At 35.6% G+C, this 72,089-nt stretch overlaps 5 protein-coding genes across 7 annotated transcripts; 3 read left to right on the top strand and 2 right to left on the bottom strand.

Moving 5' to 3' along the window:
• Positions 1-2,747: 2,747 nt before the first annotated feature.
• Positions 2,748-8,464, bottom strand: LOC141397763 (uncharacterized). Its single transcript, XM_073974459.1, has 2 exons — positions 7,921-8,464; positions 2,748-7,861 (listed from the first exon to the last, which is right to left on the bottom strand). The coding sequence occupies exons 1-2, from the start codon at positions 7,930-7,932 to the stop codon at positions 2,864-2,866; spliced, it is 5,010 nt and encodes a 1,669-aa protein (XP_073830560.1). The 5' UTR covers positions 7,933-8,464; the 3' UTR covers positions 2,748-2,863.
• Positions 8,465-31,009: 22,545 nt separating this feature from the next.
• Flad1 (Flavin adenine dinucleotide synthetase 1) lies at positions 31,010-34,353 on the top strand. Of its 3 annotated transcripts, XM_073971960.1 has the most exons (5): positions 31,094-31,141; positions 31,276-31,437; positions 32,956-33,206; positions 33,278-33,628; positions 33,798-34,353. In XM_073971960.1, exons 3-5 carry the CDS (start codon positions 33,090-33,092, stop codon positions 34,104-34,106), a joined length of 777 nt encoding a protein of 258 aa, XP_073828061.1. In that variant the 5' UTR covers positions 31,094-31,141; positions 31,276-31,437; positions 32,956-33,089; the 3' UTR covers positions 34,107-34,353. The 3 variants fall into 3 exon arrangements, with proteins under 3 accessions (XP_073828060.1, XP_073828061.1, XP_073828062.1); XM_073971959.1 differs by lacking the exon at positions 31,276-31,437 and having other exon boundaries at positions 31,010-31,141; XM_073971961.1 differs by lacking the exons at positions 31,094-31,141; positions 31,276-31,437 and adding an exon at positions 31,789-32,213.
• Positions 34,354-42,097: 7,744 nt separating this feature from the next.
• Positions 42,098-48,545, top strand: Coq8 (ubiquinone biosynthesis protein COQ8, mitochondrial). Its single transcript, XM_073971957.1, has 5 exons — positions 42,098-42,333; positions 42,403-43,868; positions 47,682-47,874; positions 47,939-48,109; positions 48,184-48,545. The coding sequence occupies exons 1-5, from the start codon at positions 42,268-42,270 to the stop codon at positions 48,370-48,372; spliced, it is 2,085 nt and encodes a 694-aa protein (XP_073828058.1). The 5' UTR covers positions 42,098-42,267; the 3' UTR covers positions 48,373-48,545.
• A 2,198-nt stretch (positions 48,546-50,743) lies between these two features.
• Positions 50,744-63,328, top strand: LOC141397601 (uncharacterized). The gene is made up of 6 exons (XM_073974110.1): positions 50,744-50,968; positions 51,025-51,060; positions 51,584-51,645; positions 51,702-51,737; positions 60,480-62,071; positions 62,357-63,328. Exons 5-6 carry the CDS (start codon positions 60,613-60,615, stop codon positions 63,106-63,108), a joined length of 2,211 nt encoding a protein of 736 aa, XP_073830211.1. The 5' UTR covers positions 50,744-50,968; positions 51,025-51,060; positions 51,584-51,645; positions 51,702-51,737; positions 60,480-60,612; the 3' UTR covers positions 63,109-63,328.
• LOC141396976 (uncharacterized) lies at positions 59,092-63,726 on the bottom strand. Its single transcript, XM_073972725.1, has 2 exons — positions 63,652-63,726; positions 59,092-60,350 (listed from the first exon to the last, which is right to left on the bottom strand). Exon 2 carries the CDS (start codon positions 60,346-60,348, stop codon positions 59,092-59,094), a length of 1,257 nt encoding a protein of 418 aa, XP_073828826.1. The 5' UTR covers positions 60,349-60,350; positions 63,652-63,726.
• Between the last annotated feature and the right edge of the window lie 8,363 nt (positions 63,727-72,089).

Below are 72,089 nucleotides of genomic sequence, written 5' to 3'. Positions count from 1 at the left end.
TATTGGTCCATTCTTACAGTGTTTTTACGGTGTCTAACTTGACCCCCTTTTCAAATCTGGTAACTGATTTTTAGCACGGTTGCAGTTGACCAATCGAACTAACACTTTGCACATTTTTCAGATTTAGATGACAATACATGAATATGAAATCGAAACCGATATTGGTCCATTTTTACACTGTTTCACAGTGTTTTATCTAATTTGCTTTTCAAATCTGGTAACTAATTTTTCACACAGTTGCAGTTGACCAATCGAACTTAAAATTTGCACACATTTCAGATTTGGATGACAATACATGAATATGAAATCGAACCTAATATTGGTCCATTCTAACAGTGTTTTTACGGTGTCTAACTTGACCCCCTTTTCAAATCTGGTAACTCATTTTTAACACGGTTGCAGTTGACCAATCGAACTAAAACTTTGCACACTTCTCAGATTTGGATGACAATACATGAAATCAAAACCAATATTGGTCCATTTTTACACTGTTTCATCTAATTTGCTTTTCAAATCTGGTAAGTCATTTGTCACATAGTTGCAGTTGACCAATCGAACTAAAACTTTGCACACTTTTCAGATTTAGATGACAATACATGAATATGAAACCAAAACCAATATGGGTCCATTTTTTTCCTATAGCCTCCATATAACGGTACCACCCGACTTCTGGTATTTTGAGGATTTTGCCTTCATTTTTAGCCCGAAATTGCTGTAACTTGGCATTTGGAGTTCTCAATAGTCCAGGAACTTCCCCACTAAAAATTGTGGACGTAGATCAAGGTTTAATATAGCATCCATATATGTAACTGTACCACCCAATTTCAAGCATTTTAATCTACATTTTCTGCTCAAATGGACTGTAATTCGGCATCTGGGGATCTCAGTGATTAAAAAATGTATTTACTAAAAAGTTAAAAATAAAAAATAATTTAAAAAAATTAAGTTTCAGTGTTTTATTTAGAAATGCACTTAAAACTTAAAAATAATTTGTCGCTTAGCCTCAATATATATATTCTGTCTCATGATAGAATCTCTCAAATAAAACGCTTGCCGTTTAATTTTGCCACCATTCATAATTTAAATGCAAGCGTTTTATTTGAGAGATTCTATCATGAGACAGAATATATATATTGAGGCTAAGCGACAAATTATTTTTAAGTTTTAAGTGCATTTCTAAATAAAACACTGAAACTGAATTTTTTTAAATTATTTTTTTTTTTATAAAAAAAGTTAGCTGAATTGAATTTTTCTATAGAAAAAGTTGGCTGAATTGATGACTTTTTCCATAAAAAAGTTGAATCAATGGACGTTTTGCATAGAAAAATTTGCTGAATTGACTTTTTTTAGAACAAGTTTGCTGAATTGGCTTTTTCTGTTGTATTGACTTTTTCTGTAAAAAAAACTTGCCTGATAGTGATTTTTCTATAAAAAAAATGCTGAAAAACTTTGCTGAATTCAGTTTAACTATGGAAAAACTTTGCTGAATTCTTTTTTTATAGAAACCCTTTGTTCAAAAGAATTTTCCAACAGAAAAACGTTCGCTGAATTGAGATGTTTTATAGAAAAACTTGGCTGAATTGACTTTTTCTATAGAAAAGTTTGTTGAATTCCCTCGTCTGCAGAAAAATTCTGGTGCATTGGCTCTTCCTATAGAAGTATTTCGTTACATTTGCTATAGAAAATTTGCTGAATTAACTTTTTCTATAGAAGAAGTTTGCTGAATAGACATTTTTCATAGAAAAAGTTTGCTGAATTGATTTTTGTATAGAAAAAAGTTTACTGAATTGATTTTCCTATAGTAAACATTTGCTGAATTTAATTTTGTTGTATAGAAAATGTTTGCTTAATTGACTTTCTCTATAGAAATTGTTGTTTAATTGACTATTTCTTTAGAAAAACTTTGCTGAATTGACTTTTTCTGCAGAAAAACTTTGCCGAATGGACTTTTTTTAGAATTCAGTATTTTTATAGAAAAACTTAGCTGAAAAGATTTAACCTGGGTACTTGCGCAAGCACACATGGCAGTGCTTGGTGTGTTTAAGAGAAAAATTCTTCAAAAGATCTACGGACCAATCTGCGTTGACGGTGAATATCGACGTCGCATGAACCACGAGCTGTATCTGCTATACAACGACATCTATATAGTTAAACGTATCGAGTTGAACGATTGCGTTAGCTAGGCAATATCATAAGAATGAGCGATGATGAACCGCTAAAACGGCGTATATTGGCGTATTGGCAGGCACAGGAATAGATGGCGCAAACAAGTGGACGAAGAGTTGAAAAGGCGCGGTATTCCAGAAAGCGAAGCAATGGAGATATTTTCTTAGCTCGGCCTATGGAACAAATGTTCTGTAATGGGCCAGCTGAGTAAGAAAGTAAGTACAGAAAAAGGTTGGCTGAATTGAAGTGTTTTAAAGAAGAACTTGACTGAATTGGCTTTTTCTATAGAAAGGGTTGGCTGAATTGACTTTTCTGTAGAAAAAGTTGGCTGAATTCCCTTCTTCTATAGAAATGGAAGTAGTTTGCTGCGTATTCTATAGAAAAATTTGCTGAATTGACTTTTTAAGAAAAAGTTTTCTGAATTGCCTTGTTCTATAGAAAAGTTAGCTGAATTACCTTTTTATAGGAAAAGTTCGGTGAATTGATATTCCATAGGAAAAGTGCGTTTAATTCCCTTTTTCTATAGAAAAAGTTGATGATTTGACATACTCTGCCAAATTTAATACAAATTTCTGTACAATTTTAAATTTATTTATTTTTTTATAAAATACAAAAATGATCTGAATAAATACAACAAATACAAAACGAATGAATTTAATGGTTCTTAAAAACTAAATGGGAGAGAAAGGAAATCCGTTTATTTCTTCAAATATGGGGCATTCATGATGGGGGATGGTGGCAAGTAAAAGTTTTGACCTTCATAGACTGGAGAGCCATACATTAAACGGGGTTGGCGGGGATTCTCCATAAATACCATTTCATTTTGAGAAGGTTCCTCATGAGGCATTGTTAGTTGTGGTTGTTGGGTTAAAGGTTCCATGGTTACGGGTGTAACAACCTGATCTGCTGAACCATAAACAATGGGAGATTCAAGAAATGTCATTGCATTTTGAGAATTTTGCGTATTCTCTGGTTGTGGTACAGTTTCTGTTTGTGGTCCAGCCTGATCTGGTGGCCCATAAACCAAATGAGGCTGGCGTATGGGTTCCTGGTTTTCCGTTGGAGCTTGCATTAATACCATGGGATTTTGCGTATTATCAGTCTCAGCCTCAGATAATGTGGAAGGTGTTTGATTTGGGGTTCGTGGCTCTGGCATTAAATGCTGTTCCCCATTTGTGGCAACCATAACATATGATGTCGGCAATTCAAAGGAATGAGAAGGCATTTGCATATAAGTTTTAGTCTCCTCAAAGGTCATGGGTGAGTTCCGTTGAGCATTTGCCGCAGAAGTCTCTTGGTTAGGTATAGGGTTAGGTGTACCAAAGAAGCTAACAACTGTATTTGGAGTAGTAGTTTCAAGGGATGAGGTAGCGTCGGAGATGGTGGATTCGAAAGGAAATGGTTGTTGAGTTACCGTGGCTTCAGTTGTGGGATTTGGAAACTGCATTTGGGGGAAATTTTTGGGACTGAAGGCCATGTTATTTCCAGAGGGAATTTGTAATTGTTGTTGTGGAACTTGATTAGAATATCCCTGCATTTGGGCTGGATTGGAGGGGATGAAGGCCATGTTATTTCCAGTGGGAATTTGTAATTGTTGTTGTGGAACTTGATTGGAATATCCCTGCATTTGTCCCGGATTTTGGGGGAAGTCCATTATGGCAGGCTGTGCTGATTGTCCTAGGGTTGGTTGAGTTTGAGAACTTGCTTGGAAGTTTTGATAAGAAGGCTGGAAGTTATTTTGAGGAGTAACTTGTTCAGGACCCTGGCTCTGAGGTGGTTGATATGATGCTGTCATTTGAGGCATGTTTTGTAGGGTCATCTGATTTGTTTGTGGCGAGCCATATTTGTAGGAATTACTCAGAAATTCTGGAGAGGGTCTAAACACTGACGACATGGTCTGAGTTTCGGTAACCTGAATCGTCTGCTGTACGGGAATGTGAATGTTGCTTTCGTTTGGAGGAAAATATGCCTGAATTTTATTTTCATGTGATCCCTGAGATTCTGATGTTGGCGGGTTTTGAGTGCCAAAAGAGGATTGTGTGTTGAACTGAGACTCTATTGGTGGTAGGTAGGTGTTATCCTTGATGTATTGCTGGGCGTTTTGTTGATATCCTTGGAAATTTGAGGGTCTAAAGTCTGAAGATTCCCTCTGAGTATTCATGGCGTTATTCGTGGAACCCGAGTTTTGGTATTGCGATTGTTGGTTTTCCTCAGGGAATCTATTGACTTGATTGAGAGCTGACACCTGTTGATAGGGATATTGTTGGTTCAAATAACCATTTTGGCCATTGGAGGGATTTGTGTTTTGTAGGCCCTCAGAATTTGTGGTAACTTCTCCATTTTGATCAGAACCTCCTGGTTGTTGTACCGTAGAGTCTCTTATCGGGGAATCATGGGGCCTCAATTCACTCTCTTCGATGTGTGTAACAGGAGTTAAGGATCCTCTGTTTGGGTTTTCATTGGTATTTCCACCTTGCATCGCTTCCGAAGTTAGCTGGGGCATTAGAGGTAGCTGAGCAGCCTGATGAGGTCTCGAACTTTCTGATAAATTTGCTCCAGAAGGGGAAGTTTGTTGAGTACTTTCTTCATTTGAGGTTCCGATTGGTTGGTTAGGGCTTGAATTTCCACCATTTCCTTGATTTCGAAAGTCATTTGAAGCTGCGGAATTTTCAGTTCCATTTTGCCCTAGCTGTTGCGGATTGTTATAGTAGATATAGTTAGGAGGCATTGTGTCCACGGGTTTCAAAAGTGTAACACCATTTCCTTCGCTAAAACCCGTTTCAGGTCGTCCATAAACATAACCCTGATTAGTTTCCACTTCAGTCTTTGCCACCTCGACTTCGGTGGCATTTTTGGGAATCTCATTTTCCAAACTTGAGGTATTCATGCCCATTCCCAGCTCATTATACATTACACCATTGTACATTGGAACATGTTCGGGAGTTTGTTTCATGGAGGGGGTACTATAACGATAGCCCTGAGGTAAATTGAGAGATTGCTGTTTGGGTGTGCGATTATTATCCGATGTTATGGGATTCCAGGGTTGGGTATTGTAGCTGGGTTGCAAAGAGGTTTCGTTGGCCTGGGGCGAAGAAATGGAGGGTAAATATTTATGGCTAAGCCCTTGGTAGTTGGAAGTGTTGGGTGTTGTTTGATCCTGGGATTCCTGCTTTTGGGGAGTCGTGTTTTGGCTGCTTTGTTGTGTAAAGGTTCCTTGAATTTGTTGGGGAGTCTTTGGAGTCTCGTGAGTAGAGGTGACTTCATTGCGATTCTCTTCGTGAGATTTTGGAGACTCGGAAGAAGATGAGACTTGATTCTGTGCAGGAGTTTTGGGGGTCTCAGTTGTTTGAGATTGGTTTTCGTTGCCTGAAAATGGTGGTAAATATTTGCGAGAGGGTTTTGGGATTTCAGGAGATGTTGGTGGATTGCCGGGCACGTTATTCGAAGCTATTACACCATTTGGTTGCTGAGGAACAGCTGGCGATTCCTTAATGATCTGAGGACCGATTTGCTGAGAGAAATCCATTGCCTGTTGAGGTCCTGATGAGGCTTCTTTAGGCACTTGTGGACCAAATTGTTGAAAGAAGTCCATTGAAGGTTGTGCCATATTTTGTATTCCATTTGGTTGGGGGTTTTGAGGTTTCATAGCCTGTTGAGGTTGATATGTCACTTCGGGATTGGGTCTCATAGCCTGAGGATATCCGTTATGCTGTTGAGGATTTTGTCCATTGATATTGACTTGGTTTTCGCCATTTTGATTGCCAGTAGGACCATTATTTCCGTTCGAAGGACCAGCATTTTGTTGTGCAGGGTGTGGGTTAGTTTGTTCCATAGACTCTTGCCTCATTACCGAAGGATTTTGCACCATTTGGAAGGGATTTTCTGGAACAGGTCTTTGTTCAATTGGTTCCTCAGATTTTTGCTTCATTTGAAGAGGATTTTGGTTGGTACCTGGTTGCAGGTTTTGATTAAAACCAGGCTCCTGGGTAGGTACTTGACCTCTAACCTGATTTGGAGCTGCTGCGGAATAAGAATAACCCATGTTGGGTGTCGGATTTTGCATAGGGAAGTTGTTCTCCATTTGACCTGTTGAGGGACCCGCAGGTCTTTCCACAGATTCTTGCCTCATGGGAGCAGTATCTTGCATGGCTTTTTGGTGTCTGTTTTGATTGATTTGAACCTCTTGGTTAGATTGTGGAGCTATGGCCGGGTTTCCAGCTACTTGCGAATAAGAATAACCTCTGTTTGGAGCAGGATTTTGTTTAATCAAATTATTTTCGTTTTGTGGAAGATATCCTTGATGCTGATCTGTTGTGGATCCTGCAGGTCTTTGGTAGAGTTGTTGCAAAGATTCTTGCCTCAAAGCGGAAGAACTTTGTTGGGTTTCTGCTTGCCTATTGCGATGGCAATCTGGTATCTTTGCAGGATGTTGATTGACACTATTTTGTCTCAAATCTTGCTGACCTTGGTAGTGGTATCCCTGATTTTGCTGCGGACTTTGGCCATTAGGTCTGTTGTCATTTTCTTCTGACAGTCCATTATTTTGACCATTCGTTAGGCCTGTGGATGCTTGTGGAGGTTGATAGTAATATCCATTGTTCTGAGCAGGGTTTTGGGCGGGAAAGTTGTGTTGATTTTGTGTCGCATAACCATTGTTTTGAGAGGTCATGGGCCCAGTAGGTCTTTGGTCTGCTTGAGAACCAAATTTCTGTTTCGAAGTTTGAAGATTTTGATAGGCTTCGGGTTGTCTGTAGACATATCCATTATTTTGTTTTGGTGCATAAGCCGTTCCCGGTTGGCTTTCCTGCTGGGAAGGTAGTGGACGTTCCCTACTTGACAAAACATTGGCTTGTTCTGATCTTTCATTGACTTCTGATGTTAGCCCATTTTGAGGAAAATTTGGTCCCTTGGCAGATTGTTGGATTTCTTGACCCTGTTGTGGCAAAGATTCCGAAGGATTTGTCAAGGTTTGTTGGTATTGCGGTCCCGGTATATTTGGCAAGGGATTTTGAATGACTGCTTCTGAGTTTTGTTGTAAACTGCCTTGATATTGATAGCCATTTGAAGCTACTTGTTGTGGTCGGGTTGGACTTTGTGGAGCATAGGAAGGTTTTTGTTGATCGTATGGGATGACTTGATTATTTGGAGGATTATTTGTTGAATAAGGGCTTCTTTGGGGAGTGGAGGAAGCTGAAGCAGGTCCTTGCTGCGTACTTGAGACCACCGAGGATCCTTGGTTTACCGTTGAAGGATTATTCTCTGGCCTTTGCTGATGATAATTAGGTAATTGATATTGTCCTTTAGACTGCTGTGGAAACATTTGCTGTTGTGTAGCATCTTGAGGAGATCCTGAGGTATTAGATAACTCTTGCCTTGTGTTCGAGCGATTATTTTGCACTGGATTGTTTTGCTGAGGATATGTGGTGGTTTGAGCTTGATTTCCTTGGGCCATAGAAACCAAGTTCTGTTGTGGAGCTCTATTATATTCATAGGGTTGTAATTTCATTCCAAATGCCAAGTCTTTAGGGTTTTCTTGCTGTGGTCTCTGATACTGATAACCATTTTGCTGCGGCGATCCCAAGGTATTGGATGAAGTCAAATAGTAACCATGTGGCCGGCTGGAGCTTACATCCTCTTGAAGGTTATTTAAAACCGCCCAGGATTCTCGCACCAACAAAAATAACAAAAAACGCAACTGAAAACAAAATTCAAAATCATAAAATTTTTACTTCATTTAGATTAGGATACGCTTACCTGAATTTGCATTTTCTTAAATTTTGAAAGAAAAAATATTAAAAATAAATATTTAACAGCCTCTCTTAAGCTGTTTCTGCCTAACTTGTTCGATGTCTATTCGAATGTGAAATGTTTAATTTTTCAATTGAAACAATTGTTTTTATATTTTTGGCAGTTTCTTGCCTGGCCCACAGACTCCTCAAGTGGTTTTTTCGCCATACACTTGAGTGACCATTAAGTGACATATTCACGCGCCCAGTCATAGTCCGACAAGTGCAGCACCACACTCTCATCATACAAATTTATGAATTGTTAATAACCATTTTTCTGTGACATCATCTACATCATCAATTATCCCAAGCCATGGTGCGGGTGTAAACAACAAACAATAAGCCTATCAACAGCTACCAGCTTGCGCTGTTGCCCAGCAGTTGAAGAGTTACAACACCCAAACACTTTCAGAACGTGTTAACAAACAACATATTTATCACTTCTCTCCCTCTCGAAATTGATGGGATAAAGAAATTATTTTGAAATACCCTACACACTGCATGTTGGGAACTGTAGACTACTGTAAAGTTCTTATTTTAGTTAATGATAAATCGTTACATGTGAATTACCCTAATAATGATCAGCTGTAAAGTAGATCAGCTGACTAATAGTACGTTTACATCATTATTAAATAATAAGATCGCGTAAAATGTCCAGCTGATTTAAATTTATGAAAATCTTATACCCCTGTTACACTTAACCGGATTAACCCAGTGGGTTTGGGTTTCAAATGTCAATTCCATAGCGCAAACGTCAAATAAATCCTCATGAAGTGGGTTAACCCAGCAAAAAAACTCTAATGTAACCGTACTATTATACCAGTATAGCTTATCTCACGGTCGCCTTTGACCATCCATACCAGCGATCCTCGATTTGCATATTAAAAAAAATACTATTACGAAATCTCCACTAATTTACATAATAATTTTTATTATTAAAATGAAATGTCTTGTTTCAAAATTTATTGAAAACACTTGAATTTTATTCACACACATGTTCATGTCCGAACATTAATTCACACACAAACATACATATGATCGTAAAATTTGTTTCATCTACGAAAACAAAAATTGCAGCAATTGAATTTATGATCTGAAGATCTGAAGCACGTGAAATTGAGTTGTTTTTTTTTACATCTATTTTTGCACCAATTCACAATTTGGAGTATTTTACTTTCATTGGTGAATGGTGAACACATAAACTGGGTCAAATATATTTACTCACATGAGTGAAGAATCCCAAAAAAGGTTAGTGAACTTAGCGGGTTAACTGTGAAACAATTTATGCAATAATTGTTTGTTGTTGTTCATTTCATTTGTTCCATTGCGTGTGTGTGGAGGAGGGGTCATGTTGTTTTGGAATTCAACGCAATTTCGTTTAACCGTTTGTCCACAGCTTGCATGTCCAACAATGATCGTCATATGGGAATGTTATAATTTTCTCGGAACTTGCTTTACATTTAGCCTCGCCTTAACAATGGTAATGGTATATTTCATCAGCTTTTAAATGTTGCTAACTATTTTATTTCAGGGGGTATTTAAAAACTGTAAAACCTAGATTTTAAAAGCAGCCCCCTTTCTTTCAGAAAGGGTAAATAGAAGCACCCTTTCTTTCAGAAAGGGTAAATAGAAGCACCCTTTCTTTCAGAAAGGGTAAATAGAAGCACCCTTTCTTTCAGAAAGGGTAAATAGAAGCACCCTTTCTTTCAGAAAGGGTAAATAGAAGCACCCTTTCTTTCAGAAAGGGTAAATAGAAGCACCCTTTCTTTCAGAAAGGGTAAATAGAAGCACCCTTTCTTTCAGAAAGGGTAAATAGAAGCACCCTTTCTTTCAGAAAGGGTAAATAGAAGCACCCTTTCTTTCAGAAAGGGTAAATAGAAGCACCCTTTCTTTCAGAAAGGGTAAATAGAAGCACCCTTTCTTTCAGAAAGGGTAAATAGAAGCACCCTTTCTTTCAGAAAGGGTAAATAGAAGCACCCTTTCTTTCAGAAAGGGTAAATAGAAGCACCCTTTCTTTCAGAAAGGGTAAATAGAAGCACCCTTTCTTTCAGAAAGGGTAAATAGAAGCACCCTTTCTTTCAGAAAGGGTAAATAGAAGCACCCTTTCTTTCAGAAAGGGTAAATAGAAGCACCATTTCTTTCAGAAAGGGTAAATAGAAGCACCATTTCTTTCAGAAAGGGTAAATAGAAGCACCCTTTCTTTCAGAAAGGGTAAATAGAAGCACCCTTTCTTTCAGAAAGGGTAAATAGAAGCACCCTTTCTTTCAGAAAGGGTAAATAGAAGCACCCTTTCTTTCAGAAAGGGTAAATAGAAGCACCCTTTCTTTCAGAAAGGGTAAATAGAAGCATCCTTTCTTTCAGAAAGGGTAAATAGAAGCACCCTTTCTTTCAGAAAGGGTAAATAGAAGCACCCTTTCTTTCAGAAAGGGTAAATAGAAGCACCCTTTCTTTCAGAAAGGGTAAATAGAAGCACCCTTTCTTTCAGAAAGGGTAAATAGAAGCACCCTTTCTTTCAGAAAGGGTAAATAGAAGCACCCTTTCTTTCAGAAAGGGTAAATAGAAGCACCCTTTCTTTCAGAAAGGGTAAATAGAAGCACCCTTTCTTTCAGAAAGGGTAAATAGAAGCACCCTTTCTTTCAGAAAGGGTAAATAGAAGCACCCTTTCTTTCAGAAAGGGTAAATAGAAGCACCCTTTCTTTCAGAAAGGGTAAATAGAAGCACCCTTTCTTTCAGAAAGGGTAAATAGAAGCACCCTTTCTTTCAGAAAGGGTAAATAGAAGCACCCTTTCTTTCAGAAAGGGTAAATAGAAGCACCCTTTCTTTCAGAAAGGGTAAATAGAAGCACCCTTTCTTTCAGAAAGGGTAAATAGAAGCACCCTTTCTTTCAGAAAGGGTAAATAGAAGCACCCTTTCTTTCAGAAAGGGTAAATAGAAGCACCCTTTCTTTCAGAAAGGGTAAATAGAAGCACCCATTCTTTCAGAAAGGGTAAATAGAAGCACCCTTTCTTTCAGAAAGGGTAAATAGAAGCACCCTTTCTTTCAGAAAGGGTAAATAGAAGCACCCTTTCTTTCAGAAAGGGTAAATAGAAGCACCCTTTCTTTCAGAAAGGGTAAATAGAAGCACCCTTTCTTTCAGAAAGGGTAAATAGAAGCACCCTTTCTTTCAGAAAGGGTAAATAGAAGCACCCTTTCTTTCAGAAAGGGTAAATAGAAGCACCCTTTCTTTCAGAAAGGGTAAATAGAAGCACCCTTTCTTTCAGAAAGGGTAAATAGAAGCACCCTTTCTTTCAGAAAGGGTAAATAGAAGCACCCTTTCTTTCAGAAAGGGTAAATAGAAGCACCCTTTCTTTCAGAAAGGGTAAATAGAAGCACCCTTTCTTTCAGAAAGGGTAAATAGAAGCACCCTTTCTTTCAGAAAAGGGTAAATAGAAGCACCCTTTCTTTCAGAAAGGGTAAATAGAAGCACCCTTTCTTTCAGAAAGGGTAAATAGAAGCACCCTTTCTTTCAGAAAGGGTAAATAGAAGCACCCTTTCTTTCAGAAAGGGTAAATAGAAGCACCCTTTCTTTCAGAAAGGGTAAATAGAAGCACCCTTTCTTTCAGAAAGGGTAAATAGAAGCACCCTTTCTTTCAGAAAGGGTAAATAGAAGCACCCTTTCTTTCAGAAAGGGTAAATAGAAGCACCCTTTCTTTCAGAAAGGGTAAATAGAAGCACCCTTTCTTTCAGAAAGGGTAAATAGAAGCACCCTTTCTTTCAGAAAGGGTAAATAGAAGCACCCTTTCTTTCAGAAAGGGTAAATAGAAGCACCCTTTCTTTCAGAAAGGGTAAATAGAAGCACCCTTTCTTTCAGAAAGGGTAAATAGAAGCACCCTTTCTTTCAGAAAGGGTAAATAGAAGCACCCTTTCTTTCAGAAAGGGTAAATAGAAGCACCCTTTCTTTCAGAAAGGGTAAATAGAAGCACCCTTTCTTTCAGAAAGGGTAAATAGAAGCACCCTTTCTTTCAGAAAGGGTAAATAGAAGCACCCTTTCTTTCAGAAAGGGTAAATAGAAGCACCCTTTCTTTCAGAAAGGGTAAATAGAAGCACCCTTTCTTTCAGAAAGGGTAAATAGAAGCACCCTTTCTTTCAGAAAGGGTAAATAGAAGCACCCTTTCTTTCAGAAAGGGTAAATAGAAGCACCCTTTCTTTCAGAAAGGGTAAATAGAAGCACCCTTTCTTTCAGAAAGGGTAAATAGAAGCACCCTTTCTTTCAGAAAGGGTAAATAGAAGCACCCTTTCTTTCAGAAAGGGTAAATAGAAGCACCCTTTCTTTCAGAAAGGGTAAATAGAAGCACCCTTTCTTTCAGAAAGGGTAAATAGAAGCACCCTTTCTTTCAGAAAGGGTAAATAGAAGCACCCTTTCTTTCAGAAAGGGTAAATAGAAGCACCCTTTCTTTCAGAAAGGGTAAATAGAAGCACCCTTTCTTTCAGAAAGGGTAAATAGAAGCACCCTTTCTTTCAGAAAGGGTAAATAGAAGCACCCTTTCTTTCAGAAAGGGTAAATAGAAGCACCCTTTCTTTCAGAAAGGGTAAATAGAAGCACCCTTTCTTTCAGAAAGGGTAAATAGAAGCACCCTTTCTTTCAGAAAGGGTAAATAGAAGCACCCTTTCTTTCAGAAAGGGTAAATAGAAGCACCCTTTCTTTCAGAAAGGGTAAATAGAAGCACCCTTTCTTTCAGAAAGGGTAAATAGAAGCACCCTTTCTTTCAGAAAGGGTAAATAGAAGCACCCTTTCTTTCAGAAAGGGTAAATAGAAGCACCCTTTCTTTCAGAAAGGGTAAATAGAAGCACCCTTTCTTTCAGAAAGGGTAAATAGAAGCACCCTTTCTTTCAGAAAGGGTAAATAGAAGCACCCTTTCTTTCAGAAAGGGTAAATAGAAGCACCCTTTCTTTCAGAAAGGGTAAATAGAAGCACCCTTTCTTTCAGAAAGGGTAAATAGAAGCACCCTTTCTTTCAGAAAGGGTAAATAGAAGCACCCTTTCTTTCAGAAAGGGTAAATAGAAGCACCCTTTCTTTCAGAAAGGGTAAATAGAAGCACCCTTTCTTTCAGAAAGGGTAAATAGAAGCACCCTTTCTTTCAGAAAGGGTAAATAGAAGCACCCTTTCTTTCAGAAAGGGTAAATAGAAGCACCCTTTCTTTTAGAAAGGGTAAATAGAAGCACCCTTTCTTTCAGAAAGGGTAAATAGAAGCACCCTTTCTTTCAGAAAGGGTAAATAGAAGCACCCTTTCTTTCAGAAAGGGTAAATAGAAGCACCCTTTCTTTCAGAAAGGGTAAATAGAAGCACCCTTTCTTTCAGAAAGGGTAAATAGAAGCACCCTTTCTTTCAGAAAGGGTAAATAGAAGCACCCTTTCTTTCAGAAAGGGTAAATAGAAGCACCCTTTCTTTCAGAAAGGGTAAATAGAAGCACCCTTTCTTTCAGAAAGGGTAAATAGAAGCACCCTTTCTTTCAGAAAGGGTAAATAGAAGCACCCTTTCTTTCAGAAAGGGTAAATAGAAGCACCCTTTCTTTCAGAAAGGGTAAATAGAAGCACCCTTTCTTTCAGAAAGGGTAAATAGAAGCACCCTTTCTTTCAGAAAGGGTAAATAGAAGCACCCTTTCTTTCAGAAAGGGTAAATAGAAGCACCCTTTCTTTCAGAAAGGGTAAATAGAAGCACCCTTTCTTTCAGAAAGGGTAAATAGAAGCACCCTTTCTTTCAGAAAGGGTAAATAGAAGCACCCTTTCTTTCAGAAAGGGTAAATAGAAGCACCCTTTCTTTCAGAAAGGGTAAATAGAAGCACCCTTTCTTTCAGAAAGGGTAAATAGAAGCACCCTTTCTTTCAGAAAGGGTAAATAGAAGCACCCTTTCTTTCAGAAAGGGTAAATAGAAGCACCCTTTCTTTCAGAAAGGGTAAATAGAAGCACCCTTTCTTTCAGAAAGGGTAAATAGAAGCACCCTTTCTTTCAGAAAGGGTAAATAGAAGCACCCTTTCTTTCAGAAAGGGTAAATAGAAGCACCCTTTCTTTCAGAAAGGGTAAATAGAAGCACCCTTTCTTTCAGAAAGGGTAAATAGAAGCACCCTTTCTTTCAGAAAGAGTCAATAGAAGCACCCTTTCTTTCAGAAAGAGTCAATAGAAGCACCCTTTCTTTCAGAAAGAGTCAAAAGAAGCACAATTTCTTTAAGAAAGGGTCAATAGAAGCTCCCTTTCTTTCAGAAACGGGCAATAGAAGCACCCTCTCTTTCAGAAACGGGCAATAGAAGCACCCATTCTTTCAGAAAGGGGCAATAGAAGCACCCTCTCTTTAAGAAACGGGCAATAGAAGCACCCTTTCTTTCAGAAACGGGCAATAGAAGCACCCTCTCTTTCAGAAACGGGCAATAGAAGCACCCATTCTTTCAGAAAGGGTAAATAGAAGCACCCTTTCTTTCAGAAAGGGGCAATAGAAGCACCCTTTCTTTCAGAAAGGGGCAATAGAAGCACCCTTTCTTTCAGAAAGGGGCAATAGAAGCACCCTTTCTTTCAGAAAGGGGCAATAGAAGCACCCTTTCTTTCAGAAAGGGGCAATAGAAGCACCCTTTCTTTCAGAAAGGGGCAATAGAAGCACCCTTTCTTTCAGAAAGGGGCAATAGAAGCACCCTTTCTTTCAGAAAGGGGCAATAGAAGCACCCTTTCTTTCAGAAAGGGGCAATAGAAGCACCCTTTCTTTCAGAAAGGGTAAATAGAAGCACCCTTTCTTTCAGAAAGGGTAAATAGAAGCACCCTTTCTTTCAGAAAGGGTAAATAGAAGCACCCTTTCTTTCAGAAAGGGTAAATAGAAGCACCCTTTCTTTCAGAAAGGGTAAATAGAAGCACCCTTTCTTTCAGAAAGGGTAAATAGAAGCACCCTTTCTTTCAGAAAGGGTAAATAGAAGCACCCTTTCTTTCAGAAAGAGTCAATAGAAGCACCCTTTCTTTCAGAAAGAGTCAATAGAAGCACCCTTTCTTTCAGAAAGAGTCAAAAGAAGCACAATTTCTTTAAGAAAGGGTCAATAGAAGCTCCCTTTCTTTCAGAAACGGGCAATAGAAGCACCCTCTCTTTCAGAAACGGGCAATAGAAGCACCCATTCTTTCAGAAAGGGGCAATAGAAGCACCCTCTCTTTAAGAAACGGGCAATAGAAGCACCCTTTCTTTCAGAAACGGGCAATAGAAGCACCCTCTCTTTCAGAAACGGGCAATAGAAGCACCCATTCTTTCAGAAAGGGTAAATAGAAGCACCCTTTCTTTCAGAAAGGGGCAATAGAAGCACCCTTTCTTTCAGAAAGGGGCAATAGAAGCACCCTTTCTTTCAGAAAGGGGCAATAGAAGCACCCTTTCTTTCAGAAAGGGGCAATAGAAGCACCCTTTCTTTCAGAAAGGGGCAATAGAAGCACCCTTTCTTTCAGAAAGGGGCAATAGAAGCACCCTTTCTTTCAGAAAGGGGCAATAGAAGCACCCTTTCTTTCAGAAAGGGTAAATAGAAGCACCCTTTCTTTCAGAAAGGGTAAATAGAAGCACCCTTTCTTTCAGAAAGGGTAAATAGAAGCACCCTTTCTTTCAGAAAGGGTAAATAGAAGCACCCTTTCTTTCAGAAAGGGTAAATAGAAGCACCCTTTCTTTCAGAAAGGGTAAATAGAAGCACCCTTTCTTTCAGAAAGGGTAAATAGAAGCACCCTTTCTTTCAGAAAGGGTAAATAGAAGCACCCTTTCTTTCAGAAAGAGTCAATAGAAGCACCCTTTCTTTCAGAAAGAGTCAATAGAAGCACCCTTTCTTTCAGAAAGAGTCAATAGAAGCACCCTTTCATTCAATAAAGAGTCAATAGATGCACCCTTTCTTTCAGAAAGAGTCAATAGAAGCACCCTTTCTTTCAGAAAGAGTCAATAGGAGAACCCTTTCTTTCAGAAAGAGTCAAAAGAAGCACAATTTCTTTAAGAAAGGGTCAATAGAAGCTCCCTTGGTTTCAGAAAGAGTCAATAGAAGCACCCTTGGTTTCAGAAAGAGTCAATAGAAGCACCCTTGGTTTCAGAAAGAGTTAATAGAAGCACCCTTGGTTTCAGAAAGAGTCAATAGAAGCACCCTTTCTTTAAAAAGGGTCAACACAAGCACCCTTTCTTTAAAAAGGGTCAACACAAGCACCCTTTCTTTAAAAAGGGTCAACACAAGCACCCTTTCTTTCAGAAAGAATCAATAGAAGCACCCTTTGAGTCAGAAAGGGCCCGTAGCAGCAAGCTTTCTTTCAGAAAGGGTCAATAGAAGCACCCTTTGTGTCAGAAGGGGTCAAAAGCAGCACCCTTTCTTTTAGAAAGGGTCAATAAAAGCACCCTTTCTTTCAGAAAGGCTCAATAGAAGCAACCTCAAGCTGACTTCAGGGGTCGGAATGGGCAAAAACTCATGTGGAGAAAAATTAATTTTTTTTCTCATAATCCCCAACTATTGCCAGTGTAATGTTTGCAGGATTAAAGTTATAAATTCAGTTTCGGTTTTGAGATCAGATTGACGAATATACATAATTACGCTCGTATGTTTGTACCGCTGTCAGTTCGGGGTAAACGGTAATCTTAAAGCAGTAATGAACTGGGCGACTGCAGCGCTGTTGCTTGCTCTGAAATCTTGCCCAGCTCGCCACACGTCACAGGGAATTGCACGTTCATTGAAGCTGTGACTTAAAAACTGAGGAAAGAGATTATGAATTTGGAAGCTCTATCGATGGAAATGAATATGGGTAAATGGACCGGTTTCAGGGAAATACTGAACTACATGATTCTGATATACAGCAATCACCCTTATTAAGGGAATGTCATTCTCATTCACGGTGATGAACATAAATTTGGTCAGTCAGGGTTTAATATCATCGTTATTTTGCCTAGTTTTCGTGGAACAGGAGAATATGCTGTCCCATATTTTTAGATTTTTTGTACCAAATTGGTCGGATACATCAACGTCATTTGCAAACAAAATTTGTATGACAAGGGTGCGATTTCTGCTTTCTATATATAATTGGTCTGTTCCAGAACTGCAAGAATCTACAAAGTTGTACTATTTTTCCGATATCATAAAGGAACATTTGTTTTCGTAATAAGAATTTGTAGATTATTGCAGGTTCTGGAACAGAGCAAAAATGTTATATTCTATATATTTTTTTATTTAAAATATTCTAAAATCCAATATTATGTATTGAATAACTGGTCGACCGTTTTATTTTGCATAGAGCATAATACACAATACTTTTTTATATTTCGCAGAGATAATGTTTTGAATTTTCAATTAAAAAGTAGATTTTGTTTTTTTTTTTCTTTTTCATTCATCTACCTACCTGCTGCGGGAGTTGAACTCATGCATACAGAATAACAAAACAAAATACCCCACCAACTAGTCTATCATTCGTCTGATAAGAAACTGATACAAGAATGTGGGAGTAGCTGAGCTACGTGCTTAGAAAATGTATATGGGAATTATTTTGATTAGAACATAATTATGAGATCATTAAAATGAAATTATGTATTTAATGTGAGGAACCGTAAATTGTTTAAACACAAGAGCAACATGTCACTGGGGTACATAATTGCGTCCATTAAAGTTAATGAAAATAAGAATGAAATTTGTTTAAATTTCAAAAAGAGTAGAACATGTTTTTGTTTAGTAGATGTTACGGACCATAAGAATTTTATTCCCATCACTTCTCAAGTAGTTTCACTTGTAGAAGGAAATGTTAATTATATTCTTAAATTTTCAAAAGTGTTCTCAAATTAGTTCTAATTTCAAATTAATTGTCCATAACCCTCCTCTTGAACTTACCAGGGCGTTGAAATCTCTTTTTGTTTATAAACAACACCGCCAAATCTAATTTTGAACAAATTTGTGTTATTTCAGTTTTTGTTTTGTTAATTTCATAATAATTTAAAACATCTCATTCAATAGGCCAAACGAAATTGTTTCGAATTGTAAAACCCCCTCCAGCCAGATTTCAAACAATAACTTAAACATATCATTTCTTTGTTCGAGAGGTTGTCAACTTTCTTGCGAAAACCAACGAAAAAAACTACCAACAAAACAATTCATTAATGACCCCCAAATAACATAGTTTGGCATTAAAAAGCAACAACAACAACATATAAATAATAAAAAAAACTATTTTTCACAATTCCATAGGTCATTTAGATAAAGACGGTTCCTGGCCATGAACCTAAGATGACTCGAATACCAATACCAACATTTCGTTGTAAGAACAAAAATGTCTGAACTTACTTGGTAACCGGGCCAACTCAGGTCTGATAACGAGGCAACTAAAAATTGTTCACTTGCAGTGCAATTAAAAACGTACAAAAACGAAAAATCTAAAAATAGAATATTTCCGTTAATCTAAACAAAAACAGTGTTAGATAAAATTAATGCCCCCTGCCCTTCCACCGTTTAGGTGGGTGTTATCAGTTGATAAGCACTATCACAACAACCATTATAACTATTTCGTTTTTGCCGACATGACGACGGCTACGTCACAAGACCTAGACCCACAACCCAATGCAATGCTACACGCCTAATAATCACCCAGTAAAGATCTCCAACACTCAAAATAAAACCGCCAAATAACCCGACAAAATTACGCTATTACCACCGGCAATGATTTGTATTCATAAGCCGTAACCAGTTGACTTGGTCTTTAACACGAATTACGTGTTAAGACAATTTTTCCCATAGCCTCTTGTTGTGTTTTAGTCACCTATTAATCCCACGCCTTTTGTGGGACCTTCTTAATTCGTATGTATGATTTTAAATACATAGCAACAGATACATTTTGCGGGAGTTCCAATATTGAACAACTGCAGTAATTATGCAAGGCATAAAGTTTATATTTCAATTAAAAATATAACTGTTAAACAAAATGAAACATGTTTTTACATCAAGCGACTATTTCAAAAGATTAAGATCTTTTGACTGAAAATAAAAAAAAAAAATAAAAAACAATGTGTTTTATTTTGGTCACAAAATTGTAATTGACCAACAATTTTTATACAAAAACAAGTGAGCAAAAGCTATAGTCTGGACGGGGAAGACTATGTGATACCCTACACCACTACCCCTGTGCATGAGCTTTTCGTTCGTAAACATTTCTTTTAGGGAGATACTAACTACCTGGATTTTATACCAAATGACTTAAGTCCAATTTACATATGCACATTAAATGATTTCGTTTTACGAAATCCTAGAATCAAATGAAGTGTATTCACATCTGTTTTTTTGCGTCATTTGCTTACGCACACAATCGCACATACACACTTATACAATAACACAAACACACGCACACAATATACCCTGTAGGAAGCATGGGGACATGTGTCGACATGTCACCACTTTGTCTACTATTATGGTGACAAAGTCAACACTTTGTCAACAGGTTGTCAACAATTGATACTTTTACCTTAATAAGAAGAAGCATTGTTCATAGTGAAAACTGACAGCCCAACGAAGCATCTTATTTTTTCTTCATTTTCGTAATTGTTTGGCATAAAATAATGTGTTTTTGTGAAAAATCAATAAAATATATAATTTTAATAACAACAAGTATGAGCAAAGGAAAATAACAGACAAGTGAAAAAATAGACAATTCTATATCAAAATGCAGATTCTGAGGCGGCTGACAACATTTGTGGTGAAACTTTGACTATTAGACATTTTATGGAATCTTTAGAGAAGATGACGAATATGGTCCCGTCTCGCTGGAAATGATGAACGCAACTTACATCTGATATTTGGACACGGCATAATAATGAGTTAGAATGTTAAAGGGTTATATGGCAAAAATTGATTGCGAGATTTTTGCAATGTTTATACGGCTGTAATGTAAGAAAATTTAAGGACATTTTGTTTATTTATGCTTATTTATACATGTTTATTCTTTTCAATTCTTAGATGTTATATCAATATTCAGCGAATCGCCTAAAAAAAGCGAAGTGCAGCAGAAGAAGAAATATTTTAGGCAGAAATCACACCAATTCTTATGGCCAAGAACCACCAATTCTTAGGCGATGATATTTCTGACAATGAAAACGATTTTTAATTAATTCTCTTTCGAGTTGAGCTGTTAGGCCTTTAGAAATACATTGAAAAATTAGGAGTCTACCGAAGTCCCACGCATCCAACCATTACACTACGTTTCACGGGTGGTAAATCCGATCTTCAGGTGTATTAGGATGTTGTTTTTGTGGCAGACGAAGGCAAAGCTTGGTAACTGGTATATATATCGAACTTCATTAGATAAATGTATATGCGAAATTATGTCAGTTAATTGAAACTCCAAACTTTTCCTATAGTCCTGCTTTGGTAATCCCATTTTTCAATGTTCACAAATACTATGGTAAGTTTTATTCCTACATCATTAGTAATTGCTCTTCTATATCAGAAGATTTTATTTTTTGATCATCAATTATTGTCTACTAAAGTTTTGACAAGTTGATGGTGGCTTAGAACGCTAAGACGCCGGCAACCTTGACACTCAGTTGTCGGAGACCCAGGTTCGAATCGATTTTTTTTATTATTTGTTAGTCAGCCTTGAAAACATTGGCTTTATTTACTAATTTTGTGCTTATGCGGAATCTTGGGCTTAGCCCTTTATAAAGATAAAAAGACTGTAATATGCAATTTGTACTTTTTAGTATTTTCATAATTATATGTTATTCTTTAATAAAATATACTACATAAACAAAAGTATAAGTTCATCGTCTTATAAAACACACTATATAGCCTTTTAGTCTATAAAAAGTTTCAAATAGGCCAAAAAAAAAAAACAATAGTGAACAATTTGGTACCAATGTCTCCATATGCCCCTTTATGTACTATTGACTCACTACCTCCAATGTCTCTATTGACTCACTACTTCCAATGTCTCTACTGACTTACTACCTCCAATGTCCATACTGACTCACTACCTCCAATGTCAACACATGGTTCCTCAGGAACTACTGACTTACTATTGACATACTAGTTCCATTGTCAGTACTGACTTTCGAATGACACGTTCATACAAAATGTCTATAGGAAATTACATTAGTTGTCTACAGTTTGTCAGTAGTACTGTTGACAATGTCAGTAGTAAGTCAGTATAGATTCACTATTGACATTTCCTACAGGGTATTTATTCAGAGAAATAGGAATTTCACAACACAAATGTGTATCGAATAACTTAAATTAATTCTAAAAACAAAAAAAACATAATTTTTGCAAGTTTTTTAAACATTTATTTTCACTTTTGTCATCGTTTGAGTATTTTTGTTTTCCTACAACACACACAAACAAACAAAGACATCATAAAACAGTTGCATTTTTTGGTAGTTTATGACAAAAAAACAGGGCTGCTATAATAGTATGGTGTTTTCGTGCGTTGTTCAGAATAAATGACGCAGCTATCGTCATTTATTTTTGTATGGTAAATGACGGAAAATGTTGCCTGTTTTAGCAAATAAATGACGAAACAGCTCCAAATGACGAAAAAGTTGCTAATGTAAATTGGACATTAAGGCGAACTGAACCAAAATAATTAATATTTAATTTTATATTTGAATACTGTCGACATCTACTTGGTAATTGAAAGCTTTGCTGGTCTTCTTGATTAGCATTTTACATGTCTTCAATATACCAAATAGAAGCAGACTTTTTCTCCAAATGAGTTTTTTTGACCACTACGACCCCTAAATATTATCCGACCATCACCAAAATAGGCTTCCCCATCAGCACCCAAAATTTGGTTACGATCCTATTAAAATTGTGACCTGTAGCGTAATTACAAGGTTTAGATGGACAGACGGACGGACACACATAGCCAGATCGACTCAGCTCGTCGAGACATTCATTTTGGTATATATAAGTATGGGTCTACGACCATTATTTCGATGAGTTACAAACTTTTTGGTCAAAACCAACTTATAATAACCTCCCCACATAGTGGTGTAGGGTATAATCACTACCCACCAAGAAAAGGTCTGTCTGGTTACTTTCCCAGCAAGAATTGTCCAGCAAGAACTTTCTCAGAGAGTAAGGAGTTTTTATTCTCTTTTGCAAGAAAAATGTAAAAAGTAAACATACACCTTCCCAGCAGAAACCAGCAAGCAATCAGCTGGCTTGCCCAAACAGAACAATTTGTCCAAGGAACCAAAGGAAGCAAATATTTTGTATTTTATTTAAAATAAACAAGTAAAAAAAGTATCAGTCGGCTTTGCCGACAGAGATATACCCTCAGCCTGTGTGTATGGAAACAATTTTTTCCCAAAAATATGTGTGTATTTAGGGAGTTTAAAAATTTTGGGCGTTTGAACCGACAAAAATGTTGATTAGGATTAAAGATCAAAAGTTATGCGAAGGAGATACCAAGAGGAATGGCAGCCACAACATATGGTGCCATAGGGGGTTTTTACACTCTTCGGGCTGTTTGATCAAGAAGTATGGACTTGCCCCTAAAAAACCTTTTACCATCGTAATTGAGGCAGCGAATGCAAGTTGCTTCAAGAAAAATCAAATTGATTCGATATGAGGTCTTAAAGTGAACTTATCCGAAATTTTGTGTGGGAGGTACCGGATGGAGTGGACAAATATGGTCCATATTTGAACCTGATCCATATCTGGTAGATATATTAGGATGTGTAAAGTATAGACCAATTCGGCCACTCCCTTCAATAGTTACCGTACGAACAATTTTTCTGAACATTTTTGAACTTTTGTGGGGGAGGTACCTGAAGGAGTGGACCGATATGGCTTATCTTCAAACTTAAACTATGTTTGGACAAAATATTACTAAGGCCATATTTTGGACCGAATCGGCAGATCCGTTCGAGAGTTATCTTGAGCTCCAACCCCTCACACGGTGTCATAGGGGTTTTTTGCAACTTTTATGCTATTTTCTCAGGAAGTATGGACTTGCCCCTGATGGTACTTGTACCGTCGTATGGAGGGCAGTGAATACAAGTTTCTAAAACAAAAATCAAAGCGATTCGAGAGATGGCCCTAAACTGATCTTTTCCGAAAATTTGTGTGGGAGGTACCCGAAGGAGTGGACCTATTGAGACCATATTGGAACCTCATATTACCCTTGTAGAAAGTTTACGCCATACAAAGTATGGACCAAATCGGTCACTCCCTTTAAGAGTTATCGTGTGCACAAACTTTCCGAACATTTTCGAACTTTTGTGGGGGAGGTACCGGAAGGAGTGGACCGATATAGCCCATCTTCGAACTTAAACTAAGTTTGGGCAAAATATTACGAAAGCCAAAATTTGAACCGAATCAGTTCATCCGTTCGAGAGTTATCGTGCGCTCCAGCCAGCAGGACAGACAGACAGACGGACGGACATGGCTAGATCGACTCCAAATTGTCTGAAACACATTTCGTCCAAACATACTTGGGGTCTAAAACCGTTATTTCGATGAGGCACATTCTCATCGTATCAAAGTGTATATACCCTCCATAGCCATAGCATTGCTAGTGCTTGCTAGGAGAAATTTGTCCAGCAAGAATTTGCAAACTCTCACTAAAAGAACTGTCAAAATGACTCTCTCGATTCGCCCTCTTTAGCTGGTTTTTGTGTTAACAGACAATTGTTACAAGTTTTAGCGTAACCAGACAGACCTAAATATGACAAAAGTTCCTCATTGTTGTAAAAAAAGTTTTGCGCCAGCTATAGCTATGAAATCCCTGCCGAAATATAATGAAATGTTCTGCGAAAATTCGGATCATTTTTGTAACCTGAATGTAGCCTCAGCCTGTGCAAATTGAGATATCTATGAACAGATCGAATACCGCACAACAAACCAAATTCGGCAGAAACTTCAGAGTTCGGCTGTGAGTTCGGTCCGAATTCTGAACGAAAGTCATATAGCGTGGTTGACGTGTTCTCTGGCCGAAAATCGGATGTTTTTGTCGACTTTCAGACCTAATTCGGTTCTAAGTCTGACATTCGGACAGATATCGGTCCGAATTCGGAAGTCTTGAGAGATTCGGAAGTTTTGCCTGACTTTCGGGCTGAATTCTGTCAGAACTCTGATGAAATATCGTATGAATTTCTAATTTGTTTACCGATATTAGAACCGAAATGGTTTTTATTAGTTTTGTTTTTTTTTTTTAATTTTTAATGATAATACTTAACAGATAATTCATGAAAAATTAAAATCCTTGGAATTAAAAGTTTGTTAATCTACCATAAAAATTTTAAAGGTTTTAATATGAGTATGTATTAAATGTGCGTGCGCCATTTGGTAATTGTTAGAAAAAGGAAACATGTCTTCCCAACAGTGGAGAACAATAAATTATCAACAGAATCTGTAAAATCTGTAAAACAATTGTTATTAATATAAAAAATACTTGTATTCTTATATAAAAGTTGATATAAAAGCATTCAGAAACTTAACTTTGGCAATATACGCTATGCGACTCGAAAATTATTAACCACATTCTGACACCGAGAACACACGTGTCTCACCCTTTTTCCCAATCCCATCAACTTTCGCGGTTTTAGGCCACCAAAGGTTTGAGGCTTTATCTTCCAAACCGTTAAGAAATTTGACAAAGTTGTAGGTCTTCTCAAAAGAACAAAAATTGTGAACACATAAAATCCTTCAAACTTCATATTCAAGGTCAAAGTCGTCAAGGTGAAATTTCTTTTAATTTTTTTTTCGGGTTTTGGCCTTCGTTCGTATGTCCTAGAAATATGTTTACTGAGATCTAAGGTACATACATTGTCTTAGCTCATTTTTTTATTTGACGGTATCCTTAAATCTTGGAAGATTTTGTATCTATTGACCAGAATCGGATAAAAAAGTATAAAAATCGAATATTTTCTAAAGTATTTTGCTATTTTGGCCTTTAAGAACCTTTTACTGATATCTATACTACATAATTGTAGTGAACCGTTTTCTTCAATTTTAAACAGTTTAATGTCTGTGGACCAGAAACAGAGAAAAATGATAAATATCGCATTTGCTATTTTGACCTTTAAGAACCGATTATACAGAGTTCGTATGTTCTAGAAAGATGTTTATTGAGTTCTAAGATACATTTTCGTAGTTGTTTGTTTGCTTAAAATTTGATCGGTTTGATACCTATAGACCAAAACCCGAGAATAAATGTTAACACGTTCGCGGACGTGAATGCTATAGCATTCATTTGCAAAGTAAATTTTTTGTCATTTACTTCTATACAATTGTACGTTTTTGCAATTAAAGTACATAGTACTATTAATTTTATCAATATCCATAATATAATAAATAAAAAATTGTAATAGGACTAATAATTATTTAATAAATACAAAAAAACTAACTTCTGAAAAAATTGGGTGTCCGCGAACGTGTTAAAAGAAATTTCACCTTGACGACTGTGACCTTGAAGATTAAGTTTGACGGATTTTATGTGTTCACAATGTTTGTTCTTTTTAAGAAGAGCTACAACTTTGCCACTGAGATTAAATCAAAATTCTTAACGGTTACGAGGATATAATCCTGTCAAAAGGATCCCTTTTGTCAATAACGCCTCAAACCTTTGCAGGCCTATAACCGCGAAAGTAGGTGAGATAGGGAAAAGGGGCGAGACACGTGTCTTTATTTTTTGGTCTTCTATCACGCTACGGTTTCATAATGTGGTTAATAAAACATGACTCAAAAAGTTACACACAGTGATATGGTAACATGGGGCCGCTTCGTCACTGGGGCGGCTACGCCAGCACCGATTTTCTCGAAAACTACAAGTACTAAAAAAAATCCGTTAATGAGAAAATTGTGAGTTTAACGAAAATCTATCATCTACCAAAAGTTGGCAGTTTATTGAAATTATTATAGGTACGTTTTGTGTCTTATTTACCTTGAACTTTAGTGATAAAAACATATTTTATGCCGTTAGAAAACAACTACTGAAGAATAGAAATCCCAATAATTTGCATGAAAAAATCCATTACAAATGTCAATATTATGAAAAATTTGTAAGGATGGGACACCTACGTCATGATAGGGGTGTGGTGGGTTAATGTCAGAAATTTTTTATGTATAACTTAAATTCCTTCAACTGAAAAAAATGACTCCACTCGTCATCAACTCCAAATTAGATGTGGGATTCAGAGGAAGTAGTCTAAAAGTTGGACCGCAAGGAGACAAAATCTCCCTCTTGCTATTTAACCTTTAAGTAGTAAAACTGGGGACTTAAGCAGATGACTGCATCATTATGGTCGCCGGAGAGTGGGTCAACGAACTGGAGAACAGCATCAATGCTCTAGCTACATTTTTGATAGAAATACACACACACGAACAAGGAAGTTATTCGAAACCAGCAGTCCAAAACTAGAAAATACTTGGCGTGATCTTCGACAAATTCCTTATCTTCTGAAAACATGCAAACGGCAACCAGACTCCGAGTATGGAACATCTGCATCAGGCATGGGCATATTTATATAAGGTAGAAGTGACAATCAGCTGTATTCTTACTTTTTTTCATGGCCCAATTACCCAGGTAGTGGTATCACACCAGCTGTTCGAATATGAAAATCCCTTTATAAAAATAATATTTTTGTTGTAATTTCCTCAACAACATAAAGAAAATTTTGACATAACATGTTCAAAATTTTACTACCTCGGTAATTGTGCTATGCTTTTTTTGTAAGTCCACCTCTCTCTCCTTCAAACTGACAATTGCCGCAAGGAAAATTGCCTAATGTAAATATGTACTAAATTTAGTTTTCAAAATGTAATAGGGTCTACTCATGAAATTTGAAACTTCGAAATATGTTACCATAAAAAACTGTTTTTCATCCTAAACGTGTAATAAAAATTACCTAGAGAGTTCTGAATGCGTTATATTTACATTTTGATTCAAATTTGTTCTATTTTAGAGGATTTTCAAAAAGGGTTTATGTTTTCCTGAAAAACAATTTGGAACGACCCTATTATACAATATTTTCTTTGACAATTAAGTCCATATTTACATTAGGCAATTTTCTTTGCGGCAATTGTCAGTTTGAAGGAGAGAGAGGTGAGGCATATGGTAACCATTTGCCTCTCAACACCCTCTCTCACCGACAAAGTGACAATTGCCGCAAGGAAAATTGCCTAATGTAAATATGGACTAATTTTCAATAACAACAATAGGTCTGTCTGGTTACCCTAAAACTTGTAACAATTTGTACCAATTATTGCTGGAAGTCGTCTGTTAAAAAAAAAGCCAGCGAAAGAGAGCGAATCGAGAGAGACATTTTGACAGTTCTTTTACTGAGAGTTTGCAAATTCTTGCTGGACAAATTTCTTCTAGCAAGCACTTGTAACTCTTCTTCTTTCTGAAAACAATCAATCAGCTGTTTTTAAATATTCTGTGATTTATGTTTGCAATGTGAAAAAATTCCTTTTTTGGGTCATTTTCTTTTTTTATTTTAAATAAAATACAACATTTTTGCTTCCTTTTTTCCTTTATTGGCGGACAAATTGTTCTGTTTTGGCAAGTCATCTGATTGCTTGCTGGTTTTTACAGGGAAGGTGACTGTTTATTGTTTACAATTTTCTTGCAAAAGAGAATAAAAGACCTGCGTACATAAGCTGCTCTGGCTGATTTCCTTGCTTTCCTGCTTCATTTTTGACATAATAAAAATAAAAGAATAAATAAGCTCGAGAAAATTTCGAACTGGGTTGCCCTTTTCTTTTTTATTCTTTTATCAGAAGTAAGCAATGTAAGCAGGCAAGGCAGCTTATGTACGCAGGCCTTTACTCTCTGAAAAAGTTTTTGCCGGACAATTCTTGCTGGGAAAGTAACCAGACAGGCCTAATGTTGTTCTTGTAAATTTGTTAGTTGTTGTAATTCATGCATATACCTTAGTCCATATTTACATTAAGCAATTTTCCTTGCGGCAATTGCCTCACCTCTCTCTCCATCAAACTGACAATTGCCGCAGGGAAAATGGCCTAATGTAAACTGGGACTTATATAAATTTGCCTTGACCATAAATAGGCGTTTACACCAGACAGATTGTCTTCAAATACAACTCTGATTTACTAACACATACATTGTACATTTGTCCGTGATTTTTTCATAGGCAGTCGGTTTAACAAATTTTGGACATTTTTGTAAAAATAAGTGAAATAATAATTGAAATGTTTTGAAAACATAAGAACATGAATAAAAACAAAATTTTTGAACTGAAAACAAAAATAAATCGATGATTTTCATTCATAATTTTACAACTGTTGTCTGGACGCCTACGTCACACAGGCAAGTTTTTGGTTTATGCCAATCAATACATGTAAAGGGGTGTTTACACTATCTATCAATGTCATATGAGCTGTCACTTCTTTTATCCATTCGACATCCTTTATGTTTGTCAAAGTCCATACCACTTTTATTTCTACCACTTTAGTTCTACTTTTGCGTTCACAATAGCATACAATTTCATATGACCACAAAATATAAATCACGCAAATAACACAATTTATATTGTTAAAAACTTTAATTGCACTCACATTTTCGTTTTCTTTACATATTTCCTTCATTTTTTGGTAAAATTGTTTTCTTCTAATTCATTTCTCAACTGCATACGAAAATACCTGGCCGAATAGAGCCCTCCCTAAATGAAAAATTTACATAAGAGTTGCCACATCAGCTCGATACATTTTTGAAGCACTCGCTTAAAGATACCTAGCCAAGCAATTTTTTGATCCCTAAAAATGTCGCAGTCTCCTTTTCTGAACACAATAAAGAGTGTCTGAAATTATAAGAATTTGTTTAAAAAAATAAAGAAATACAAACTAAATTTGCGAACGTTGCTGTAATTCACGAGACGCAAATTATTTTTGAAGTGGAGTTGGAGTAATCTAATATTGTAATGATAATTTATAATTTTTATTTAGTGGGCTACGCGAAAAAAAGTTTTTCCAAAATTATATGTTTTCTTTAAGTAGCCAGCCTCCGGGCGGGATTTAATCAAAAGTACTCACCCAAGTAAAAATAGTAAAATCTCAAGACCCATATCTCGAGAAGTATGGACTCCTCCCGAAAAAGCTATATATTGTTGTAATCAGAAGAAAAAGTCGTTATTGCAAAGAAAAGTACTCACCACGAGCTTTAAAATGATACCCATATTGCCCAAGTAAAAATAGTAAAATGTCAAGACCCATATCTCAGGAAGTATGTACTTCCCCCGTAAAAGTTATATATCGTTGTGATCAGGGTCCCAAGGACTACCTATGGTGAAAATTTCAGCCCGAACCAAGAGGTGTCCATAAATAAAGTAATGGTGTTAAAGTAGGACTTTCCCGAAATGTCAAGACCCATATCTCGGGGAGTATGGACTTCCCCCGGGAAATATATATAGTTGTTATCAGGGTCCCAAGGACTACCTATGGTGAAAATTTCAGCCCGATCCGAGAGGTGCCCCTAAACGAGACTTAAGCCGAGCATTTTTATAATTTGTGTTAATGTAATAAAGTTAATATTCTTGTTTTACACAAATAAGAAATGTATTTTATTTATTTTGGGATATTTGCAATGGCTTGCATTTTATAGCATCTTTAGACTGCATTTAAATTCAATTCAAAACACTACATCAAAGGCTGTGATTTGGATCGAAAATGGAGTGCATCCTAGCTGTGTGCCGTGGAAACAAAATGGAGGGCATCCTAGCTGCGCGCTCTCTTGTACAATTCATAGGTGAATTCATAGGAAAAGATGTACTCCAGCGGCAATTGTTCTAGTGATGTAACTGCATCCGCGGATGCAAACTTTTTGCTTGGTAAAAACGCGCAAAATTAATGGGAGGCCAAGTTTTCTTTACAGAGTCCGTATATGTTCAAAAGTTTGTTACATCACAATTTTGATGAATTTGAATTCAATAATGGTCTGTTCCTTTACTTTAAAAAATGGTAACAGTGCCAAAAAATGGTAAAAGTGGTGAACTGGTCTCATATAAATTGTATGCTTGTTAAAGTAAAGGAACGCTTTGCAGGTTAAAAATGGCAAGAAATTGTAACCTCAGGAAGGTAAAGGAACAGAGCATGGTAGAATAAGAAAAGGTAGCAGCAATACACAGCTGACTAAACTGGGTTGTAACGTTAGTGTCAAATTTCATATGACATTTTATACATTTATTTCTATTTCGATGTACATTAGGGACATATTTTTTGAGAAAAAAAAAATATATCATTCGGAAAAAACCATTTCCCAGAAAGACTTCTTCATATCAATGATATGTAACCTCCTCTAAGTTCGAACGATAAGCCGCGCAGATAATCCCCGCTTGTAGAGGCGATACAACGTTTGTTAATATGTGAGGTATTTTGTTAAAATTTAAAAAAAATAAAGCCCTAATAAACATGTGCTTCTTTGATTTATAGGCAGCGCTAAGCGTTTGTCATGAAAGCACAACTAAATGGGAAAATCCTCATTGTTGTTGTAAAATACAAAACAAAATGCATTTGAAAGAAGAAAAGTTCGAGGACATCGAAGCCGCTCCACATCCGATATGTCTGAAGAGTCTTTACCGAAGACGAAACATGCATGTCACATAGTGGTGGGTGTGTGGGTTCGAATCGTCGGCTTTCCTTTTTCACTTGCATAATAGATCATAAAGCTCGATTAAAAAATTAATCTTAAAAAATGATCTTCGCCTAAAAAGGCAAAAATTTTCAAATAAATTTCCTTGTTTTGTTTACAAATACAACTGGCAGTAACGTTACAAACAAAAACAAATTCCTTTGTGGTTGTTGTTCGAGTTGTATTTGTTGTAGTATTAACTTTACCTTATATTTGTTCTACAATGGGAACAGAGCTTAAATGTTGTAATAACAAATTTTCATTTCGACTGTCATATTCAAATCAATATTTTCTAGATTTTCAGTTTAATTTTATAGCATGCGAGACATTCTTTTTCAATATCAGAAGCGTTTATCTGCCATACGCTCGCCTTACGCCATAATCAAAGGTCGTCATGCCAATAATACAACTCTGTGTTATGTTTGTTTATTTTATTTTTTACACGTGAGAATAAGAGAGTTGTTTTGGATTGAAAGGAGAGAGTAAAAACAAAAACAGCTGATTAATTATTTTCCTCTCATTGACTGTCATAACAAGGCAGAAAAGTCGTTCAGTCAACAGAGAAGTGAAATTTGATTGGTAGTGAAGTGAAAGATTTTTATTTCGTGGTCAGTAAAAATTACAATTTCAAATATCTAATAGTTATTATTTAATAGATAAGTGTTATCATTAGATAATGTCAATTGTGTGTTATTGCCATTCTACAAGTTCAATTGATTTTCTTATCTTCTAACAACAACAGGAACTAAAGCAAACCTTATAACCACCATCTTCCATAAAGTTAGTGTGGCTATTTTATCATTGCAAAATCATGAGACGTCAATAAAAATAGAAAGTGTGGAGAGATGTTCATAGGTCATGTTAATATATCAAAGAAGGCACTTTTTTATGAAGAGTATGTGATGTAAGTCTTGGAACGGCGACGTTTAAAAGAGATAATTTGATAGGTGCAAATGCCACAGTGTTTTAGAAAGCAATTTGAGGATTCACTATCACTAACAATTTTGATAAAATGCCAAAAGAAACACTGATCCAACTAGTAAAACAAAATGATTTTTGTTTTAATTTATTTTTATAATTACTCATTGTCTTATTTGTTTCCTTTTTATTTTAGATTATAAATTAACATCTGTTTATTAAAAATAATTGCACTAAAAACCTCAATGTCAGTTGGATTGTCCCATTTCAATTGTGTCAATTGTGTTGTTGTACTTTACCTATATTTTTGAAAATAATTCGCTGACTCAGTTAACAAGTTTGGCTTTTAATTGACTCAGTTCATTAATTCATTGGCCGCGAGTCTGTACAGTAGACTACCCAAAAATTGTTCTACAGCGGTTTATGCTAACCACCTTTTAAATGTTTTTTGCAAAATACTTTACTTTTTAGCCAAGTCATTTAATTCGTTTGGAATTTGCCAATGTTGCGGCACTCCACCCGGTTCTTGCCTCCATTGTGGCACTTTCATCCCTTCCCATTACCTAAATTACTTTTATTTTTATAATAAACGAGTATTATCACCGTTCTAACCCATTTAAATGCCGATAACACTTTGTAATTTTGTGCGTGTGTGTTTTTCCAGAATAGCCCATATAAGCCACATTGTTAACATGTTTTAAATGGATGTGACTGCACTTTGAAATAATTTACATATTATTGATAGTGGCATCAGGTAGAGAGGCACGTAAAATTCTTTATTCATGAATATTCTTCTTTGTTTTAATATGAATTATATTCTTATTGTTATAGAAGATGCATACATACCTTAAATGATAATTTTTATAAGCCGGGAATGCTTATTAGAAATGCTAATTGATGACCAAGACGATTTGAAACCGGTTAACCTTATCTAAATTGGAACTAGTGTATTTTAGGACCATCCCTCGTAAGTCTTTGTAGAGAAAATGAAGGAGTCTTTATAAACGAGCTGAAGGGTATATTTATAGACGAATTGAAGGGAGTCTTTATAGACGAGCTGAAGGTAGTCTTTATGGACGATTTGAAGGGCCCCTTTATAGACGAGCTGAAGGGAGTCTTTATAGAAGAGCTGAAGGGAGTCTTTATAGACGAGCTGGAGGGAGCCTTTTATATGAGCGGAAGAGAACTTTTACAGTCTTTATAGGCATGGTGACGAGAGTATTTATAGACAATAGATATTTATAGATGAACTAAAGGGAATTTTTAAAGATGAGCTGAAGGCATTTTTAAAGACAACCGATATGTTAACTTTATAAAAGAACCAAAAGGACCCTATAAAGGCGAGAAGAAAGTCTTTTTTCCTCAATAGGACTGAGCCCGCAATACAATTATCACTTTGAAAACTTTATTTAAATTATTTTTATCATTTTTTAATTATTTATTAATATTTAAAATTTCGTTTAATTTTTCCACAAATTTTCATATATTTACCTCTTCATTACAGATATCCTTCAGGCCGAGTTAAATGAAATTTACATATGCTCATTCTGACATATAAAGAAGCATCTGCCAAAGCATAAATCAGAAAGTATTTTTTTTTTTTTGGAAGTCACAAATCCTAACCGCCTGCCTTAACAAATGGAAGTTGGTATAAATAATGGGACACAGTTCCCAGTGCAAAAAATAGAATTAAAATACAACAATTATGATGAGGAAACACAAAGGATACATGATCAGGTTAATAGCCTGATAGAGGTAAATAAAATCTATTTCCATAGAGTTTGGCTAACGAACTAAATTCCCTTATCCAATTTTACCAATTTTAGTTACTACACGAAGTTTTCCAGCTTTATAAACCAAATGAAATAATGCTATCATTTAATGGTGGTAAAGATTGTACAGTTGTTTTACACCTCCTGCATACCTTCTATCAAGCAAATCCCTGTCTGCAGCATATACGTATACCCACACTCTATATTACAGATCCAGATGCCTTTGAAGAAGTTGATGAATTTGTGGAAGAATGTGAAAAATTATTTAATATAGATTTAATAAGGAAACCAGGGCCAATTAAAAAAGCCTTAGAAGAAATATGCCAGGAAAGACCTCACATTAAAGCAGTATTTATGGGTTGTCGGAGAACAGATCCATATTGTGAAAATTTAAAAACAATGCAGGTTGGTTGGTTAAATGCTATCAGCCTTATTTAGAACCAAAATTCCCCGTGAGTTTTTCACTCTCTCCTTAAAGCTGAAACGGCAGAGAGACAGGGGGGAATTTGCGTTTAGAATAAGGCTGTTTATACACATTTTTGAAAGAACATTTGAACATTTTTATTTCCCTCAGCTCACAGATCCCGGTTGGCCTGCCCTGATGCGCATAAATCCCATTCTGGATTGGAAGTGTCGAGATGTTTGGCAGTATTTATATTTGTACAAAGTGCCCTACTGTAATTTATATCTAAAAGGTTACACATCCATTGGTAATAAGAAAAACACCCTCCCCAATCCCTATTTGCGAGTGGTAGATGAAAAAACTGGTGCAATTATTTCGTATCGACCGGGCCATGAACTAATCGATAATGATGATCTGGAACGCGCTGGCCGCTTTAAACCTTCAAAAGACACTACAAATTCAAATTCTGCCACAAAATAGTATTTCCTTCTCAAAACAAATGTTCGTTATAGGCGAATTTAAAAAATAACTACAACAACAAAACTACTTTTATTTTAATCTACTTAAATTATAATTGTACAAAAATTATGCGGGGTGCTGTTTTAAAGCTTTAGTGTTATTATTTCTTTAGTTACAAATTTTAGCAAAAATTATTAATTTTATTTTTATACATACATACATATTATTTAAAATAAATAATTAAACAAAATTCTAAAATAAAAATAAATTATTTTAAAATAATAATTATTTGATTTATATGCTAGCAAGGGGTACGAGGGAGACTTAGGATAGTCTTTTTAGACGAGCTGGGGCCTAATTATGAGAGTCGTTTCGATCGTGAATTTACTCGTGAATAAGTTTTCGACACGAGAAAAAAACGGCATGATAAGACTCGATCGAAATATTTGATCGAATGTTTCGAGAGTAACCGGTAATCGAACTATGTGTTCTTCAGGGAATGTTATGAAGGTAGATGTCAAAAAATGTGTTTATTTCAAAGCAAAAACTAAAAAACAAAATTATGGATGAAAAATGTAAATATTTGTGGAATTTTTTGAACAATACATTGAATAATAATTTCGGAATGAAGTTTTGCTAAGAAAATATGAAAATTAGTAATGTTTGCAAAATTGTTTTGACATTCTTGTTACAGTTTGCTAATACATCTACCTTAATAATTCTCTCTCAAAATAAATGAGAGAATTTGGTGGGTGTTTTGACTTAGCCTCTCTGAGAGAGTATTTCCTTTGGTAAACAACGGGGGATGGGTGCCACCGTGGTGCAATGGTATGCACACCCGCCTTGCACGCTGAAGGTCGTGGGTTCGATTCCCCGGCCAGTCAACATCAAACACTTTTCAACGGTGGCAAAATACCCCTCAGTAATGTTGGCGACATTTTCTGAGTATTTCAGCCTTGTACAACTTCTCTACAAGTGGTGTCTTAGACACGCCGTTCGGACTCGGCGATAAACAGTAGGTCCCATATCATTGAGCTAATATGAATCGGGGTGCACTCATTGATATGAGAGAAGTCTCCCCTGTCCCGCCTGGGATGTTTGTGGAACAATTATATAAACAACGGGGGATGAACTGTTTAAAATGCACTTTATTAAAAGTTGTTCACCTTTAAAGTGAAGGCTATTAATATTAAATAATTTTTTGTTTTGCAGAAAATCATATTTTTTCAACTTGTATTTTAACGACTGCAAACACTAATTTTTGGTTAATGATAGCATGCATATGTACATATTTATCACAATTTCTCAAAACGACTGAAAAGGACTTTTCCCAATTTCTCTTGTTATTTTGTGTAAAAAATGCTCACAATTATTTACTAATATCATTTTTCCTCTATAAACCGTCAATAAACAACAATTTTTTACATTTTAAACAAAAATACAATAAGAAATCTTTCATTTCGTTTGTTTACGATAGGTCATTTGGCTACGAGAAATTACTCGCAAATTTTTGCTCAATTTCTCGATAATTTTACTCGATAACGAATGTTGTCATCCCAACTTTGAGTACTCGGGTCGAAACAACTCGATATCGAATAACGTAATTAGGCCCCTGAATTGTGTTTTTATAGACCTGTTGAAGGGAGCTGAAGGAAGTCCTTACAGAAGAGCTGAAGGGAGTCCGTCTTTATAGACGAGCCGAAGGCCATTTTTGTAGACGAGCTGAAGGCCCTCTTTGTAGACTAGCTGAAGGCAGTCTTTGTAGACCCGAAATGATTCCGGCGAGATCGCATTTATTAAAAAAAGGCAGACAGCTTCAAAAGCCAATATTTGACATGTTGCCTAGTCACTTCCATGGTACAATAATTAACAGGTAGAAGCAAGTGTTTTGTACAGCAATCGATCCAACAACCCACAATTTGTTGTTGTACGTAATACTAGTGTCATAGGCATATGGGGCATACGGGCAAAAATGTAAACAAAAAATATGCATTTTGAAATGTCATACAGTTGTTTTGAAAACTGAAAAACATCTAAATTATTAAAAGTTAAATAAAAATCCTTTTTAATCTGTATTACTAACAATACTTTTAAAATTACGATTGTTCGCGGGAATTATTAAACCGATAAATTAACCAGCATCCTCAATAGTTTAATGGTTTTTAGATAAGATTACGGAAGCATACTTGCCAAAACAACAAACAGGAAATCTGAAAAGAAATCAATAACCTTAAGGATCAATAAGCTCATGGCAGAATAAGGTGTTACATCGATAACAATAATCGGGCCATTTACCACACCAAACATCAACATTTGTTCACAAGTTTTGACGTTTGGTCTGGTCAAAGTGCCGCCAAGTCTGCCAAGTTTAAATTTTTATTTATTCTTCTACCAGAAATGACACAAAACTTTACTCAAACGTTGGATGTGTTTAGGGCATAAGGCCCGATAATGGATAACATCACAAGCGTGATTACCCAGTAAAATCTTCGATGAAAAATCATGAGTTGAATCATGGGTGCAAGTGATCTGGCATGTCATCTTTTTGTGATTTTCACCCATGAATTTTATATGAGCGTGACCCCCAAAAGATGACGTTCTTTTTTGGATCCTAAGCATGTCATTTTAACCAATGCATTGACATGTCATTTTCACCAATGCTTTGGCATGTCATTTTAACCAATGCATTGACACGTCATTTTCACCCATTCTTTGACATGTCATTTTAACCAATGCTTTGACATGTCATTTTCACCAAATCCTTGGCATGACATTTTCATGTCTTGTTTGGAAAATTGAAATGCTCTATTGAAATATGGACAAACCAAACTCTTTATTAATTCAAACGAATTCACGAAATAACTACAATTAAATTAATTGATCAGCAAAAAGTTTACATCCAAAATTGCAATGTAATCACCACCGCTGCAACACAAAAATTACTTCCTTCGTTCTCCGCAACTGATATTCTTTCATCTTACAAAAGGTTTTTCCTATTATCTTCCCATCACCAGTTCAGATTTCGACATGGACTCCAAATTCAATCCTTTAAGTATTTTTATTTCGTAAATTACTTTTATTTTATAATTTTGTTATTTTATAACAACATTTTGGAAATTTATACTCTTTTGTTTAGTGACCAAAATATGTAGGGATCTACATACAACCCGGCTTGCTTTAGAGATCTCTAAGAACAAAATGTAACGAACGGGGAGGAGAGACTTTTTCTGGAAAATACCATTTATGCTTAATTAATTCATTTTTAATTGTTTCTTTCCAAATGACGTTTTTTCTTTATTTTCAGATTCTTGTTCCTTTTCGTTTCGGACTTTTTTCAAAATCCATGAAGCGAGATTTGATTAATTTCGTTCTATGTTCCAGTACTGCAAGAATCTACTAATTTTTAAAAAAAAAAATTCGATAACATAAAGGAAAAATTGTTATCGTAGTAAAAAGCAGTAGCTTCTTGCAGGTTCTGGAACAAAGCAAATGTGTGCAGTCCGATTCTATTTTTAGCTCGATGATTGGGACTTCATTTTTATTGCAGACAGTTCGAGCTTCATACAATACCAATTGTTTAGAAGTTTTAGTTGTCTGATATGCAGGAAATGTAAGACAACATCCCGACGACAGTTCTAACAACTTTGGTCTGTTCCAGAAACTGCAAGAATCTACTTATTTTTACTACGATAACAATTTTTCCTTTATGTTATCGGAAAAAAAACAGAAATTAGTAGATTTTTGCAGTACTGGAACATACCAAAATGAAAATAAACAGGTGTGTAAATAAAAACACAAACATCATCTCTATTGGATCGACGGAATGGGTACAAATGCTGATGAAAAGATAGGATCTTTCACGACTTCCTTTGCATTGGTCCAAATCCTAATGAAAAGATCGGATCTTTCACGACTTCCTTTGAACCAATGCAAAAGATGACATGAAATCACGTCATCGCAAAGAACCCCTTCCGTCAAATTTTGCTGGGTTGTTATTTTCATCTTATGGAATCCCTCTGCCATAGAAATGTGTAAAAAAACGACAATTTTATTACAAATTTTGCAGGAATAAAAAGTCCGAAGAATATTTGAAATCCTTAAGGAAAATGTGTTAGATATGATTAACTATGACATTTTATTTCCGAAGTTTGGACGGAAATAGCTAACAGCAGTCCTTCTTCAACAATATTTGAGGTCTAATATGAAAATAAATGTTGTCAGCGTTTGGAAATGCAAAGAAATGTAATTCGGGCTAAGGTAAAGTTATCACATTTTTGGTTCCTACTTGGTAGAAATCGCAAGTTTCGTTTTATATTTGACATAAATTGTATTGAAGTTTTAGAATGCGGTTTCAAAAATCATTTTTTGTTTTGTAGGCAAAAATTGAAAATTTTGAATGCTGTTGAAATAGATTTTCTGGGTTTTATGAGAATATACATACAGTATTTTTTGCTTAGAGGCAGTTTACACTATATATCAATGTCATATGACACGAAATAAAAACATTCCATATCTACCCACGCAGGCAACGTGAAGACTTAATTCTATTATATTTTTGATGGTGTGGACGCACAGAGTAAATGGCGTAAAGAAAATCTCCAATATTGCTCATATTAGCAAAAATATAACGAGGGAAAATTTCATGTCATATGACATTTACATATAGTGTAAACTACCCCTTACCTGCACAATCAAAAATGGCACGACTTCTTGTGCAGCAATCCCCAAAATGCAGGAAGCTTAAATTCGCTTACCTGCCCAACAAGGCCGATATCTTCAATATTACTTACGTGCATATGATGTGCAGCTATAAGCTATGCTGAAAGAATAATGTGAGAGGCATTTCAAGTTCGGCAAAGAAAACGTTGCAAATTTTTACAATTCATTATCTTTTCTTGTGTTGTATTTGTTTTGCACACTTCTTATCAGTACAAAATCAGAGTGGTTGAATTTTATACTTGTTGTGAGTTCGCAAAAAAATTTAAAATTTTTTCTTGTGCAGATATATGTCAGAATGTCATATCGAATTTGACACTAGTACAAGGTGGCGCAAAAGTAATCCTCCTATCAGAAAATGCTATAATTTTTGCGATTGGCCCCTAATGTCCGTTCTGTTTTGACATTTGTGTAGTAAACACATGAGAAATACACGTTGATAAACAATGTTACGCTACACTGCTCCAGGACGCGGAATATTGGTGACTATTTATTTGACCAATAATCGGTCGGTGACTTTGGCACAACGTGATTTTCGTCGCAGACGTTTAGCCGCACGCTTCGAAGAGACTGACACAACACGAGATGCTGCCAGGCATGGCGGACCCCGGAGTATCCGTTCTGCAGAGAATACTGCTGCTGTAGCCGAAGATTACATGGAAGCGCCGTCGATATACATAGACCAGACGACGTGCCACGCATGTGGGTATACATATGTTGACTGTCTTTAGAGCGAATTTTGGTACAAGATTTGAAGATGTTTCCGTACAAAGTCCAGGCGGAGCATCAGCTGTTAGATGCTGACCGCCAATCGCGTCTAACATACGATCCAGCCATCCTTAATCACCACCAAGAGGAAGATGATTTTTCATCAAAAATAATCATGAGTGATGAGGCGCTCCAGACTTCTTTTTGTGGGGCTTTTTGAAGTCGCGGGTTTATGTCAACAAGCCTCAGACTACTTCAGCTCTTAAAGTCAATATCCGCCAAGAATGTGAGAACCTATCGCCGGAAGTGTTGGCCAAAGTGATGGAAAATGCCATAAAAAGAGTTCAAATGACAATAAACTGTGGCGGCGGCCATTTATCTGATATCATATTCTCGACTTGATGTAAAAAATTAAAAGACCAAATAAAAATAATCCACAAGAAAAATCAAATTTTTTCATTTTTTTTTTAACTACAGCCAAAAAACTTCGGAAGATTACTTTTGCGCCACCTTGTATTGTTTACATTTACGAAATCCACTCGATTTCATCTGTCAATTCCTTTGTGTATACGTCAAACGAAAACTCATCTGAAATCGATTGGATTTTATTTGACGTTTAAGCAATGGAATTGACAGTTGAAATCGAGTGGATTTCGTAAATGTAAACATAGTATAAATGTTATATTTTGTAAAAATATGGCAATATCAAGCAAAAAAATCTGTATACCTCAAGTTTTCTTAAATCTGTGTGGTTAATTTGAATTTGCTGACAATTTTTTCTTGCTTTTGGCGCAGCATACTTTCGGGCGCAGTTTAAATTTTAAAAGTAATACAAAGTTCCTTTTCATTTATCTGACACTTCCCAGCAAAAAAGTTTGGAAGTAGTGCAATGCAGATTTATGATTTCAATACATCTTTCGACGCAGTCCTCACGGAGTTATGAAAATGCACTGCGTTCGATACATTTTGGAAGCACTCGCTTGATCCCTAGCCAAGCAAGCCAATTTTTTGATCCCTACAGTCGCAGTCTTTTTTTCTGAACACAAGAAAGAGTGTTAAAATTCTAAGAATTTGTTTTATAAAAAATAAAGAAATACAAACTAAAGTTATGAACATTGCTGTAATTAACGAGACGCAAACTATTTTTGAAGTGGAGTTGGAGTTTTTTGGAAATCTGAACTGAAGTAGTAAAAAAAATTAAAAACCATTTGGATGATGAAGCAATATCAATTTCGATATCATAAAAAGCAGAGTAGAGGAAGTAAACTTATGGGTACTTTACACGATATGTTTTTTACATATGAGTTGTCACTTCTCCCATACAAAATGTATATGCAAAGTGACAACTCATATGTAAAAAACATATCGTGTAACCCTGCGTTTACACATGACAGGACAGTTGAGTACATGTATTGATTGTCAAAAACCCAAAACTTGGCTGTGTGACGTAGGCGTCCAGACAACTGCAAAAACAGTTGTAAAATTATGAATGAAAATCATCGATTTCTTTTATTTTCCGTTCACATATTTTGTTTTTCTTCATATTCTTTTGTTTTCAACACATTTCAATTATTATCTCACACATTTTTACAAAATATGTCAAAAATTTCAAAAATTTGTTAAACCTACTGTATGTGAAAAAATGATGGACAGCTGGGAGACAAACCATGATGAAATAATAAGGTGGCGTAAAACTGCCAGCTGATTGGTTTCAATCTGTCAAATTTTTTGTTATTGTGAATAAATTGTATGAAAACGTAAACAAACATTTTGACATATTGAAGAATTTTTGGCCAAAACAGTGTTGTATTTGTGCTACTTACGTGACCTGTTAAATAGATCTTGGAGACAAACGACAAATATATGTATGTGTTAGTAAATCAGAGTTGTATTTGCAGACAGTCTGTCTTGTGTAAACGCCTAGTTAAGTACCCATTAGTTACGATCAAATTTAATGGAGAGTTTTTATAATTTGTGTTATATGCTGTTTATATTAAAGCTTTTTGCAGGGTTAACCTTCCTCATAAGGATTTGTTTGAAATATAAGCAATGGAATTGACATTTAAAACCCAGTCGGTTTGTTAAATCCGGTTATATATAAACGGGGTATTAATGTAATAAAGTTAATATTCTTGTTTTACACGAAATATGGACATTTATTTGTGAGGAAATTAAAAAATTGGAAAACTTCAACTCAAAATTTCTGAAAAATGGATTGAACGGATGCCGGCATAAATTGAAGACTCTACCAGCTGACGGATAAATCTGAAATGTTTACCACAGGTAGGTCTTTACGTCCTGATTACAAAAATATCAAGTTTGTTGGGCGGAAGTCCATACTTCCCGAGATATGGGCATCTGTAGTTCCGAAAATTCCCTTGTTAAAGTAAGAAAAAAAAAACTAAATTAAAAAAAAATGTTTTTCCCGTGCCCTAAATTGGCTCCTGTCCATAGAAGGAAAAACTTACAATTTAAAAAAATTTGATTTTTTCCGCCAGCTGGTAGAGTCTTCAATTTGTTCCTGGGCCGCATATCAATGACCAATCAGCTGGACATCACAATTTGTCATGTTACCCTGCCACTTTATTAACACATGTTTTTGTTTTCGTTTTGATCGGTCACTTCATCGTGTATTTTGTTTCACACAGGTTTTTACCTGTTTGCACAGTTTTACTGTGTTATGAAATTAAATTAATTAAAATTATAATTCATCTCCATCAAAATCTCTAATAAAATCACATCCAAGATTTCACACACAATGTCTAAAGCTGGCTCGGATGTATTGGCGGTCCTTAGAGGACTGCAAATAGTTTTGGAACAAATGGTAAGTATTCGTTTATCTTAGAAAAACATTCCAAAGACTAAAATGTTCCCACTCTAATTTCGCAACAAGCAACGTGAACATCGCGAACTAAGCCGTCACCTGTGGGCCAATTCCAGCATACGTGAATTACTCGAAGAAAACCTTCGTTTGGGTAAGGAATGTTTACAAAAAGCCGGTCAAAATCCCACCGAAGAATTGAAAAAACTACAAGAGCTGTTGAAAGAAACACGGGAACGTTCATGTGTTGTCTTTGAAGGTGTAAAACAGCTGACTGCAGCTAAAATTGCTACAGATTTTAAGATGACTCAGATACAATTGCCATCATTCACAGCAGCAGCAGCAGCAGGTGAGGAGAAGATGAGTGGGCGACCTGAACAACAGATGACAAATTCATCAGTTGAATATCAACAAGCCATTCAGAAAGAAAGGAAATCACCCTTGAGCACAGGTGGTAAAATAGATGCAGCTAATTTAGATGTGTCCTCCATAACTCTAAAAGAAATGGAAGAAATTCTATCGAGACGTTTGGAAATAAGAAAACGTGAAAGTATGGAAAGTCAAAAAGCAGAAAAGAAAAGTGAAACAACCATTGAAACAGAACCAAAACAAAGTCCATCTGCGGCAGCTAGTTCTTCGGCCCCTGTTACAGAGTCCATGAAAGCAGATTCTGTTTATGTTAAAAATATGTTATCATTTGTGGCAGGAGCACCCGCTGCCACAGGCGATTCCACTGCAGCTTCCCAAATTGAATTGCCTTCCTTAACCAAAGTGTCGAAACAGAGGAAAGTACCCTCCAGTCGCATTGGCAGAATGGCCTCGTTTGGTGGTCTCTTTGCTGGTTTGGGCATTGGAACTATAAATGAGCTAACCAAAGGTGCCTTGGGTCTAGGAGGCTCCACAAATGTCAAAGATGCCTTACTAAGTCCCGCCAATGCTGATCGCATTGTGGACACCCTGTGCAAAGTGCGTGGAGCAGCCTTGAAAATAGGACAAATTCTATCAATACAAGATTCCAAAGTTGTGTCACCCCAACTGGCCAAGGCTTTTGAACGAGTAAGACAATCAGCTGATTACATGCCCGATTGGCAAGTGGAGCGCGTCATGAACACAGAATTGGGCCCACAATGGCGTGATTTATTCCAAAGTTTCGAAGATAAACCTTTTGCCGCTGCCTCCATTGGCCAAGTACATCGTGGCGTGCTAAAAAATGGAATGCATGTTGCTGTAAAGATTCAATATCCTGGTGTTGCCAAGAGTATTGAAAGTGATATTGATAATTTAGTGGGTATGCTGAAGGTATGGGATGTCTTCCCTAAGGGTTTCTTTATTGACAATTTGGTCAAAGTTGCGAAAAGGGAATTGAATTGGGAAGTGGATTACACACGTGAAGCAGATTATACGGAAAAGTTTAAGGAAATGATTGCCCCCTATGAGGAGTACTATGCACCTTTGGTTATTCGGGATATAACAACGAGTAGTGTGCTGACGACAGAGTTAGTTCCGGGTGTACCATTGGATAAATGTTTCGAAATGAGGTGAGTAAGAGAAAGTAAATATTGTTGTTTGTTCTATTGGATAGTCTTGAGATATGTTTCGAATGTTATTAGTATGCCTATAAATAGGTGTATAGATAGAACAAAATTCTGGAGAACATAACCTCAAAAGGCTCCTTGAAACATTAAAAAAAAAACAGTCTACAAACTTTTGCTAAATGAGAAATGGGTCTCAAGAAACACAGTGCCAGAATGGGTCTCTAGAAACATAATTTCTATCAGAATTGGTCTGTAGAAGCACCCTTTCTTTCAGAATGGGTCTCTAGAAACATCATTTCTATCAGAATTGGTCTGTAGAAGTATCCTTTCTATCAGAATGGGTCTCTAGGAGCACCCTTTCTCTCGGAATGGGTCTCTAGAAGCACCCTTTCTCTCGGAATGGGTCTCTAGAAGCACCCTTTCTTTCGGAATGGGTCTCTAGAAGCACCCTTTCTTTCAGAATGAGTCTCTAGAAGAACCATTTCTCTCAGAGTGGGTCCATAAAAACATTCTTTATTTCAGAATGGGTCTCTAGAAGCATCCTTTCTTTCAGAATGGGTCTAAAGAAGCTCATTTTCTTTCAGTATGGGTCTTACAGAATGGGTCTATAGAAGCACCCTTTCTTTCAGAATGGGTCTATAGAAGCGCCCTTTCTTTCAGAATGGGTCTATAGAAGTACTCTTTCTTTCAGAATGGGTCCAAAGAAGAATACTTTCTCTCAGAATGGGTCTATAGAAGTATCCTTTCACACAGAATGGTTCTATAGAAGTATCACATCTCTCAGAATGGGTCTACAAAATCATTCTTTCTTTCAGAAAGGATATATAGAAGCATCCTTTCGTTCGGAATGGGTCTGTAGAAGCATCCTTTCTCTCAGAATGGGTCTACAGAAGTATCCTTTCTCTCAGAATGGGTGTAAAGAAGCACCCTTTCTTTCAGAATGGGTCTATAGAAGCACCCATTTTTCAGAATGGCTCTATAAAAGCACCATATCTTTCACAATGGGTCTATAGAAGCATCACTTCATTCCGAATGGGTCTACAGAAGCATCCTTTCTTTCAAAATGGATCTATAGAAGCATCCTTTCGTTCAGAATGGGCCTATGGAAGCAATCCGTCTCTCAGAATGGGACTATAGAAGGATCCTTTCTCTCATAATGGGTCTATAGAAGAAGAACAATTTCTCTCAGAATGGGTCTATAAAAGCATCCTTTCTTTCAGAAGGGGTATATAGAAGCACCCTTTCTTTCAGAACGGGGATTTAGAAGCACCATTTCTTTCAGAATGGGTCTATAGAAGCCCCTTTCTTTAAGAATGGGTCTCTAGAAGCATCTTTTCAGAATGGGTCTCTAGAAGCATTCTTTCAGAATGGGTATATAGAAGCACACTTTCTTTCATAATGGGTCTTTAGCAGCACCCTTTATTTCAAAATGGGTCTCTAGAAGCATCCTTTCAGAATGGGTCTCTAGAAGCATCCTTTCAGAATGTGTCTCTAGAAGCATCCTTTCTTTCAGAATGGGTATATAGAAACATCTTTTCTCTCAGAATGGGCCTATAGAAGCACCCTTACTTTCAGAAAGGGTTTATAGAAGCACCCTTACTTTCAGAAAGGGCTTATATAGAAGCACCCTTACTTTCAGAAAGGGTTTATAGAAGCACCCTTACTTTCAGAAAGGGTTTATAGAAGCACCCTTTCTTTCAGAATGGGTCTATAGAAGCGCCCTTTCTTACAGAATGGGTCTATAGAAGCACCCTTTCTTTCAGAATGGGTCTACGGAAGCACCTTTTCTTTCAGTATCGGCCTATAGAGGCACCATTTCTTGCAGAATGGGTCTATAGAAGCACTCTTTCTTTCAGAATCGGTCAATAGAAGCACCCTTTCTCTCAGAAGGGGTCTATAGAAGCACCATTTCTTTCAGAATGGGTCTATAGAAGCACCATTTCTTGCAGTATGGGTCTAAAGAAGCACCCTTTCTTACAGAATGGGTCTATGGAAGCACCCTTTCTCTCAGAAGGGGTCTATAGAAGCACCCTTTATTTAAGAATGGGTCTCTAGAAGCATCCTTTCTTTCAGAATGGGTATATAGAAGCACCCTTTCTCTCAGAGTGGGTCTCTAGAAACATCCTTTATTTCAGAATGGGTCTCTAGAAGCATTCTTTCTTTCAGAAATGGTTTTTAGAAGCACCCTTATTTTCAGAAAGGGTTTTTAGAAGCAACCTTATTTTCAGAAAGGGTTTTTAGAAGCACCCTTACTTTCAGAAAGGGTTTTTAGAAGCACCCTTACTTTCAGAAATGGCTTTTAGAAGCACCCCTACTTTCAGAAAGGGTTTATAGAAGCACCCGTACTTTCAGAAAGGGTTTTTAGAAGCACCCTTACTTTCAGAAAGGGTTTTTAGAAGCACCCTTACTTTCGGAAAGGGTTTTTAGAAGCACCCTTACTTTCAGAAAGGGTTTTTAGAAGCACCCTTACTTTCAGAAAGGGTTTTTAGAAGAAAGGGTTTTTAGAAGCACCCCCTTACTTTAAGAAAGGGTTTTTAGTATGGGCTTCTTTCAGTATGGGCCTATAGAAGCACCCTTTCTTGCAGAATGGGTCTATAGAAGCACCCTTTCTTGCAGAATGGGTCTATAGAAGCACCCTTTCTTTCAGAATCGGTCTATAGAAGCACCCTTTCTCTCAGAAGGGGTCTATAGAAGCACCCTTTCTCTCAGAAGGGGTCTATAGAAGCACCATTTCTTTCAGAATGGGTCTATAGAAGCACCTTTTCTTGCAGTATGGGTCTGAAGAATACACCTTTCTTTCTGAATGGGTCTATAGAAGCAACTTTTCTTTCAGTATGGGCCTATAGAGCCATCATTTCTTGCAGAATGGGTCTATAGAAGCACCCTTTCTTTCAGAATCGGTCTATAGAAGCAACCTTTCTCTCAGAAGGGATCTATGGAAGCACTCTTTCTTTCAGAATGGGTCTAAAGAAGCACCCTTTCTTTCATAATGGGTATACAGAATACACCTTTCTTTCCGAATGGGTCTATAGAAGCACCTTTTCTTTCAGTATGTGTCTATAGAAGCACCATTTCTTGCAGAATGGGTCTATAGAAGCACCCTTTCTATCAGAATGGGTCTACAGAAGCACCCTTTCTTTCAGAAGGGGTCTATAGTAACACCCTTTCTTACAGAATGGGTCTATAGAAGCACCCTTTCTTTCAGAATTGGTCTATACAATCACATTTTCTTTCAGTATGGGTCTTTAGAAGTGTCTTGGATGCCTTCACAATTTCACCTGAAGTCCTAAGGATGTGTCTAGGTGATTGATCTTCCATCACAACGTGGTTGTTACGGTGACTCGACTGATAACATGCCCGCAGATACTGTCTAGTCAACAACACATTATGTTGCCTAACTGACAGCGTCCTGGTCTCCTCATTCTCAAGATGACACACATATGTCAGCTGGACGTACCCGTAGCAGTTCGAAGAGCATCCTATTTCAAGACTGCGGTTTCTTTGTACCGGATTGGATCGAAACCAAAAGCGGAAGTTGTCGCTGTGTGTCGCTTAGGAAGGAATTCCAGACCGGACCGATTAATTGAAGACAGAGCGGGCAATAGCCGATTGCGGGTTGAGATACGTTGGGGGAAGCCTGACGGGAGGAAACTTAAAAGTTTAAACATTAGGATGTCTTTGCAGGTCGCCATGATTCACCGCTAGCCGCTGTAATTTCCTCACCTCTTGGGACACGTGGGTTATATAGTTGACTTTTTCCTCTAATTTTAAATCCATTCGACCTATTAACTTATCCAACCTTGTTTCTATTTCCAGCTATGATCATCGTCGTCATATCGGTGAATCGGTATTGAAATTGTGTCTACGCGAACTCTTCGAATTCCAATGTATGCAAACAGATCCGAATTGGTCTAACTTCCTTTATGATGCCAATTCGAGAAGGTTAATGTTGATTGATTTCGGATCCACACGATTCTATCAAAAGGAATTCATTAAGAAATACCGGAGTGTAAGTGAATGAGGAGAGAAAAAGGAGGGCTTTTGATTTCGAATAAATTTGTTTAATTTTGCAGATTATTATGTGTGCCGTTAACAATGATCGCAAGGGGGTATTGGAAATTTCACGCGAAATGGGTTTCCTTACCTCATACGAAACCAAATTGATGGAAGAGGCCCATGTTGATGCTGTTATGATATTGGGTGAAATGTTCCGTTTTGATGGTGAATTTGATTTTGGAAAACAGGTATTTGGGAAAGAAATTACTTGCTAAAGGAAATTTAATTGAATGAAATGTTTGTTGTTTTTTTTTGTTTACAGAACACCACCGAACGTTTGGCCCACTTGGTACCCACAATGGTGGCCCATCGTTTGTGTCCACCACCCGAAGAAATCTATTCAATTCATCGGAAATTATCGGGTATTTTCCTCTTATGTTCCAGGCTGAATATACGTTTGGATTGTCGTCCTCTGTACCATGACATTGTGGTGGGAAAATTTAGGGAATAACACACACATTTTGTTTAGAAAATAAGGTTAAGGTTTAAAGTGATCCTTTTCAAGAGGCAATAAATACTACATTTTTAGTTTTATAACTAATTTTTTAAAAAAGGTAATTTACTAACAAATTGTTGTAATTATTAATTTTATAAAACGTGTGAAAATAAACTGTTAAAGCTCAATGGTTTTATGATTTGTTCTACTTGCTTGCAGTTACCACATTTCAAAGTCAATATCATGCCCAACAACTAACCGCAACACAAAAGTATCATAACAAATGCAAAATTTCAATTCATAAAAACATTTCCTGTTCTATTACCTAAAAGCAAAATCATCAGCAACAACAACAATAGCATCATCATCAAAACCACAATAATGCCAACAATTGTAGAAGAAGGCAAGATAAAGTCCACCTCCATTTTGCACACTCACTCACCAGTAGTTAGACGAAAACTAAATGAAAGCCTATCATCCCATCCCAAGTATCACAACAACAACTATTACCTCCATCATCTACCTTCCAACATTTGGCCATACGCAATGATACATTGTTGTGTAAGGAAATAGCAACTCAGCAGTCACATCTCATCAAAATGTTAAGTTTTAATGGGGTCAACTGACAGTTGAGTTTTGTGATCGCCAATCCTTTGGTCAGACGCTGCCATTTTCCATTTTATTTTCTTTTGGTTCGCCCCGCATATTTTATTTCTGCGGTACCCGCCATATCTGATGAGCGTTCCCCTATCCACCACCTGGGGAGGCGTCCGATGGGAGAGAAAATGATGGAAAAAAATAACTCCGCACGGATGATGGCATCAACTTCCCTTTATTCATCTATTGCAGTAGAATGTCCTGACGTCGGTTACTCTCACATAGTAATTTTTAGGGACACTTCCGAAATATAATTTTTTGTCTTATAGTACGTATATATAACCGGATTTAACAAACCCGCTTGGTTTCAAATGTCAATTCCATTGCTTATATTTCAAAGAAGGTTAACCCTACAAAAGGCTATAACATAACATAGCCTTAGATGGCATTTTTGGTGTCGTTTTTCTACCTTTCTAAACTTTCTCCTTTATAGACTTTTATGTTGGGTAAAAAATAAAATATTTACAATGCCTTTAAAAATACCAATCTATTTATATTTAACACTCTGCCAAAGCCAAAACCATTACGGCAATAGCTCATTTCATTAGTAGCCAGCTGTTAGTTTGAATTCGTTAGAGTTTTTTTAAGGATTTGAAAATTAAGCACTCTAAAAATATACTGAATCAAATAACTACACAGTGCTACAAAATGTTTAGCTCATGAGTTATGGGAAATGTATGGGTTTAATAGGCAGTGATACTCTGATAGACTCTCTAAAGTCCTTTATAAAGAAAGTAAAGTGGTTCGATCATCAAAGTTTGAAGCCCGACTGATTCCGGGATTCTGAAAAATTTCATGAGAGTGAATATTTGTGTGAAGGAGCAAAATATACTGGGTTTTTGGAAATTCACACTTCCTCCAACGAATAATGAGAAATGATAAATATTATTTTGGTTTTTAATCGTCATAACATCGCTTTTTAAGTCTAATTGTCCCCCTTAAAACCAGATGTTGGAAAGTTGCAATGAAAGAATTCATATTGTGCTATATTTGACAATTGAAAACTGCGCGCATTTACTAGAAAATGAAAAAGTGAAAAATTCAGCCCTAACCTCACTTCGTTGGGGGGTGTAATGCACACTTAAAGCAATAATTAGGTTTTGATAACATTCAACAGGGCCAAATTTTGTATGAATTGTACCCAATAAGGGGATACAGGGTTGTATTTTTCGGCGATTTTCATATCTGGCCTACCTCTACTTTATTATACCATGGTACCATGTTTACATTTGCGAAATCCACTCGATTTCAACTCCCAATTCCATTGTTCAAACGTCAAATGAAATCCAATCGATTACAGATGAGTTAACATTTCATGTATATACAAAGGAATTGACAGATGAAATCGAGTGGATTTCGTAAATGTAAACCAAGCATTATACTATTACGCAAATGGAAAATGTAGTATATGATCTGCGTCGTGAAAAACGTACGGACTTTGATGTTTGCATTGGCAAAAAAATTATATTTCCACCATGGCACAATCATACAACAGGTACCCGCATCAGCCCAGCTGATGTACCGTAATTTATTATAAACAATACAAAAATCATATGTGCAAGATCCAAGATGGTCAACAAGTCTCTCGGGCTGACTTTGATGACTTTGAGTGGGTATATTACGTCGTAAAATTTCATAGTCTGGCACAAGACTTAATTTGTCGCTTTCACACAAAATTCCAATTGTACATCTACCTTAATACTAATGATCTGCGTCGTGAAAAACTTACGACTTTGATGTTTGCTTTCGGCAAAAAATTATAATTCGCAAAACTAACGGTTTGTGTTGGTTGTGTTAATAAGTGAATAGTAAAGAAATTGAAGTGAAAACAAACTAAAACTAAATAGAATAATTTTGCAATAATGCTAAAGCATCGGGGAAAGCAGACCTTCTATTGGGTTTGTGATTGTGATGATTGTGAGGAAATTTTCAAAGCTGCGAATGAGTTCGTGAAGTAAGTCCGTAATAAATAAAATTAGTAATAAAGTAACTAATAAATAACTTTTGCAGACATCTACGAGAACGCCACTCTACCCAGTCTAAAATGTAAGTAGAATTAATAGAATTAAGAGAATTAAAACATAAACATTAACATTTATATTATTTATAAATGTACGAATAAAATAAATAACAGTAAGTGGAAATTGTTGTGAATGTCATATGACATGTACATATGATATGCTTCTTCTTGTTCGAAATGGGGTTTTGTCATTTGCCCACTTGCTTGAAATGGGCATTATGAGATATTTCATTTGCCTTAAACCATGCATGAGCATGATATGCTTCTTCTAGTTCGAAATGGGGTTTTGTCATTTGCCCACTTGCTTGAAATGGGCATTTATGAGATATTTCATTTGCCCACTTATTAAACCATGCATGAGCATGATATGCTTCTTCTTCTTCGATGTTATATTTTTATATTTTTTATTTAAATTAATTAATTGTAATACAATACAATTGAATATGCCCGGTCATTTATTAATGAATTAAATTAATTATATTATAATAAGCTTACTTAAGCATATAAAAGACTTGCTTACATATATATTTTTTTTCTCTATTTATATAGAAGAGTTTAGTGAGTGAGTGAAAATAGTAAATAATAAAAATAGCTGCGAATGAGTTCGTGAAGTAAGTCCGTAATAAATAAAATTAGTAATAAAGTAACTAATAAATAACTTTTGCAGACATCTACGAGAACGCCACTCTACCCAGTCTAAAATGTAAGTAGAATTAATAGAATTAAGAGAATTAAAACATAAACATTAACATTTATATTATTTATAAATGTACGAATAAAATAAATAACAGTAAGTGGAAATTGTTGTGAATGTCATATGACATGTACATATGATATGCTTCTTCTTGTTCGAAATGGGGTTTTGTCATTTGCCCACTTGCTTGAAATGGGCATTATGAGATATTTCATTTGCCTTAAACCATGCATGAGCATGATATGCTTCTTCTAGTTCGAAATGGGGTTTTGTCATTTGCCCACTTGCTTGAAATGGGCATTTATGAGATATTTCATTTGCCCACTTATTAAACCATGCATGAGCATGATATGCTTCTTCTTCTTCGATGTTATATTTTTATATTTTTTATTTAAATTAATTAATTGTAATACAATACAATTGAATATGCCCGGTCATTTATTAATGAATTAAATTAATTATATTATAATAAGCTTACTTAAGCATATAAAAGACTTGCTTACATATATATTTTTTTTCTCTATTTATATAGAAGAGTTTAGTGAGTGAGTGAAAATAGTAAATAATAAATAAATAAATAAATGTTATTCGGAGCTCTATTCTATAAGCAAAAATACTCCGAATAAATTTCTTATTAGGAAAAAAACTCGGAATGTCTATTCTATAAACTGAAATTAGTTTGAATAATTTTCCGATAAAGAAAAGCAACTTCGATATAATGAAAACTAAAACTTACTATAAACAAAAATTACTCCGAAATTTCAAAAAAAAAAACTTTCCGAATAATTAGGCAATAAGAAAATTACTTTAAATAAATTCTCTGAACATTTTCCTAAAGAATACTACTACGAATAAATTTGTATAAAAAAAACTGAACACTTTTCCTATAAAGAAAACTATTCTGAATAAGTTTTCTATAAACAAAAAATATTCCGAATAAATTTTCAGTAAATTTAAATTTTCCGAATATTTATTCTAATGAAGTTACTTAAGCCGAATAATATTTATATAAATAAAAATAATAACTCCGAACTATATTTATAAACAAATAAATTTTTCTATAAAGAAAAAATACTCCGAATAATTGTTTCATAATGAAAATTACATAGTAGATTTTATTTTTAATAAATGTCATTCCGAAGTTGCGGCGATATTTCTCCGAAAATTTCCTTTTTAAAGAAACCATTTTCCGAAATTATTACAAGAAATACTACGAATAAATTTTCAATAAAAAGAATCTATTCCGAATATTTATTCTAATGAAGTTACTTAGTTCGAATAATATTTCTATAAATGAAAATAATTACTCCGAATTATTTTTATACAAAAATAAAATTTTCTATAAAGAGCAATTACTCCGAACAGTTTGAGAAGTTATACAGCTCCCAAACAACAGTGTTTCATAATAAATTATTGTCTATGGTTGCCCAGTGTATAACTTTTCAAATTGTTTTCCAAAACTTCTTCTTCATATATCGGAAATAAGAGCCCCAACTAATTCTTGGAAGTTCCTATTACCGTTATTTTTAAAGTTTCCCCAAAATGTGGCCGATGGCCCCTTAAGGGGTTTACACAAGGATGTATTGTGTTTACCAATATTTGATTTTTTAACTTTTTATTTTTTATTATGCGGCAAACAAAACAAAAGAACGGTTGATATTAATCCACTTTCCGAATGAATATTTTAAAATTTAAATGTTTATATGAGGTAAAAAATTTTTGATTTGAGGGTATTGTGAGATTTTCTTGGTAGAAAGTGGCAACCCTGTTAGGATAACAAATGCAAATCCTTTCTAAGATGACACTACCATGCCCCAAAAGTCAAATTTAAGTCAAAAGTACAGTTAATTAACACCGATGACACTACAATTTTTAATAATATTCTATTGTTTATCAATCCCCGTTCTCGAGGATCAGCCAATATTATTGTTGTTGTTATCCTATCCAACGACAAAGTACAAAAACAACTTGTTGGAAGCTCTCTTTACATAATAAAGAACAACTGGCCACAATATATTACATTTTTTAAAAATTGTAACGGATCCAAAAATTGAATTACTGCAAAATCCTAGATTTGTTGCTTTTGATATGCACAACACTGTATTACACCCCTATTTTGAGATTCTATATTTCTAAACGACTAGTTCATAGAAATAAATTCATTAACTCTTACAGTTTAGGAGAATACACTCGCACACACAGGCGCTCTTTTCCAGGGTATTTCTGATAATTATGATAAATCATTAGAAGAAGAATCCCTACATTTAGAAAGAACTATGCAAGGCATTTTGGTAGCCCCGCCTGGCTCTGGTATGTTCGATATGCATCATCTCCTCATCTATGAATGTATGTATATAGCTTACTAAACTAAAAGAAGTTTCCATCCAAAGCATCCAAAGCATGTTGCTGTTCTTTTTTTATTTTATTTAGTTGCGAAATATTTGTTCATTTTGTTGCTGCAAATTTAGCAAATTTCAACACAAATTAATATGGGGTATGCTCTGTTAAAATTAGAAAAATTGCCAATGGAAATGGATGCGTCATGAACATGTTAATTGGCTAATTATTTACCGGATAATTCTTACTTAATCCTACATTAATACCAGTTTTTAATTCATATTTTATATTTTTTACCATGAAAATTAAAATTACCGTTTGTAGAATTTTTTATTGTTGCCACTTGATACTCTTGTTATGTAGTAAAGTATAGTACACATTGACAAGCAAAACTGACAGTCATCGAGGTCTATTATCGTGAATATCAAAGCCTAATTGAAAATTTTTTTTATTATCTCTAAATAATATCGTAAATATTGTATTTCAAATGTTTTTAGCTAAATAAAAGTTGTTATTTGCCCAAAAATTGTCCTTAAAGTACGTTGACTGTCAGTTTTGACTGTTAGTGTGTACTCCCCTTAAGTCATATAATGGAAATCCCGCAGGTAATTAACGTAAATTTAATTAAGAGTAATTTCATTTTTTTAGCTTTTAGCTGGCTCACGTGGTTTAAATTTCTAAAAAGAAAATATTGTTGGTAATATATATTTTATCTAAGTGGACTCAAATTTTCAAATAGCCACCAATGGAAATACACAAATTGTTCCACCCTCACGAATAAAATATAATATTTTTTTCATCGATGCGGCATTTGAATAATTTTTCGTGAAAATTAACCTTTGGTTCCATGCAAATAAGGGAAAAAAGTTGACTCAGGTGGCAAGGTTAACGTTAACCCATCACCATAGATCTTCATATGTATATAAAGTTTATGTATCAAATGCCTTTCAAAAAAAATATGTTTTCTTTTTTGGGTCACTCTAATGTATATATGCTACTGAAATGAAACGGAGCTTTTCAATAACACATTTCAAATTTGTATTTGTTACTTCATGTTAATTGACTTGACATTCGTCGAAAATTCTGCGATATGTTTATATATGTATTTTGTTTTTTACTCTTATAAAGTATATTTGAACAAAAAGTGTTGCTTCGATAAAGTCCCGTTATATATATATATATATATATTTTAATTTTCTTTCTGTTTGTTTTGACTTTGGTTGAAGTTTCAATCTCATTTGATGCTTTTTAAGTCTGGAGTATTACCCCAATGGCTTAAACTTCATCATTACTTTCTGTTACAGATAGTAATGTTTTTCAAAACTTCAAATTCCTATGACTTCTACTCCATAATAAACATTTTTAGGTACTACCCTTTTGTTTGTTGAACATGTGCGATATGTATAAAAAATCATACTCTTGGACTCCACGTAATTTGCAATAATGCACAAACTGGGAAAATTTCTGTCATGATAGAGACACAAACAATTTATAGCACGGGAGGAAAATGTGCTTCTCTACAGAAAACCCATTTTATATTAGGCAGTAGCCCCATTATCTACCAAACTCATTATTGCAATTTGTATAAGGGGAAAGGTCATTCGTTCTTTTTTCATATGTAGCTACCAAATATAAAATGTTCATATTTTTCATAAAAAAGGAATGAACCATTTCAGCGGCTAAATAATATCAGATCATCATCCAAAATTGTAGTCATATTCTGCCGTACCTCGTGCAAAATTTCGTAACAATCTACATATATAAAAGAGCTCAGTGAGTGAGTGAGTGAGTGACTGACATATCATCGCCCAGACGAAACCGCTGAAGCTAGAAAGCTGAAATTTGGACTGTGGGTTGCTGTCGGTGTGTAGGGGTGAGATAAAGCTGGATTTTTCGAAATTCGAACTGGAAGGGTACGAAAAGTACTAAAAGGTACTAAATATGGCACCCTTTGTATAGGCAAACGGGAAATTTGGAATGAGGGTAACTGATGGAGAGTTAGAAAGATGTAACAAAGGGTTCTTGGAAATTCGAGTGTAGGATAGAGGTAGTTTTGGAAATTCATACTTATGGGAACGGAAAGTACTAAATGTACTAAATTTGGGTACAATTTAGATTTTGGTGAACGGATGCAGGTGGAATCCTGAAAGAATTACTGTTGGAGATAGTTATTGAAATTCGTACTTTCATAGAAAAAGCATTAATGGTATTGTGAATAGAGGTGGAATTCGGAAATTTGATACTATAGCCGCTGTTGATGTGTAGGGTCGAGATATGGATGTGGTTGTGGATATACGTACAATAAGTGTACGAAAATTACTCAGAATTTAGTTCAAATTATAATTGTGTAAAGGGGTACAGCTGAAATTGTGAAATTTGGTATTAGTTAGCAGTTGGCGTTAAGAGTGGAGATAGAGAAGAGTTTTGGAAATTCGTACTTACGTATACGAAAAATACTAAATCACGAGGTGGAATTTCGAATTGTTGTATGAAGGTTTGTGATGGTGTTTAGATAAAGATTTTTTGAAATGCACACAAATTCTGAAATTAGGCTGAGGCTGGCTGATTTATTGAGAAATACGAAAGTACTAAATGGTATTAAATTTGACGCGGGGTGCAGTAATGAAGATGGAATTATAGCATTAGTGCGTGAAAAGTGCGAAGTTGCAATACATTTGGTGGTATTGGGCTAAGGAATAGAAGTGGAATTCTGGTATGTTATTTATTTGTCAGGTTCATTGTTAGAGGCGATCGTACAATAAGTGTACTAGAAGTATTAAATAATACTAAATATTGGAGCACTGGTATTGAGTGAATCGATAAATGAAATTTGTTATGAGGATCAGTGTTGAGATTGAATCAGAATGTTTATTATAATCCGCCTAAATAATGACTGAAGTCAAAAAGTCAAACGTATCTTTTCAAGAAAATTGTTTTTATTTTTGTTGTCTATTCTGAACGTTATAGTAAGTTCATTTGAAAAGGTAGATCTATGCGGCTAATGTTTTGCTTTTTACATAATGAGAATAAAAAGGCCTAAAATAAAATGTCTCAAAAATTAACTGTTATATAGGGTAACATCTTTTAAATAAAGGTTTTCTACATTCTGATATCACAAGTTCCAAAATTCGGTTGGAAAATGTGGATAAAAGTTTCAAAATACCCATACCGTTCTAAAAAAAAACATTGAGTGGAAGTTAAAATGTAGGCCGCTGTTGAAGTGTAGAGGCCTTTTATGAAATTCGAAACACGAACAGTACTTAAATGAAATTAAATATCAATATCAATCCAAATAGGTATTAGCACGTCAAAATTTTCAATGTTCACCATATTAAATATTGTTCCATTTGTATATTATTCCTTCTCCGCATACAAAGTAGCGGGCATTTTGCTAGTTTTTTATTAAAATTTTATAAATTCAGTTACATTTTGAGATTTAATTATAAATTTACAATGTGTGTAGTGTATTTTATCATTGTTATTTTTTAAAATAAATTAAGTTGATTAGTGATTTAAGTTTTCACTCTATGGTATAATTAAATTAATTATATTTACAGTTACGTTTTATAATCGTTTCGCATCTTAAAGTTTCGAACCGTCCTGAGGAGGGGGTTGCGGATCTATGAAAAATAGAAATTTAGTGATAATTTTTTCAGTTAATTTTGTAAATTGAACTTACTTTATCTAACTGCAGCAGTAGTTGTATGCACGGTTTCGATTCTCAGGTCGGCCACAAACATCATAATTTCCTCCAACGGTTGCAAAATAACTCAGCGCTGAGATGGTGGGATGTGTATGGGAACATATAACATACAGCTGCGAAAAAAATAATAGCACCACCTCCTACAAAAATGGTTTGGAGGCATTCCTATTTACATGTGCAAATTTTGATGATCGTTTCATGCGTATTTAGAACTAATCGACTCTAAAGAATTTAAAACTAACAAAAACCACAATTGGTTTCGAAACTTTTACTCATTTTTAACACGGTTGCAGTTGACCAATCGAACTAAAACTTTGCACACTTCTCAGATTTGGATGACAATACACGAATATGAAATCAAAACTAATATTGGTCCATTTTTACACGGTTTTACAGTGTTTTATCTAATTTGCTTTTCAAATCTGGTAACTCGTTTTTCACGCAGTTGCAGTTGCCCAATCGAACTAAAACTTTGCACACTTTTCAGATTTAGATGACAATACATGAATATGAAACCAAAACAAATATGGGTCCATTGTTTCCTATAGCCCCCATATAACGGTACCACCCGATTTCCGGTATTTTGCTATTCAAATCTGGTAACTCGTTTTTCACGCAGTTGCAGTTGCCCAATCGAACTAAAACTTTGCACACTTTTCAGATTTAGATGACAATACATGAATATGAAACCAAAACAAATATGGGTCCATTGTTTCCTATAGCCCCCATATAACGGTACCACCCGATTTCCGGTATTTTGCTTTTCAAATCTGGTAACTCGTTTTTCACGCAGTTGCAGTTGCCCAATCGAACTAAAACTTTGCACACTTTTCAGATTTAGATGACAATACATGAATATGAAACCAAAACAAATACGGGTCCATTTTTTCCTATAGCCCCCATATAACGGTACCACCCGATTTCCGGTATTTTGCTTTTCAAATCTGGTAACTCGTTTTTCACGCAGTTGCAGTTGCCCAATCGAACTAAAACTTTGCACACTTTTCAGATTTAGATGACAATACATGAATATGAAACCAAAACAAATACGGGTCCATTTTTTCCTATAGCCTCCATATAACGGTACCACCCGACTTCTGCTGGTATTTTGAGGATTTTGTCTTCCAAATTCATTAAATTCATTATCAGATTTAATGATATAAGTGAATAGTATTATCAGTGGTTTTTGAAAATAAAAGGGGACATTTAATTAGCACACCATACGATTCATAAGATTCACATTTTATATTTTATTGCCTTTACATTGCTTTTTAATTCATTGGTAATAAGTACAATTTATAAATGAAATATTAAATAAGATTGTCATCTCAGGAACATGAACTCGTTCCAATACATTTCCATATCCCAATCTACGTATTCAATTACGGCATCTTGTCGTGCTTTTGCATATTTTAAAGTTCGGAATGTTGGTTTACCTTGGCAATGTTTTCTTATATTATAGAAAAATTTTTCGATGTTAGAATGTGTTGTTAGGCGCATTATTTTCATATCGCCTACTTCACGCAACATCAATCTAATTGTTTGTATGGTACGTATGTAATGTTGTACATGGGAAACATCGATTTTTCTTAGGAATCTATATACACATGCCAATCTTATCTCCTTCTCCTCTGCAGTAGAATTATTGTCTTCTGTGAACAATTTTGAAAATGCAATCATATTTTCTAAATATTTTCGTGTCGCACGTAGGCTTGCGATTAGTTGTTGTTGTTGTACTTGTTGTCCTTGTACTTGTTGTCCTTGATCTTGTTGTTCTGCTACCCGTTGCATATACGTAAGGTTCATTGCAACTCTTACATTGAACAATTCCGTATATTTTTCCATATCGAAAGTATCGTAAAAATAATTACTTTGAAAAAAAGAAGTGTGGTGTTGTAGGTTAAATCTTTCCAAATTAACGTGGTCGAAATTTACATCTACACTGTCGTAGCGCACAGAGTTTTTTGTTGAAAATGCACGAGATAGGGTGGCAAACATGTGTGCAAGATCAATTCCCCAATAAATATGCCTTGCTTCGTCTAAGTTTAAATCTCCGTGTTGCACTTCAGAGATCAGCGTAAGATTACTAGAATATGCATCGCCGACAGTGAAAATGACTGTCAAACCTATGCTAGCTGCTATATCGTAGCACATTGGGAAATACGGTCTAATTTCCTCAGCGGTGTAGACTGGCCGATTCACCATACCAATATATATTTGCCATTCGCTGTGCACTCCGGACAGCATGAAGCAGCACTGATCTGCTGTGTTGTTGTCATGCTGTATTCTTATGGCGTCGGAGGACAGAACGCAAAGTTTTTCTTCCACTGCTTTTCCACTGAACCATTGACGAATACATGCTAATGTTGATTCAGTGAACCCCATTTGGCATTGTGGGTAGATTTGTCCTTCTATGTAATCTATTTCGGGTGTAGCCAAACCAAACCGCTGCTTCTTCTTCATATAGGCGACCCTTGACGTCAATGCATCGAAGACAAGTATTTTTTTCTCATGGATGTCGAATGGTTCACCGTGGATTCCCATTGACAAATTAAAGTATACTTGGGGATAGGAAACCATTTCTATAATTTAATAAAAATAATAGGCCATGCTAGCTCGATTAATCCAATTAATTAAAAATAATATTATTGAGTGTCCCAACTAAAACGCAATTTTTAAATTGCATTAATGCATTTTTTTTTTAATTTCAGAACTTTAAAAAATGAGAAATATCACAAAAGCTTAAGTAAAATTGTTAAAAAATTTACAAAACAAGAGGACGGAGAAGATGTAAACGTTTTTGCTAGTGGCAAGTCCATTAAAATAAAAAAGACAATACTGTACATGTACAGTGGTTTGTACAGAACACTATATAAACTCAACCCTAACATTACCACCTTTACTCTTGATGCCACACCAGCTGAAGTACTTAATATATTACACCAATTTCTAAACTATGGCAAAAGCCAAATAAATCTTAAGTACTTGGAGCATTTTCATAGTACTTTGAATTATCTTCAAATAAATTCAAATTGGTGTGTTTCTTCTGGTGGTGAGAATACAACCAATATCAGTGGTGGTGGTAAGAACACAACAACTAATATCAGTGGTGGTGGTGAGAACACAACAACTAATATCAGTGGTGGTGGTAATTTCGAATTGGATGATGTTGGTGAGAACACAACCAATATCAGTGGTGGTGGTGAGAACACAACAACTAATATCAGCGGTGGTCGTGAGAACACAACAACTAATATCAGTGGTGGTGGTAATTTCGAATTGGATGATGTTGGTGAGAACACAACCAATATCAGTGGTGGTGGTAATGCCAAATTGTATGATGGTGGTGAGAACACAACAACTAATATCAGTGGTGGTGGTGAGAACACAACAACTAATATCAGTGGTGGTGGTAATTTCGAATTGGATGATGTTGGTGAGAACACAACCAATATCAGTGGTGGTGGTAATGCCAAATTGTATGATGGTGGTGAGAACACAACAACTAATATCAGTGGTGGTGGTGAGAACACAACAACTAATATCAGTGGTGGTGGTAATTTCGAATTGGATGATGTTGGTGAGAACACAACCAATATCAGTGGTGGTGGTGAGAACACAACAACTAATATCAGCGGTGGTCGTGAGAACACAACCAATATCAGTGGTGGTGGTGGTGAGAACACAACCAATATCAGTGATGGTGATGAGAATACAACCAACACCAGTGATGTTGGTTATTTCGATTTGGATGATGGTGGTGAGAACACAACTAATATCAGTAGTGGTGGTGGTGAGAACACAACCAATATCATCAATATCAGTGATGGTGATAAGAATACAACCAACACCAGTGATGTTGGTTATTTCGAATTGGATGATGGTGGTGAGAACACAACCAACACTTTCAAATTTGATGATGTTGGTGAGAACACAACCAATATCAGTGGTGGTGGTAATTTCGAATTGGATGATGTTGGTGAGAACACAACCAATATCAGTGGTGGTGGTGAGAACACAACAACTAATATCAGCGGTGGTCGTGAGAACACAACCAATATCAGTGGTGGTGCTCTTGCTGTTGATGAAGTGTCTAGCACCGGTCCTCCGCCAAAACGAAGATATTGCGGTTTGGAAGACGTGGAACGCTTTCCCCAGAGCCATGATTTTACAAAGCAAATGAATAATGCGGTGAACTATTGCATTTTCTCGCGGAGAAAAACGGAAGAATGTGCATTACAATTTAATGTACCGGAAACAGAACTAAGAACAAACGTACATGAAAGGCGAAAGGATCTACAAAGTAAGTAATTTCTATTTAATAACTAGACATCGGATTTTAGCATGTTTTCTATTTCTTATCCGAATGGATTCAAATTTTGGATCTAAACGTTTTGAGGCTGAATTTTTCGATATTTGGGTGTTACAGAATTTCATGCAGGTTCTGGACTATAAACATAATTAGAAATATACGTTTTGAATAGCCATACAAATTTGAATACAATACCTATGAATTTCTTGCGAAATGCTTCTAGACTCAACATAAATACTAAATTTCCGAATATTTCTGAATATTTACTTCTTGCAGATGACGACAAGAGCATAACTTCAGTTGCTTTCAATGATACAGAGTTGAATATGGAGTTGGAGTACGAGAAAATGCCAACAAAACGTCAAATTATAGACGATGCCATTAAGGAATACATCGATTCGAAGTATAATAAAAATAATGTAAACATTTCCATACGATCCATTGCCGAAAAATACAAAATACCTACGAAAAATTTATGGTACAATCTAATAAATAGAGAAGAATATCTTGAATTAAGAGAGAAAGAAGACTATGACCGTTGGCAACAATGCATTAAAGATTTGGAAAAGGCAAAAAAGAAGCTGGAAACCCTGGAAGTCCGAGCCAAAAACATACAAACTCGCGCGAGTATTCCCATTTTGAACATCGAAGGTGTAAACAATGCGATTAGGGAATACATAGATTCGAAGTATTATAATAAACTAAAGGTTACCATATTACACACAGCCAAAAAGCACAAAGTAGGTCGGAAAAAGTTAAAATATCATCTCCTACGTAATGAAGAGTACCGTCAATTAAAAACTAAAGAAGATGTTGACCGTTGCCAACAGCGCATTAATACGTTGGAAAAAACTATAAAAAAACTGAAACCCCGCTGCATAAAAAAAATTAACACCACCAACAAAACAACCACCACCCAAGGTGAGGATCTGGATACTACCACCATACAACCACAAATAGTACAAATTCTCCAAATTGACGAAATCGTTTCAGTAGATGATTTGGTGTTAACTAACCAGCTTCTATAATAATAACTCAATATTTTCCATTTTCTTTTGAATTGTTCTCATTGAAAAAATATGTTGATTTTGTAAATTAATGATGACATATATGAGTATCTAAAAATGAATCTAGATCAAATTCCCATCATATTGCTTGTTGCAATTTATTATTATTAGATTTATTAAAATTTCTTCATATTTCAATATATATAATTATTACATTGCAAAAAATTTAAGTAAATAAAAATTTTATTATATTATATTATAATATATTATATTAGTGAATAAAGGTGGTGATTTGGTAATCAAGTTGCTGTTGAGCGGATGTGGTGTGGATATACGAAAACTACTAAATCACAGAATTTAGTTCAAAATTTTCACATAGAGCTGTGAATATAGCATACAGTTTAAAAACGAAATTAAACATCAATTAAAATATATATAAAAAATGCCAGTGGCCACCATTTTCATAATAAATATTGTTTATATTAATATTGTTTTGCTAATAGATAATAAAACATTTGTATTTTATCGGTTTTCAGAAGAAAAATATTTCTTGCAGACTCTTACCTAACGCCAGACAGATGATTTGATGATTATGCGCCAAAAAAAATTTTTACAAAAATATATTTTTAAGTTTTATTTTTGTTGTTGTGACTTAAAAGAATTTTTTAAATTAAATTTAATTCTTTTTTTTTAATATCTTTCTACTTGATTTTTTGATAATTTTGTTAATTATGATAATTTGATAATTGAATTGTCTCGTGAAAGAAGATGATGACAGACAGATGACATTGATGACAGGTGTAGGTGTAGATAAACAAAAACTGCATACCACAATCATACAGGTAGCCGCACAATAATACCCGACTGAAGGATTTCTCCTGGCCGTTGTTACTTATACATCATATTGTTTCGGAGGAGTAATTAACCAGATTTTAGAGAAAACAGTAGCAGAATTAACTTTTTCTGTAGAAAAAGTTCGCAGAACTGACATTTTCTGTAAAAAAAGTTGGCTGAATTGACTTCTCCAGTAGAAATAATTAGCTGAATTGACTTTTTCTATAGACAAAGTGGGTTGAATTGATTTCTTCAATCGAAATAGTCGGCTGAATTGACTTTTTCTATAGAAAAAGTTGGCTGAATTGACTTTCCAATCGAAATAGTCGGCTGAATTGATTTTGTCTATAGAAAAAGTTGGCTGAATTGACTTTTTCTATAGAAAAAGTTGGCTGAATTAACTTTTTCTTTACAAAATGTTGGCTGAATGGACTTTTCCTATAGAAAAAGTTGGCATAACTGACTTTTTCTGTAGAAAAACTTTGGCTGAATTGACTTCTTCAATAGAAATAGTCGGCTGAATTGACTTTTTCTATGGAAAAAACTTCCTGAATTGTCTTCTTTAATAGGAATAGTTGTCTGAATTGACTTTTTCTTTAAAAAAATTAGCTAAATTTACTTTTTCTTTACAAAATGTTGGCTGAATGGACTTTTCCTATAGAAAGTGATATCCGAATGGACTTATCTTACAGAAAAGTTAGCTGAATTAACTTTTTCTATAGGAAAAGTTGGCTGAATTTACTTCTTCAACGGAAATAGTTGGCTGAATTGACTTTGTCTATAGAAAAAGTTGCTTCAATTGACTTCTTCAATAGAAATAGTTGGCTGAATAGTATTTTTCTATATAAAAATAGTCGGCTGAATTGACTTTTTCTGGAAAATGACTAAATGACTGAATTGACTTTTTATAGAAAAGTTGGCTGAATTGAATTTTTCTATAGAAATATGTGAAATTTACTTTTTCTATGCAAAAAGTTCTGTGAATTAATTTTTTTCTATAAAAAATTGTCTGAATTGACTTTTTCTACAGAAAAAGTTCGCAGACTTTTTTAGGTCCAAAAAAGTTGGGAGAATTGACTTCCTCAATAGATATAGATGGCTGAATTACTTCTTCTATAGAAATAGTTGGCTGAATTGAATTGAATTGAATTGAATTCATAAGGTCCCTCGCTATTTGTTGATTCTAAATTCGAATCTAAAAGGATAAGAAAAAGAGTGGGGGATAAGGAGCAGCCCTGCTTTACGCACCTACAGGTTGAGAAGGGTAAGCTTTATTTGCCGTTGAAGCAGACGGATAATTCGGCATCTCTATAAAGTTCCCTGATTAAGCATACAATTTTAAGAGGAATGCCTTTATTTATAAGGGCGTTCCACCTAGCATCTCGGTAACCAGTATCAAAAGCTCGTTCGACATCCACGAATAAAAGATACAAAGGTTAGTTGAATTCTGCATACTGTTCAATAATGATACGAAAGGAGTTGATGTGATCACACACTCACTCAAGGCACATGTCCCATTATATCCTTTCCCCCGGCAGGACAATTATATTTTAACAGTTGTGGTTCACAAGCAATTACATCCCTCACTTAATTTTTCTCCAACCCCATTTCGCATTTCCTTTCACTTTCAATTTCCATTTCATTTGTTATTAACAAGTTACAACAATTTCATTCCCTTTCCTTCTTTTTTACTTTTTCTAATATCCTTTACGCATTTTCCTAATGTAATGTTATGTGTACTACTCTGCTGGCTTGACTTGCCGCCTAACTGCTTGTCATATATTATTGTGTTTGTGTTAAGTTTTGTATTTTTTCCACTGTATGATGTCATCAATATTACTGAAAATGGCCAATGAAAAGTGTTGGTGGAGTCTTTGCGACCCTTTGCCACTGCACTAGCATTTATTTTCCCCGCCCTCCTGTCCTCAATTTTGTGTTTGTTTTTGTATGATGGGTTTTAACAATATGAAGTTTTTTCTTACTTTTGAATGGTTTGTTGCTGCCGTCATAATTTTATTTAATGGCCAGAGTTATTTTATTATTGATTCCAGTCTATTTTTAGTAACATTTTATTGGATTTTTAAGGGTATATTTTATTAGAGAAGTGGAAATGGTATTAAATATTTAAACTTTTATTGAAATGTATTGAAGTCAAACAGTGACTACAACATTTCCCCTAGAACTCAAACTAAGGTCTTAAAGCAATTACTTGTAATTCAATAAAGAGCTTCCGGAGAATTGATTTAATAATAATCCCATAAAGGAATAAGTGGGCGTAGAACAGGCGATTTCCTGACATCCTATCCACTTCATTGATAGGTCGATAATGAATGAAGGCACGGGAGCCGATGTTTATTGTGAAGAACTGAACATCTGACGCTCGTATAAACTTAGCAACAACTGCAGTGTCTTTCAGGTATAAACCTTTGCAGTATTGAAAAACTTTGGGCTACTACACCTTTTTCAGATGTAATTCGAAACATTTCACTTATAATTCGATTATTCTATTTGTTATTCGAAACAATTCAATTATAATTCGTGAATACCACTTGTAATTCGAATTATTCCATTTGAATTTCGAATTATTCCGTTTGTAATTCGAATTATTTAATTTGTAATTTGAATTATCCCATTTGTTATTTGAATTATTCCACTTGACATTCGAAACAAAAAATAAAAAAACTTTGTTTGCATATCCCGTTTTTCGAAATACAAATGAAATGTTTCGAATTACAAATAGAATAATTCGAATTACAAATGGATAAATTCGCCTTACAAATAGAATGTTAAAAATTACAAATGGAATTCTCGGATTACAACTAAAATGATTCTAATTACATCTGAAAAAGGTGGTTTTTGCAGGTAGAGTTCTCTCAATGTATGCTCTAAAGATATTGGACTACATCTCTATTATATATAAAGGCCTAGGTACATAAAATGCCTCGCTTGTTTGCCTTGCTTGCTTCTGATAAAAGAATAAAAAAGAAAAGGGCAACCCAGTTCGAAATTTGCTCGGCCTTCTTTATTCTTTTATTTTTATTATGTCAGAAATGAAGGCATTAAGTGTTGTTAGGTACCATTTAGTGGAATTCTGTAACTCATTTTTTAAGGTACCGACAAAAATTTGTAAAATTAAAATGCTTATAATTTCGATAATTAACGAAATTTTTCGATAAGATAGCTATTTTTATTTGCAATTTTCCGTTTTAATGTTACCGATTTTTGTCGGTAACGCAAAAATCGTTAAAGAATCGCACTACTGGGCGGCTCTTCAAAGTTGAGGAAAATGAGACACTGGATGAACTATCATGACGCGATCCACTTACATTTATGTGGAGGACTGTCAAGCCAACGCTTTGCTTCATTCTCAAGAAACTCTACAAGTTCTACGTAGAGAAAACCGCAGGATGGACTTGGATGCAAAGGAATTGAAATTAATCTGGCCGGAAGTCTTAGGACGTAGAACTGTATTTCTCTCTCTCACTTGGCAGAAATCAGAATTGCTGTAGGGATCGCCACACACCATTGTTGCAATGGGAGGACCACAACATTGAGTATTGCAGGCTATGTGAAGTTATGGAAAAGACAATCGAGCACCTTCTCTGTCTGTGCCCTGGACTGCCAATTAGAAGACACATGCTGTTTGGTGCGTACGAAATTGTATCTCTCTCGTACTTCTCTTCCTTTGCTAAGTTACTGCAATAGATTTTAATTATTATGGGGCGGGTCATCCTAGACCAGAGCTGAGCAAAATCGAGAGAGAGGCAAATTTAAGAGAGAATTAATATTTAATTTTTCTTGATGTTTCATTACTTATTTCAACATTTTTTAAACATTATTGTTGTCTAAACTCGTCCACAATGCAAATTATTAAAAAATATAAATAAAAAATTGCATAAACTTTTAATTGTTTATGGTTCACAAAAAACTAAGAGTACGTTTTCATAATTTGCCTGTGTGCTAGCACACAGGCGTGCTCACCCCTATCCTAGACCATAAGTTCTGTTATCTTCTTTTATCCTTTTTGCTTTATGAATATTTACTTGGATTTATTCTCGGAATTAGTCTCTAAAATATAGTACACTTTGTGTCAATTTCATCCGCTCTTGGTCCCGGTTCAGATTAGATTGATTTCATCGAAAATATTTCACGAAATTATGCGTTCTTAGATCGTGTTCCATACTAAAGTCATTTTATGAAATTGCTGTAGTGGGGAACTTCATCTAAGTAGCTCTAATTTCATGAAATTTATTTCAATAAAATTACTCTAGTGACGACCGGGAGTTAGCGAACTGTTCAGAGGTTTGAATGGTGTGAGTCAGTTTTAGGAGGTGTAATTCATAGGAATATAAAGGTTCCGTGACAAAACTTCTCAATTTTGGGAGTTATGTCCACATTTGATGTAGTATAACGCCCATAATTGTTGGAAATTATGTCCGATGTTAACTGGGGCCATAACTCCCATTGTTCATAATAAGATGAAGTAGATGACAAGGCTTCGACCGGAATTTGAGACTTCAACCATTGCAATTTTTTCGAAATGTTTTGGTGTTTGGAGTTACATCACCGAGCACATAGTGGACATAACTCAAAGCCGTAAAATTTTCACTTAGAATCTTTACAAACAATCGGTCTATTCATCCTACAGTTATATGAATATAGAGAAATTTATCCTATCTTCGTTCACCACTCGATGATTCATTTGCATCGAAGTTGACAGTCCAGGATTGTCAAGGTATTTAACATCGGGAGAGACATTCAACGTCACCTCATCCCGTTCCGGTAGCAATAAGTTTTCAAACTAGGATTTTTGCAAGGAAGCTTAACTTTAGAAAGTTTTGTTCTTAATGAACTAACGACTATTAAAATTACGTTGAGTACTTTTTCTCTTGAAAAAGGAAATTAAGAAAAACTCTGTCATTAGAAGAAGGAGAGTAGAGCTTACTAGCTGATGGTAATTTATTATGACATTTAATTGCGAAGAAACGCAATATTTATGCATTCAATAGTGAAAATATTACCCACAATTCTTGGTAATAGCACAAAGACGAATGAGCAAAAAAAAAAAGAAGAAAATAAACAAACGACCGACGTGTAAATATGCCACTTAACCACACACTCCCATAAGTGTGTATATGTATGTGAAGATGTGTATGTATAAGAAAGCACACATACAGCTTAACATGGAAACAAATGTGAAATTATTTCAAGTCTATGATACATGGAGTTGCCGTTTTGGAATTGGGGGTTTCATACCAAAAAGTAGAAGATTGAACGAAGAATGACGGTTAAAAATGTTTCGGATTGAGGTGAGTAAACATGTGAAATTGAAAAGAATTTTGAGGATATTTAGAGAATTAATTAAATAACAAATGTAATTTTAGAATATTTGGATTTATTTCAGCAGACGATTTAGGTCTACTTATACTTGGATAAGAATGGACGACGTTTCATATGATCCGTTACAATCCGTTACAACAGACAGTAATTTGAATTGCATTTGTTAAAATTTCTGTTTCCATATTTTGGTGATAAAAATTATTTATGAAACAAAATTTCAATGGTGCAGACTATGGAATCGAAGTTGTAACTTTCAGGAAAATCATGACATTACTTGTCTTAAGCAACATATAAAAATTATGTTTCCGTATTTTGGTGATATACAGTAATTTTTGCTTAGCTGCATTGGTTTTGCAGCGTCTTGGCTTTAGCTTCCCAATTCCAGCTTTCTTGCGTCGAACAAATATGCTGTTTTATGACAAATTTATTTAAGATAACTGCACTGAAATATCTGCAATTTTTGAATGTGCAGGTATACGAAAACTACTGTACAAATAAGCAATGAGATTGAAATCGTGTAGACCTGATTTTCTGGAGATGTGTGGGTATCGTTGACTTGGTGGGATTATAATTTGTGTTTCCACACTTTGGTGATAACAACTGTAAAAATTCCTCGCTAGACTTCTGAAATTGAAAGACAATGCCAGAGTCCCTTATGAAATCTATCATCAAACTTCCTTATTTTTGTGGCTTTGAGTAGTAGTCGTTTACATGGATAATTAGAAAGGAAATCCAGAACCACATTTCATTTATCCTATATTCGACCAATATTATTGTTGGAATAATGAAACAAAACTGCCAGTTTTCATAGTATTTCTGCTAGTTAATAATTTTTCTCCGCCTTTCACTTCCCGAAGACTTTAACTGGTATTGATATCCTTGCTTTTTAACTTCTTTGGTGAAATTAGAATTTCCTTTTCCATATTTTGGTGATAAAAATGTGTTATAGGGCATAACTGGAACCAAGTGTACTCAATTGCCTAATTTCAAAGCCTATTTGCCCAAACTTATTTTAACAAAAGTCTTATCAAGCCTCTGGACATGATAAAGCGAAACTCTTGTCTTCTCTATCCACACTTGGGTTTTTTTTTTTGAAAAATATTTGATTCAAACAAACATTTTCTACAACAGAAGAAGTTTGGTAGTAATTCGATCGAATTTTAATTCGAATTGTTTTAGAGAGATTGGGTGACGTAGGGGATGGAAGATACCAAGGAACGGTCCTGACCGGCTATAACATGGCAAAGCCCAGGATTTATCTTGGTCCCTCTTTCATCTCAAGTGGACACTGACCTCCACGTCGTGTCACCTGGGGAACTGGAACTTAGTAACCCTCCCCTAGAAAAAACAGCCTACTATGAAAAAAACGAAAGAAAAACAAACCCCTCTAAAGTTGACGAAACCCGCAAACGTTTTAAGGACCATGATCTGCGAATTTGCACCTGGAATTTTCGCACTCTTTATAGGGAAGGTGCAGTTTACGCATTGGCAGATGTACTTGAAAAGTACAAGGCCGACATTACTGTCATACAGAAAATACGATCGAACGGGAAAGGCGTCACAACAACAACTAAAGGTGACGCACTGTATTATAGCTGCCATGACACAAAGCATGAGTTTAGTTGTGGTCGGAGGTTAAAAGGCTCGCTGCAATTCGATTAAAAACAAAATTCTTCAACATCAGCTTTATTTGCGCTCATGCTCCCACTGAAGACAAGGACGAACAAACCCAAGATATATTTTACGAGCGCTTAGAAAAAACTTATGACCGTTGCCCTGCCCATGACATTAAAATTATACTAGGCGATTTTAATGCCAACATTGGAAAGGAAAATATCTTTGGCCCAACAGTCGGGAAATTCAGTCTCCACAGTGAAACATCTGACAATGGTATGATGCTGATATACTTTGCAGCTGCAAGAAACATGGTAGTTAGCAGTACCAGATTTAAGCATCTCGATATTCATAAGGGCACCTGGCTGTCTTCAGATTAAAGAACAAGAAATCAAATTGATCACGTTGTGATAAATGGAAGACATGCATCGAGCGTGTTGGATGTACGATCGTTCCGAGGCGCAAACATTGATTCGGACCACTACCTTGTTGCAGCAAAGGTACGAACCAGATTAAACGTAGCAAACAAAGTGCGAACAGACACAACACGAAAGTTGGACATCGGTAAACTGCAATCACAACAGATAGCCACAGCATATTCCACTCAACTGACCAGCCTGCCTAATCAAAGCACTCCTTGTCCCGATAATATGGCACAATGGCAAAACATTGCCCACTCCATGCAAACAGCCGCAAAATCAGTACTTGGATACCAGAGAGTTACTGAGTACATCACGGGTGGAAACATGAACGGCATAGTAACATATATGAATGGGGATGGATATATGGACAATGTAAGCAGTCAACCTGAATTTAGTACAAATGAAGAATTTAGTGTGAATGAAGATACATGTGCAGGTGCGCAAGATCTTATGGAAGATGCAAGTAGTGTGAATGTAGATACAGGTGCAGGTGCGCAAGATCCTATGAAAGATGCAAGTAGTGTGAATGTAGATACAGGTGCAGGTGCGCAAGATCCTATGGAAGATGCAAGTAGTGTGAATGTTGATACAGGTGCAGGTGCGCAAGATCCTATGGAAGTAGTGTGAATGTAGATACAGGTGCAGGTGCGCAAGATCCTATGGAAGATGCAAGTAGTGTGAATGTAGATACAGGTGCAGGTGCGCAAGATCCTGTGGAAGATGCAAGTAGTGTGAATGTAGATACAGGTGCGCAAGATCCTATGGAAGATGGAAGTAGTGTGAATGTAGATA

The sequence above is a fragment of the Musca autumnalis genome, unplaced genomic scaffold (assembly GCF_047663935.1).
Source record: "Musca autumnalis isolate F117 unplaced genomic scaffold, ASM4766393v1 scaffold_3, whole genome shotgun sequence".
Lineage (NCBI taxonomy): Eukaryota > Metazoa > Arthropoda > Insecta > Diptera > Muscidae > Musca > Musca autumnalis.
Note: the sequence above shows the minus strand (reverse complement) of the source record. Positions and strands in the feature narration are given on the sequence as shown.

Excerpts from the sequence above, each read along its gene's own strand:
- LOC141397601 (XM_073974110.1), top strand. The coding sequence starts at position 60,613 with ATGTACAGTGGTTTGTACAGAACACTATATAAACTCAACCCTAACATT. Across the intron at positions 62,072-62,356 it reads AAGGCGAAAGGATCTACAAA|ATGACGACAAGAGCATAACT; the intron begins GTAAGTAATTTC and ends TACTTCTTGCAG.
- LOC141396976 (XM_073972725.1), bottom strand. The coding sequence starts at position 60,348 with ATGGTTTCCTATCCCCAAGTATACTTTAATTTGTCAATGGGAATCCAC.
- Flad1 (XM_073971959.1), top strand. The coding sequence starts at position 33,090 with ATGGAAGTTGGTATAAATAATGGGACACAGTTCCCAGTGCAAAAAATA. Across the intron at positions 33,207-33,277 it reads AGGTTAATAGCCTGATAGAG|TTACTACACGAAGTTTTCCA; the intron begins GTAAATAAAATC and ends TACCAATTTTAG. Across the intron at positions 33,629-33,797 it reads AAAATTTAAAAACAATGCAG|CTCACAGATCCCGGTTGGCC; the intron begins GTTGGTTGGTTA and ends TATTTCCCTCAG.
- Coq8 (XM_073971957.1), top strand. The coding sequence starts at position 42,268 with ATGTCTAAAGCTGGCTCGGATGTATTGGCGGTCCTTAGAGGACTGCAA. Across the intron at positions 42,334-42,402 it reads AAATAGTTTTGGAACAAATG|CAACGTGAACATCGCGAACT; the intron begins GTAAGTATTCGT and ends TTTCGCAACAAG. Across the intron at positions 47,875-47,938 it reads TCATTAAGAAATACCGGAGT|ATTATTATGTGTGCCGTTAA; the intron begins GTAAGTGAATGA and ends TTAATTTTGCAG.